The 72,089-nt window shown below is 39.4% G+C and overlaps 2 protein-coding genes across 2 annotated transcripts; one reads left to right on the forward strand and one right to left on the reverse strand.

The window, feature by feature from the left end:
- Nucleotides 1-6,731: 6,731 nt before the first annotated feature.
- LOC124172548 (tropomyosin alpha-1 chain-like) lies at nucleotides 6,732-7,655 on the reverse strand. The gene has a single exon (XM_046551992.1). It carries the CDS (start codon nucleotides 7,653-7,655, stop codon nucleotides 6,732-6,734), a length of 924 nt encoding a protein of 307 aa, XP_046407948.1.
- A 55,615-nt stretch (nucleotides 7,656-63,270) lies between these two features.
- On the forward strand, nucleotides 63,271-64,437 carry LOC124172401. The gene is made up of 2 exons (XM_046551856.1): nucleotides 63,271-64,052; nucleotides 64,197-64,437. Exon 1 carries the CDS (start codon nucleotides 63,399-63,401, stop codon nucleotides 64,044-64,046), a length of 648 nt encoding a protein of 215 aa, XP_046407812.1. The 5' UTR covers nucleotides 63,271-63,398; the 3' UTR covers nucleotides 64,047-64,052; nucleotides 64,197-64,437.
- Nucleotides 64,438-72,089: the final 7,652 nt, after the last annotated feature.

Genomic DNA, 72,089 nt, shown 5'->3' on the forward strand with positions numbered 1-72,089 from the left:
CGAACCCCGTGTTCTTAGACTGCGGCAAATGAAATTGGATCAAAACCTTATAACTGCAAGGGAACAAGATGCATTTGTTTTGATGTATGTGGAGACGCATGCCTTGGAAGGTCTGAACTTGGGCATCCTTCCTGAATGGAACTGTGACTCACAAAGAGATACTCGATGCTACAGCTGTAGCCTTTTTGAAACCCTAAATGAGGAAAATACCCTCATAGCAGAAATATTAAAGAAGCTGGTGCATGAAGCAGTGAATTTTAATAAGGGGTGGAGATACATCCACTTTTTTAGATTGGAGGGGGGAAAGTCAGTCAACATTTGCTCTTTCAAGTGCCATTTGTCGCTTGGATTCTCTGGAGAGAAGCTGCCTTTGACGTTCACTGGTGATAGCCTATTGGAAAGCATGGAATCGAATGAGGCACTTGTAATAGCTGACGCCCCTGGCAGCGGGAAGACCGTATTCGTAAATGATCTTGCTCGGCGATGGAAGAAGATGTTCTCCGACTCTTGGGTTGAGGTGGTCGAACTCTCTCAATTCGAGGGATTATTCCCAAAATTGCAAACTGCGATAGAATTAGAGGATGCTTTACATATCCTATACTGCATGGTAAAAGGGGACAGCGAGTCAATTGAAGAAAACGTCTTTAAACTGTTTTGTCGCAATAGAAAGAAGGTATTTATATTCTTTGATGGATTTGATGAGATATCTCAAGAATACCATAATGTGGTTACGTCGTTTCTGAAAACACTAGTAAACACCACGCTTGTGCAACTAGTCGTCACTACGAGGAGTCATGAGTGTCAGCACTTGGAGGAGTCTCTATCAACGTTGGCTTTTAGTCTGGTCCCGTTCGATAGAACACAGCAAGTGCAATTCATGCGAAATCAATGGATTGCTTCCTTACGTACGATGCTCAAGGATGAAAGGCGAGAAAAGATAGACACCATTGCAAACTGTCTAGAGAGTCTTGGGAATTTGAATACTGAAGACAAGCCTACATTTGTTAAATCTCTGGGGAGATTGCATCTATCTAGGAAAAACGACAGCACGGCAGTCCACAGTCATTTAGATGCTCTGGCTGAAAAGCTGATTGCATCCGTGGAATTAAATAATTCTGAAGAAAAACTAACGGAGACTCCATTTAATGCTTGGATGCTTTCATCGGCTGCTTTTGAAGACAATTTCAACTCATTAATGTCCGTTTGTGTGACAGATCTTTTTCATAAATTTGTTGACATTAAGGTTCGCGTTTTTTTGCGGGAGAAGGAGAAACATCCTGAATATGAACCATTAAATGCTACATCGCTACTGGTGAAGGAATCTGTTTACGAATTTCTCAAGACATTATCCGCCTACTTCTTCACAGGGGACAAAGAATATGAAATGAATTCGAAAGAAAAGATGGTATTCCATCGCGTTGGTTTGGTCAGCGAGAGGCAAGGCAAGACTGTTTTCGTCCACCAGACATTTGCAGAATACTTCTTCTCAATCTGGCTCCTTGAGAGGGTAGCAACTGAGAAAGGAACGATGTTACTTTTGTCAAGTGTACTACTTCTACCGAAATATGAGAATGTTCGCCGGTTCATTGATAGCCTCCTCCGCTCGGAAAACACAAGTAATAACATCACTTTTAAAGACAATACCTTAAATTTGTCTCTAAAAGTAGCTCAGATGAATAGATCGCCGTTTGCTTCACCAACAAATGAACTGATCACGAACATTGGAATATGCATCCGTAATTGTACATGGGAAAAAAACATGGGCATCGTCCAACTTTTATTCAATAATTCCGAAAGTTATCTAGCAGAAGTCATACGTTATTACCTACGTCATTATATGTGGTCATTTTATGGTGTATCAGTGTATGGTAATAGAGCAACTTAGAAGAGCCATACTCCTCCGTAGATAATCCCCGACAATATTTGGTTTGGAAGTTAGAATTTGGAGTGTGATTGCAGAACCGTAGCGAAATAACATTATGAATAAATTGGTCAAATACGGTTTGAGCAAACTCCGTTGAAGTGTTTGCATTTGAATTATTTGCGTATTTCCTGGAATCAACTTCTCCCGATGAAGATATTAAAATTAGTTTTTACTAGGTGATGATTTCTATGAACTTCTCTTACACAAAGTCGATAGCTCTCTTTAAGCTGAATTGTTAAAAAAATATGTATTTTTGCTTGGAAAACTAACCACGGAACAAGAAATTGATTTTTGGCGGCGGAAAAATAGAAAGTTTTGCTCGCTGGTTTCCTCAACTAGGTTGATATAAGAGTCCTGGACTTTGTCTGCAGATCTTTGAAAAGGGAGCTGCAGTAGGAAAAACTTAGGGGCCTGATTATTGATTAAATATGCAATAAAACGAAGGAATTTCCCTATAAGCTCACCAATGACCACGGGTTTGGGTTTTACAAGTGGCAACAGATAGTGTTAAGAGATGGTTCCATCATGCGAGTAGAGGGAATTCTAATACTTACGAAAGCAGTTAAATTTAGGGGAGCTTCAGCTTCAGCCACCATTTTTTGGTCTTTGCTTTCCAAGAAAATTTGTTGCCGCACTCACGTGGCAGCCAAAAACTCTGTGACGATGTGAAGAGGTTTTACGATCGATTGGCAAACTATTGTCTCATCACAGAAAACTGGTGTGTGCCTGACTTTGTTGAGCTTGTGGAGACTGAGTGGAAATGTTGGCACCCTAGTCAACTTAAATGGCTCGGTTACTTTCTCCTGGAAGACAACTAAGTCAGCGGCTACTCCGTCCATGTGGGTCAAGAGGGCAAAAGACACCAAATACCTCTGCTAACTTTAAAGGCTTATGTTGTGCTGCTAGAGAAGCAATTCACCCAAGAAAGGACAGTATTAGGCAATGAAAAGTTCGTGAGACGCGTGGTGACGAATTGGATGTTTGAAGAGGGAGATATCCCGATCCTTCTATCCCTTGTATGCGATGATTGGAAAAAAACGGCTGGCACCTTTTTTGGTCTCTTCTTTTGTGTTTTGGCAAGCCTAACATCAATGAGCGTTGTTGCGTATAGGCTTAAAGTTCCGACAACTGCCCATGTACAGCTGGTGTCCGCTGTGCAATATATGATGAGATTTGAGAATTACGAGGTGGACTTGCAAAATCTTGCTGTCGGACTGGATAGGGAACAAAAGGATATATCTGTCACGTACATAACTGTTGATGGATCGCTGGCTCTGGGTGTATCTGGCTCTGAATAATTCCATTTTAATATGAAAATTTGTCTTCAGCAATGGCCATAAAGTCTATTTTTACCAAACCATGATTCAAAGCTTTGGTAGGGTATAAGGGCTTCAATTAATCGGTTCGCAAGGTTTCGGTATTTCAATGGTCATAATTAAACCCTGTTTAACGATTTTAAATCATATTTTGTATGTTATGGTATAATTAAATAGTTTCATTGTTGAGTACTCTTAAAGTGACCAACAAAAGTGTTTTCAAATAAGCAACTACTAAATTAATATTTGTGAGTTTAAAGCATTAAAAATGTTGGTATAGAAAAATACAGATCATGATATTTGTAGAAAAACTTGGAATACGCCATGGATTGAAGCCGTTAGTCAAGGAACCTGAAATAAAATATGCATTGGACAATACTTGATTTCTCTATTAAAAATCCAATATTTATTGCCTTCACTTCACATATACTGCACGAAAAATTCTACGGTTTCTTCTTATTATTTCATCAAATAAAAATATCATTACAAAGCTTGCGGCTGAACACCAGAGCTTCTTCATTCCATCGCAAAAGAGATTGAATGCGTCGGAATGTAACTTTTAACGGTATGTACATATACTGCCAATGCATACTTTCGATATATATTTTCCTTTAAGCGGAATAGATAGAAATACACAGTCCTCAGCGAATTTTTTCAGAACAACCTGATTTTACACAATCTCATGAACTGAGTTTTTCCTCGTTGGACTTCAGAAACTTGAAAATTCTCTGACTTGAGAATTCCCTGAGCATCCAGGGGGTTTTACCTACACGCGCCATTTTTACTGAATATTTGATTAAGGTTTTCCAGTTAACTGTAGGTCTATATTGCAACCCCACCGCGTGGGACACATTCGGGGAAGGGGAGATTGGAGGGCAAAAGGGGAGGGAAGAGGTGTAGCGAGGTTATTCCGTGTACCTGGTGCGAGGGAATGGGATTTTGGGAAAGGGTAGGAGGGGGAAGTTTAGGGGTGATGAGACCTGAGACAGTAGCGTTCGGATAAAGAGAGCCGTTCGACTGCGTAGTTCGCTCAACATAAATTTAATGAGTTTAAATATGATCATCTACAAATACAAGCAAATCAATAGCAAAAGTAACAATTAACTTCTTCTCCTTGAATTCAATGACATACAACGCATAATTCACTATGCTGCACAACAGAAAAATTTCAGTCCTTAACCTAAACCGAAAAAAAATTACGCTACACGTTTTCACATTCATAACCCAAACAAAACCACAAGAAAAGGGGACAAACAAATAAAAAAAAACAAAAAGAAACGGGGGGAATGGAAATATGAAACAACGAAATAGATATTGCACTGAAATTCACACGGTAATAGGGGGAAGTACTGTCCTCTACTCTATTTGTGCGGGGGGGAATTTTACAAACGTTTTTAATGAAATTTCTACTTGACTTGGTGAAGTATGAATTTTCTTCTGTTCCTTGAGGGGGGGGGGAATGGGATTTCGTGGCTTTTTCTTACAGTTTGTTGAATTTTCGGGGCTCTCAATCTGGTGATCGTGGCGATTCCGTTCCGCGGCGTAGGCTGCTCTGCGTCATCTCCGGCAGGTTCACGAGTGGGAGATGGCCTCTTATGCGACAGTTTGGAGATCCTTTCATCGGCACCACGAGTCAACCTTACAACTCCTACTCGCATTGGGCACCCTCTCTCTCTCTCTCTCGGGATCTCTCCACCAACTTTGTCTTCTCTGCCTCGCCACACTCCGCCTACTCTTAGGAGCGTTTTTGTTGCTTGGAACCGCCAAAAAAAATAGAAGCCTTTTTCCTCCGGTGCACCACGTTATATAGCCATTGAGGGGAGGAAACACCGGGGAGGGAGAGGTCAGGGGAAAGAAAGGGATGATGCACTTGGGGCTGGACCGTCACTTCACCAAGGACACAGGGGGGGGGAAACCACGTTCTTCTTCGTCTTAATAGTTCGACCTGCACACTTTAGGAGGGGGGAGGGGAGAGCAATATACATCAATGTGGGGAGGAAAATAGGGAAACATCAAATGGGGACACAATGATTCATGACACACACTCAAAAACCCTCTTACACTCACTCACACATTCATACGAACACATATCTAAAGAAAAAAAAACGGCCTTCCTATGCCCCGCGCTCCCGTCTCATGCGTCACTATGTAAGCGGGCAGAATGCACCGGTTACATATGCCATCCTCTCAAAAGGGATGAAATACGGGGAACGTATTTACGAAAAAAAATATACAGGCAATCCGCCCAAAAAAAATCGCGATTCGCGAGGGGAACGCCCTCCTACTCAGGCGGAGCAACGCACAGTTAACAATGGTGGAATACAAAAAATCGCCTAGGGAACGCGTCTGGCAAAGAAAGAAAAAGATTAAACCTCGGACATGTACGGACTTAGATTCCCGAAATTGTACGGACCTATCAATCCGCCGTCTTCTCCTTCTAACTCGACAGCATTTGGGGCAACGATACGGCGAATGACACATTGTCCGCTGTACAATGGAAAAAAATAACATTGGGCTGATTGCATTAGAATAATTTTTACAACAGCGCGCGTAATAGTTGCTCATTCCAAGGAATGCACGAAGGCTCCGACCGTTTTTCGGCCGTTCGCAATCCACTATCGCCTTCACCTTGTCTGGGTTGGCCTTCGTTCCCTTGGTATCGATAACGTATCCCCAAAAATGGATTTCTTTCCTGAGGAAATTAGATTTTGTTATATTTAACCTTAAATTTGCTTTCTCGAAACGGTTGAAGACCTCCCTGATACCTTTTTGAAGCATACTTTCAATTTCTGGACATAAATGGAGCCTCTCCTTCTCCTCATGATTCAACCCTTGGGCTGGGATCCTTCCTACCCGTAGTGTTGATAAAATGGGGACTTCCACTCTTATGCTCGCCGGGTTTGGGTGGGGGAAGTCACTCGACCCAAACTCCGTAAGTTTTCCGCCCGCGGAGGTGGAAAGGAAAAATCCATAAGAGATTGGGGCATATTATCCTCATTTCGATTCCCTTCGCCCCTTTCTCTCTCATTTCCCTCCTGTCTCTCTGCTTGAGTCTGCCCTCCTCCTCGGTTTCCACCGTGGTGCCATGAGCCAAACCCCCTGCGTGACGGATTTCTTATCGCGTTTACGTTAGGGTGGGTCTCTTCTGCCCTTCCTAAATGATTTTGGGACTGGTCGAATCGCCCGAGCATAATTAAGAGCTTGTCGTAAGTGGCAACTTCCAAACTACGGAGCAAATCCTGAACATATGGTGGGAAATGTCTTACCAATAATGCCACCATTTCCTCCTCATTCTCCGGCGGCTCACACAGTTTGATCGCTGCGATTTTCCGAGTCGCGTACTCTTGCATGCTACTTCCCGGCGTCCTCCTGTACATTCCCGACATAACTTTAATTTTGTAATTTATCCGATGATCTTTACTCCAATACCGCGCGACAAATAGTTGTTTGAATACTTCCATCTCCTCCGGAAAAGGAAAAATTGTATCTGCCTATCCCTTTGCCCCTTCATCCAACATCTGATAGAAAAACCGCGATCGTATCTCGGGCGGGATAGCGTGAACGGAATAATAGTTTTCAACTCCCCTCATAAATGCTATGGGGTGTTCATGTGGTTTGCCATGGAATTGCAAATTAGCCGGGGGACTCGGAAAATTAGTCGGAGAACCCGTACCGCCTGCCTTCATTCGACGGATCCCCGCTACTTCTTCGGCAAGATCTTTAATTCTTTTTCCGTGGTGGATCTTCTCCTCCTGTACATCTCGGGAAATTATTGCAACTTGCTCCCTCACAACCTCTACCTTCTCGCTTACTTCCCTTTTTACTTCCTGAACGCGTTCGTCCACTATCTCCCCGATTCCTTCAATCTTCCCATTAATTGCCTCCAACTTCTCTTCTAGTTTCCCCCTTTCATCTTTCTCAGTATCGAAACGCTCTTTCATATCCTTCATTATTCGTTCGAATTTCTCGTCAAGATTCCCCTCTAGTCTTTCAAATTTCTTCATATCCTCTTTTCTAGTTCGCTCAGCTTTTTCAAATCTCTCATCAAGTCTTTCCTCAGCTCTTCCGAATCTCTCGTCAAATTTCTCCTCTAGTCTTTCAAATTTATTAATATCCTCCCTCCTAGCTTCCTCAGCTTTTCTCTTATCTTCTCTCCTAGCTTCCTCAGATTTTTCAAACCTCTCATCAAGTTTTTCCTCAGCTCTTCCGAATTTTTCATCAAGTTTTTTAAATAACTCATTAAGGCTGGTAATTTCGGTGCCTCCACCCCTTTGCTCTATTCTATCCTCCGCTTGCGGCTCCTCATCCCAGTTAGAAACGTCAATGATTTTCACCTCACTACTGGCGTCTAACCCGTCCTCATCGTACCTAGGGGGTTCGCGATATTCTCTAAAACCCTTACCTTCCGGTTCCATCGCGTACGAGAATAATTATTACAACAAAATACACAAGGAAAAATATAACTATGAAATTCGCACTTCGCTGAAAGAGTAACAATCATGGAAATCACGTAAGGCTGTAAGGCTTGCTTTACCTCTTCTGTAACAGAATCTGTGTGTTTAGTTGCAGTCAAAATTGCATCGTGTATAGCAGTGAAATGCTAGAACACATGCGAGAATTGGTGGGTGTGAGACGGCAAAATAGCCCCTGTTTTAATTTTGTTCGTGCATTTGTGCAATTCCTAGCCATTTTAGAAATAAATGCCATTCTAATCTGAGAAATTCTGTGCCCCGTGTAAATCGGCCTTAACAAAGATTTTGGATGTTTGCAATGTTGAATCACTTTGATTTTTCATTGCGTCATGTCAACTATATAAATGCCCATAGATGTAAAACTGCCCACAAAAAAATCAGTCAATGATCCAGAATGTGGAAATTTAACTACTGGAATGGATTGTGCTTCTATGCTGTCACTAAATTTTCTCAACATGACGTTTTTTGTAACATATCTGTAGTTTTTGGTGAGGAATACCTGTATTAGATTCAAATATTTGATGAAAAGTATGCTTTCTTCCATGGAACGTCTTGATTCTCTCATAAAAAGTAAAAAATATTTGAGTTATTGTTTAGAAATTGTTTAATAACTGACTTAAGGAAACAATGTCATCATAGACTTAATGTCAACATAGACATAATTCTGTCTCGAAATGGATTCACAGATAATGAGGATTTTAAAGGATGGAAAAAATGTCTCAGTTGCAAGGTGAAGAATTTCCCCACTTCTACTGTGGCTAACACATTGAGAAGTATTTCACACCATTGGTGTGAAATACTTCTCAATGTCTTAACTGGTCATGTCAGCCATTTCATTTTAGGTTGTCACTAAAATCTTCTGCAAACATGATTTCAGCCAGCTTGAGTGGTCTCAGGTGAAAGAGGAGGTTTTATTGTTATTATTTATCATTACTCACATTTTTACTTTGCCCCCATTGATTGGCACCCAGCATTATCTTCTAGGTATCTGTGAAAGGTGAGAATGAAGACCCTCTCAGTGAAGGTAATTATCCTGAGATGTACACACCGGATCCAGATGGAATTTCAATTAATGCTTTAGACTCTTTGGCAACTGACGACTTGGTAAGTTCACATTTGCTTTGTTAAGTAGATATTTTCTACTACAGAAATTCAGTCCTCCATGTTATATTCCAAGACGAAGAATGATGAAGATAAAATGGATTGACCGTGTGAGTAACCAGGAAGTGCTAAGGAGAGTGGGAGAAAAGAGAAGCCTCCTAAAAACATCAAGCAGAAGAAGGGACAACTTAGTTGGCCACATTTTGAGGCACGATGGTCTGATGAAGACAATCGTTGAAGGACAAGTGGAAGGGAAAAAGGGCAAGGGACGGCCCCGAATGAGTTATATAGGACAGGTCATAAAGGATGTAAAAGAGAATAAATATGTAGCTATGAAGAGATTAGCGGTTAGGAGAGAGAAATGGAGAGCTGCGTCAAACCAATCTTAGGATTGTTGACTAATGATGATGATGAAGTAGATTTTTTCCACTACAGAAATTCAGTCCTTCATGTTATGTTCCAATATAATTTACCATAATAACAATATCACTTCCTATCTTATATCAAATATAGAATAGGAATAGGATTACAGGAATATTTTCTCCATGGAATATTCCTGTATCAATTGCTATAAAAGCAAAGCCTTTACCCTAACTTTGTCAAATGTAAATAAGTAAACTTGAGATTTGTAATAACTCTTCATTATAACTTTCACAGTTAGTCATATCAGTTAAAGATATGCTTCAGGGCTATGTTGCCTTGCAAATTCTTGGGTGGCCCCGTTTCCTGACCAATTCTGGTTTCCTTTTCAAGGAAGATCATCAAAGAAAGAGAATCAAAGTCCCAAAAGTTTTGGCCCATTTCCCCGAAAGTTTTTTCCAACTAACAGATATTTGTCGTTGGTGATGAAATCATTCAAAATAAATGGTTTATTGTTCTAAAGAGAATGGGAGCATACAGCTGCTCTGATCACTCACCTTTGCTCACTGAGCAATTGAGGGCTCTGCCGTCATGGCGTTTCACATTTTTGTGAGAAATAAAACCCCATCCTCTTCTCCAATTTCCACAAAAATGACGGATCATTATCATAAACCCTAAGATATGTTTAAGGCAGCTCTGCTGTCCGCTTACCTTTTCATTAGGACGTATTTTTTCTCTTTGACATCTTTTATAACCTTTACTATTCTTCCACCAGTCCTTCTAGTACTGTTTTTATCATACCATTATGGCTCATTATGTGGACAACTAAGTAGTTCTGTCTTGTGCTAAGGGTTTTCAGAAGAATTCTCTTTTCTGCCATTTTTCTTAGCACTTCTTTGTTACTCACATGGTCGATCCATTTTATCTTCATCATTCTTTGGCTGCACCATATTTTGAATGCTTCTACTCTAGAGTTCTCTGCTGCTGCTCAACATCCAAGCCTCGCATCTTTGAAGAGATATGTTGAAATTCTTTTCCTTCCATATTGTTCAAACAATATAGGAGGAAAATAAGTGAAATTCATGCTACCTATTGTAGCACTTGGTACTCTCATGCTGAGTTATTGTGATGTCATGATCAACAGATCATGATCATGATTCCCTGGTAAAATTATTCCAAATGAGAAAAACCTTTCACGTAGAATGATGAATCCTAATGTGTTCGTTGTGGTTGGCTGTATTGCCTCTTAATCAGATGATGAAATTTCTAGCCAAATCTACCAAGCATGATTTGCTCCCAAAAAAGAATTTAAATAAGGTATATTCTAATTATAGCAGATGTGGATGTGGTGAGAACTTTATGGAGTAAATTATAAGGGGGACTCAGGATTTGCCCTTCAACGCCTTTGGAAAGGGTATTAGATGTTGGCAAACCAGGGTGGTTGTTGAGAGGCATCAATTTCTTTCCGTGAGCTGATTTTAATGGAGCTTGTTATATATTCAACTTTGATTGAAATAAAATATAATAATTACCTTTAATTGATGAAACCAACATTTGTGTACTCCATTTGCCTATGTCGAAATAGATTATTGGTTGCCGATAAATGATGTAACGAGGCCATGATGTCTCAAACTATTGCTGGTAAATTTGTTGTTCCTTATTAGGAGGGTTTTCCTATGGCTAATTGAAAAGGCAGAGTAACCTTATGACCCATATTATGTTAGTCGATGAGTTTCTCCCGTCTTCTTCTCTGAGGTCAGAATAGCTTTTCAGGGAATTTTCCAGTTGTACATGCATATTTGATGTTTTGGTTGCGATCTTTTTGCTTCTGGTACCAATTGGTGAAAACCTGTACCAATGAATTGCTAACCCTGGAGTAGTCGTGCCTAACATGTAGCCTAATGTGGTCGCTGCGGGTGACTCTGACTCGCACTAAAAGAAATGGTTTTAAAGCTTAATTTACATTTTTGTTTTTTTGTAACTTCACACATTTCAGTTTCAAGGTATATAAACTCATACCATGTGTTTAAAAAACTATTTTATTACTTTAATATTATTTTCAATAATTAAGAAAAAGTATCACAAAAATGAGGTTTTTGTTAGAGTTCAAGATTTTTCGTAATTTTATGGTTAACTAGCTTACTTACAATAATTTTTAACTCTTTAACTTTGAATATAGGTTGTAAAAAATTCAAAAATTAGCCTATGGCATAATGTTATAAGGAAAATTTTTTAAGTTATTGAAGCATGAAAATAATGCACCCAATTTTTAAAAAAATGTAAAAAAATGAGCCAAGGTTTATCACAAAGATTAAAAGAAAACTTAAACTAATGCTTCATAATATTTTTTCCAATAGGAACAAATATTTATTTCCACAACTTTATGTCACTATGAATGTCCAGTTATTGGTTTAGTTGCATCCCAAAGTCAGTAAAGTTGAGGTATGTTGGCCATGAGTGAGCCTACAAAACCCACAACTTGATAAAATGTGCAAATTTATTTTTTATAAAAGCACATCAAAGCTTTCAGGTGTAAAAAGATTGCGTAGTCCCTATGTGTATAATATAAAAAACTCACTATTTATTTCATGTCAATACAGTTGAGACAAGTGGGTTTGGAGTGTTTGCCACAGACAGGGATGTTGCATGATGCACACGGCTTTCTCTTCTTTGGGACAGTGTCTTTTTTTAGAATGTGCTAAATATTTATACGGGTTGCCTTTGACAGAGATCCTTGAAGACAAGTTCTAAGATGAGGTGTAAATAGTTCTGTAGCCAACTCCTTGAGCCATTTCCTTAGTTCAAGTTTTCTTTCTTTGTCATTCCAGGAGCAAATGATGAGGGTTTAGTCCTATAAAGTCTAAAATATGGTAAAATGCTGTGAAGGGCCAATGCTTTGTCTTTCTGGCGACAGAGTAATTGCCACTCATTTCATCAACCACATCAACTCCTCCTTTTGTGACATTATAAAATGTTATTATCTCTGGTTTCTTTTGTTCTTCTATGGCATTGTCAATACTTTTACTGTGATGCATGGTGGAGGTCAATAGAACGACCTTGTTCTTATTTGGGACAAAAGATATTAGTGTTGTCAAGTTTTTGGCAAAACCAAACATTGACGAGTGTACTTCTCAATTCTTAGTTCTCAAAAACTCTGGAGGTCAGTATCTCTTTCTTGTTTTTCCTGATTGTTCCAACTGTGGTGAGTTTTTGATTTTGCAAGAGATCATTAGATAGGGCAATACTAGAAAACCAGTTATCATAAGTGACGTTTCTGTTGCTTCCACTTATCGGTTCGACAAGTCTGACTACTACTGGAGATGTTGTTTGACTTATGTGTTCATAAGGTACAGGGCGTTGTTTTCCAAGATATACTTCCATTTTTAGTACATAAAGTGTTCGTGAGTCAACCAGTGAAAAAACCTTCACACCATATTTTGCAGGCTTATCATGCATATGCTGCCTGAAACCGCACCTTCCACGGAAGGCCCACAACATCTAGTCAATTGTTTTGTACTCACCAACAGAAAACTTTGATTTACATTTCTTTACAACAAACTCAAAGCATCCCTGAAAGTTGCTAAATGGTCCACTTCCATCCTCTGCACTCGAGTTCTTTTATCAAATGTTAGCATTCGAAGCAAAAATCTAAATCAATTCAAAGACATTACACACTTGAATAGATGCACTTTTTCCCACAACTCTTCTGCGTTCAGATGTGAAGCCTTCAACACACCTGTGTAATACAATAAACCCAACAGGGCTTTAGTTTCTTCAACTGTAGTGTTTTTACAGTCATGATCCCAGCCAAATTTATTTTTATTCAAGTCTATGAATAAATTAGTGTTGTTTACAATATTTTGTATTACTTCGTCAGGCAAGAAGAACTGCCATGCTTGCAACGGTTTTTTTAGCATTTTTTGCCTCGCCTTTTGTTCCCGAAAATGAATGATAAGATTCCGCTGTCTGGTTTGTACGGATTGGGTAGGTTCTGCAATTTTCCAGGATGATTCGCCATCTTTCCCTAAATATCGACTCCTATACAAAAGAGGGATGTCGTCGTCTGATGTTTCATCGTCACTAGAAACTTCACTTCTGCTTTGCTCAGTGTCCGTATTCCTGTCATTGTCATCTGCGCATTCCTCAATGGGATCAACATCACTCCAGTAGTTGGATTCGTCATCCGATGTGTCAAAAGAAAAGCCTTCTTCTAAGGTAAACAAGAGTCCTTCTTCATCCAATGGAACGTGGCGATTGGAAAAAAGTAACGTGTCTACTGGAGCCAGATTTAGGTTTGCTTGCCATGTTTATAATTCAGTTTTATAAAAAAAAACACTTAAATTAAGCCCTGACCAAGAAAACACACAGCATTACTCTACTGTACACTAACTTACGCTCACAGTTATAAAAAAAACTTGCACATTTTTTGACAACGCTAATGGCCGCTGTGGGTCAGGCTGACACGCACATGTACGCCTAGGTCAATGAACAAGCTGAAACTGAAGAAACTCAATAGGGTATGGTAGGAGGGTTTTATAGAAGCAGCGACATGGAAAGTGGAGACCGTTCATTATTTTGTATATTCAGCCCAGATATAAATAGTTGTGTGGGGGTCGGAGCGACCCGCAGCAACCACTCCCAGGTTAATTCTCTTTTTTTTTCTCAGTGGCATGGGAACATGTGGTTCCCCTTCTGTAAAAGCAGATCAGTTCAGTGATGATGGAGGAGGATATGCACACAATGAAAGCACTAATGGGGACTAAATAAATAAATTGACAATGATGCATCAATAGCTAAAATTTAAACTTGATTGTTTCTGGCTTTACTTTGTGAAAATCCATTCTTAATAATAAAACGTTATTGTACTTTTCCACACGATTTAATTAATACGACCGGTTTCGTCGCAGAGGCGACATCATCAGGTACAGAATCCGTTATAATAACAGTTATTTTGTTCTTGTTTTTTTTTTTTTTTTTTTTTTTTCCAGGATGATTCGCCATCTTTCCCTAAATATCGACTCCTATACAAAAGAGGGATGTCGTCGTCTGATGTTTCATCGTCACTAGAAACTTCACTTCTGCTTTGCTCAGTGTCCGTATTCCTGTCATTGTCATCTGCGCATTCCTCAATGGGATCAACATCACTCCAGTAGTTGGATTCGTCATCCGATGTGTCAAAAGAAAAGCCTTCTTCTAAGGTAAACAAGAGTCCTTCTTCATCCAATGGAACGTGAAAAAAAAAACAAAAAAAAACAAGAACAAAATAACTGTTATTATAACGGATTCTGTACCTGATGATGTCGCCTCTGCGACGAAACCGGTCGTATTAATTAAATCGTGTGGAAAAGTACAATAACGTTTTATTATTAAGCTAAAATTTATCTGATAGAATAAAAAAAACAAGTAGATGTCATTTTTCTGCAAAACTTCTGAATATGTTGCTCCAAGGAGACTTCATTGTCTAGTTTTACACCCAGATAAGGAGAACTGAAATTTTGTCAAATATACAAAGTTTTATAAAGATCAGTTAGTGGGAAGCTGGTTGCATACACTGGTGAGTCACATGCACCGGTAAACCTTAAAATTTCTTAAAATTACATATTTAGATTATTACCTTAAAAATGTATATTCCTGTGCTTAAAGTAATACACATTTAATACAGTTACTACCTGTGAAGCACCCTTAATAATTTATCCATATTAGTCTATTCAAGCTCCAGCTTGGGGCTCATTCTCAGTAATAATTAATTTTTTATTTTTGTCTGATAAAACAATATTCAGCATCCCTCAGGGTGAACCCCGAGGCGGAGCCTGAAACGTTGGCCAACATGTATAAATTAACCTGGTGGGAATCTGGAAAGTAGTTGACTCAACTCAATTTCTGTCTGCTTTGCCCCTCAGTTGATGTTATTCTGAGCCGTGGAAGTACAAATAATAAAGTAATAAAGATATATGAATCAATCGATGAATTCAAAGGTGAGTGAGTATTTAAAAAGGAATGCTTCCTACTGCATTGCAGAATTCATATAGTCATTATTATGTTTGTAACATGCATACAGCCTGCTACAGCATCCACAGCAGTGACACAACACCTATGACAGCTGCAATAGCTGAAAGTACCCCAGAGAATTTTCTTTTGCCAGAGGCCACTCAAGCGACTGCACGCATGCACCAATGTAATTGGCCACTTACGTTATCCTCTTCACTACAATTATTTACCTTCAAATAAAAAAAGTGGAATTTGATATGACTGCATTGGAACTTAGGTAAACAAAGATATCGGAACAATTCTTGGTTAACAGTTGTAACAGAACTATTAATACTTTCCTCTTGTCCAACATGTGGCATTATGAGAAAACTCTTTGGGTGCGATTCATAGACCACATTGAAATCTCTCACTTTACAGTCTCTCTTTACGGTAAAGTGATACTTTAGCAAATGTGCGTTGCTGATTCGTTTCAAGGATCTCACTTTAGGTGTCGATCCGGCATTGAAATTTTGAGTGTTGGCAATGAATGCTGCGAAAAAGTGAAGAAAAAGTTGACAAACGATATTAATTGCATACCTAATTGTTACATATTCTGTCGACTGGGTTTCCCTGTTGTATTTTGCTAAGATTTTATTAAGCTGCATTTTCTCGTTCTCTCATATTGTGTGCAAATTTAAATGAATACTGCGTTATTGAAAGCTTTTCCCCACTAACTTTTTTGTGCCTTAATGACTGAGTTGGCTGAATAAAAGCTCGCTTTTAATTAGCTTCGTGCATTGATAATGCCCGTTGATGTTTCCAGCAATGTAAATGTTCAAATGCTGATACCTTTGCGTCACTTTATGATCATCTTGTATGATTAACTGCATACGGTTGTTTGGACTACATGTAAGTCGATGTTTGATGGTATACGTTCATTGAAGGTGGGTGAAATTCTCTCACGTTAACTTTAAACTCTACCAATTAATTTGAAGATTAACAATCAGTGGTTGTCTCTGGTGGATCCATATTTTGAAGGAGGTATGGGTGTGTATTGAATTCTTTTATGCCTACCAATATTTTAATTCTGTTAATGTTGACCAAAGGGGTTATATATTATAGAGAAATGGACATTCAAGAATACCTACATCATCAAAACCAATGAATAAATGGCCACACAATGAAAAATTTTGAATGTGAGAATGGATTTATATCAATAAATATCTCTTTGTCTACTTCAAATGATGCCTCGACTTATGTGAATACCTAACCCGTGTATCCATTCACGAATTTTGTAGTAAAAAAATTCAATGAAATCTGTGATGCTGTGTAAAGAAAATTTCATAACAATCCTATATCCTCGAGAAAATATTGCTTTGCTGCAGATAATATGGCTATGAAGGAAAGTATGTTTTACTTTTTATTGCTGCCTTTCATGACAAGGTCCTATATCATCATTGTAAATATTCAAATGCGTTGTCGATAAACGAAACAAAAACTCTGTAGTTTCAAAATGACAGGAACATGTTAAATGTGATATGGAGGCATGCGGAAAGGGTTCATTAAGCAATTATGGAATAAAAATGCTTCAAATGCAATGCAACGTACATAAACTAGCATTGGTTGGCCAAACGACATGAAAATCAAGTCTTTGTTTACGAAGACCATTGACGCCAACATTAGCAGAATTCTGCTATCATATTAGAGTATTTTTAAGGGAAATTATAGAATATGAACACATAAATGACCTAAGAACTTAACAATTATCCTTTTCAACCACTTACTGTGTTGTAATTATCACAAGAACAAAAAGTCCTTGGTAGTATAACGACCGATGGAGTTCAACCTTAAAATACAAGTAATGGGTCATCTCCATCCATACTATACTCGAATCTCGATAATTTTCAGGAAAAAGAGATATATTACGTGACTGGTTATTTCTTGAAAAACGCCAGTCTGCTGCTGCGTTCTCACAAAAAAATTAGTTCCTATTAATTTCCGTAACCCAAATATCTTCATATTTCAACTTCAAAAACAGCCGGTGCGGCCATATTTATTCAGCCGTAAAGGACACTTTACCTTTTTGCGCCGATATCCTTCACGGGAAGTTGCTTTTGGCTCTACGAAGAGTTTGAGAAATTCTTTTTCGCCCCGCACGGAGTTTTTTTTTCGGCTTGGGACTATCCAGGTAGTCACTTCCTCCCCTTAATGACCTTTCCTAGCGTGGTCCCAGACCCTTTCCTCGGCAACTGGGCAAATACAATCCTCGACCCTTTTCCCCGATGGCAGCCCATCACCGCGTACTTTTGTGGTCAGTTTATTGTTACCAGTGCAATTTTAATTTTTTTAATTGTTACTGTTGCATTAAATGTCAGTTCACCAGTGTATTCCTTTCATTTTGCAATGCCTGTAGAACTTTTAAACGAAGTTCTACGGTTATTTTTAGGGTTTTCAGTAAAACGGCACTATATCATAGACCATCAAATACTTTAAAGGGAATGAAATATTTCAATGTTCCTAGCCTACTTCTAGGTACTTACGATTTATGATATGAACATATTTTAGATCCACGCTACGCTCCACTCGTTCAAGTAACTCTGAGCACGTCGGGAACGTAAGCAAAACTAACGAAAGCGAAACGAAAGGCACTTCAAGAAAAAAATCCTGGCTGTATAATTCCAAGAAAAAATGTAATTCCACCGAAACATCATTTGAAAGAAAATCCGTACAGGAGGAGGAAGGGGAATGCGTACAGAACATTTACGGTTAAATTTGAATGCACGCCAAGAAAATTTTGAAAAGAAAATGAGATATTCTATCGAATTTCACCGCAAATGTACACTTAGAATGTAGCTAACAGAGTAATGTATATTTTTAGATGTAAATCATTACAATATCGCTCCTATAAACTTGCTAGTAAGTTATAAAAATAACAATTAAACATCTAACCTTAGCGTCTCCAAAAATTGTTCTAGTTGATGATCAACTCCGTTAATATGAACGCTAGAATTCCGTTTAAAATTTGTAACCAATCAGCAGAACATACAGAATGTAATTCCTAGCATTGATTTTCAATAAATGCAACATGAACGTTTTTAGTTATTTTAACTTTTAAACAAATAAGTGACCATGAGCACCATCCTTGAGTGGGACACTGAGAGCCAGGATGGGCCGAGGTAATCCCCACACAGACAATAGGAAAGGGGCCTCTCGGGCTGAGGGACCCTAATGGCGGTTGGGACCCACTTGGCATGCTTGACCGCGAAACCGTGAAAACACAGCCTATAGCCTTTTGCTTCGAAAAATTCAAGCCGTGAAAATCCGGCCTTCCTTCTTTAGCATCAGAAAATTCAGGCCGTGAAATCATGCCCAGTGTAGGGAAGAGGTTAAGCCCTAAAGTGAGCTTCGGTTGGGCACTTTAAGGTAAAGTGACGATTTGCCCATTTTTCTTCTAAAGTGGCGTTTAAGAAACGGAAAAAGCAGACTTTAGCCCGGCTAAAGAATATTTTAGCCTAAAGTGCCGTCTATGAATCGCACCCTTAGGCCTGCTTTCCAAGGTCACACGAACGACCGGTCATTTGACCATACACATGTCTTTTCATAACAAGACCTCAGTCCTACCTACTTGCTTGGTGGGGTTGATTCCACCGCCAAGTTCTTTGAAATGACTTAAATTATAATGCAGCCCCAGTAATCCTCTCTGGTTGCATCTGAAGCATCACCCCACCCCCCGCCACTGCCAATCTAGTTTATATATCTGTGGATTACCTGAACAGAGGCTTGGGCCACAAGGTCATCTGTGGCCCCATCAGTGCTATCATTGTGCACACATCCTCCTCCATCATCACTGGTCTGATCTGCTCTTACACAAGGGGACCCACATGTTCCCAAGCCACTCTGATAGGAAGAGACAATTTAGGTGAAGCTATAACCATGAAATCTTAGCTAACGAGAATAAGTAAGCGTGGTCTGGTCACCAACGTTCATTACTCTGCAGAACAATAAATGCTGCACACAAGGTATTGAAATAGAGTATCGTCTTATTTCTAGCCAAATCAGATTTTTTCCACATTTCCATTCTGGCATGATTTTAATGTCATGTTAGCTGGTGACTGCTGAAGAGAGAAGAGAGAGCAGTTAGGTGTTTTATGACAGCTTCTGTTACATCCAGTAAGGTGTCTGTGTCGATTGGCCCATAGAAATGTATTATACAAAGCGATTCAATATTAAAAGAAAACGCCACTTCTTGGGCATGCCCCGGAAAAATAAGTGTCTGATGTAATAAAATTGACCAATGATGCCTTCACGGCAATGGCCGTCCCCCTGCTGGGGGTTCGTGGAGGATTTATGAGTACTTAATAACCCGGTAGTCGGAGGCAAGGTAACGAATCCAAATTAGTTTCCTGCATCAAGGCTATATTCGGCTTTTGCTCATTTATGAAGGCAATCATTTGGGCCCATTTTTCTTGGCTTCTCACCAACTTTACCTTCAATGTTAGAACAGATATTCTGGACATGTTAAAAACTCTTCCTTGTGGTATATTAATGGATTCAAATAACCATAAAGAAATTACATATTAACACTTGAGAGGTGATTAATAAGGTGTGTGAGTGTGTGTGTGTATCTGTCATTAATGATGCTGATTTTCGACTCATATGCAGGCACAGGCGTCAACATCTTCCCAGGGTGAAGTGGTGGATGCTGAAGGTACTGGAGCCATCGTGACAGACCTTGACTCTATGCAAGTTTTGACCAAGAAAGAACTATCTCTCAAGGAGACTGATGCCACTGAGGTATGCATGAAATTCACATTCAATTAACCCATTATACCCCATATGGCATGTAGGGCTTTTACCTTTGGTTATTTTGTTTTTTTTCTGGCTTCTATTGACCTAATTAAGATTAATTTTTCAAAAAGTAATTATATTCATCATAATGTATGATTTGCATAATGTTGTGTTTATGCAATGCTGGGAAAACTCCGGAAAATAAAAACAAAAAAGAACTTTTCAAAACTTAGGTTGCATATTCTATTTTTCGTCGCCTTTTCTGACATAATGTTCGATAATATTCTGCATGGAATTAAACAGCTCTTTTCACAACAAAACTTATCTCTGATTTGCACACTCGACATCTTGGCTGGGAATTATGAGTATGCCTGAGGATGAAATGCCCTATTCTCCCTTGACGAGCATGCTGGGGTATAACATGTTTTCTAAGGTGTTCTGCCATTGGGCACCCATTTTTATGCATTAATTATGCTCAGTAGAATTTTACGATCTTGGATCGAAATTCTAACTAAGGAATTGCTTTGCCCATGACTTTGGCATACAATCACCATGGATTCACTACTGCACTATCAACACTTTTCAGAATAGAGATTTTTTGCCCTTAATCTGGATAGGATATCATGCAACTTAATAATCAGGTAAATCTACCCCTCCCATTCCCTGATTGTAATCGTTGATGACATTTCGATTTTCTTCAGGAATCGTCGTGAATACCTTTTCATCTTTACTTTGGGTTCCCTATTACGGTAATTTGAAGCAACAGTGATGACAGAGTTATCATGCATTTGCAGTAAGAGAATATGTTTTGACCTGTCAAACGAATAGTAGGAATCCCTGTCAGTTTTTTTGTCAGATCTCTCAAAGACATGAGTGGGCAGTTTTCCATTTGGATTTTCTCTCACTGTTCCCTTGGCAAAATATCAATTATCACTCAAAAGCCTCTAATAGATTGTAACCGATTTCAAAATTATAAAAATTCTTGGCATGTTATTTTGCAGACTTGCAAAATATTCAGCAAATTTAGAACAACCCTTTCTCCTGGTGCACTTAGAAATCCTGGAAATATCACTTTCAAGTTCCACCTCTCCATATGGCAAAAATTGAATGCCTGTAGATGAGGTACACTACAATGTATAACCCACTCAAAATTGTTCCCCACGAATGAACATTTTAGCTATGTGCCACCTGAAATATGGAACCATTTGTTGGGAAAATTCCCAACTGAATCAAATTTTGGTTTAGTCTTTTGAGGAAAGGTCTGACTGTCAAGAATGTGTCATTTTTGTGTAGTTAAGAATAATCGGAATGCTGTCAATATTTATTTAATTCATCGAACCGAATCTGCGTCATATATTGCCTCACAATTGCAACAGACATCTCTTGCCTTGTCCAGTACTACATAGTTCCCCAATAATATATGATACCCCAACAACATTATGATTACAATTATTTTTTTAAAATCTAGCTTACTTTGAGTAAATTTACGGTTATATATCTCGTAAGTGCAGTTATTTGAGTAGCCCAAAATTAATTCAAGTAATTTTCCACTGAGAAATAAGTGAAAAATTGGTGAGTGGCCTCCATGCTGAGTAATAAGTGTTTCTAATCATTTTTTTCACGCAGAAATTCGGGACTACTTCGAGAGTAGATTCTATTTTTTCAAGTTTAGATGAACCTGTTTGTCCTCTGCATCTTTTACTTGGGGGTGCAGATTTTATGGACGATCTTTCTTGAGGTACTGCATGAGTAAACTGGATTTGCCTTGCAGCGCCTCCTGCAATCATCCATGTTTGAAATACTGAGAAGAGGAAATCCCTAATGTAGTTCCAAAGTTAAGAAAATATCATACATCGCCTCTCTTGTTAATTTATATACTTCAGTAACCTTCTTGACGCTTCTTCTAAAGTAATCTTCTGAGGCGTAGAAATTTTGTGTATAATTTTCTCCTTTTTTTAATCTGAATGAAACCCCTGGATGGATTATTTTGCAAAACGCTGGGCAAAAACTACTGCGCTATTATTGATATAATACTGGATGAGAGATAAAGATGCATTTCAGAGGACTATTTAACTGAAATGTTCCCAACTGAAGCTAGATTATTAGCCTTACAACAGCTAAGGTATAGAAGAAAAGAGAGGTAACTAAGGATTGCATGGAGAAAATTCCAAAGAGCAACTAGAGGAACACTCCACCTTCCATCACAATCCTGCTTCAAGGAATACGGTTCTCACCCTCTCATTATGAAACTGAATGCATCTAAAGCTGAATTAAACGTCTACTAAGAAAGACTTCCACTCGATGACATGGGAATGACATTGCCCGGTATTGGTTCAATGTGTGCACGTAAAAGTTTGCCTCTACAAAGCACCAGAGTGTTTGATGTTAAATTCGTACAGATGGCCATCTTGGAATTTAAAATACTATCCACGCTTTACTTTATATACTCACAACCTGTGAGTGCCAAAAATGCGGCTGAACTGCCTCCGAAAGACTACATTGTCAATTAAAAACCATACTGATAAGTTTCGTTATGCTTTGAGAACAGCCCTCTGGTCTACCGGAGAATTCCCATTGTTGTGTAATCGCAACACTTTTTACAACAACCATATTTATACCAGGAATGGCGAATGTTCGTGACAAAAATAAATATGATGAATTAAGAAACTTAGAATTCATAGAAAAAATTACCTCTAGTGGGATTACTCAATAAGTATTTGTAAAATATCATTTACAATTTGTAGTACTTCAATAGGAGGGAACACTCAAAATTAAAAATTGGTTTTCATTATTTAAAACCAAAAAGATATGAATGAAAAACACACACGCCAAATTTTAGAGCTCAAATTCGATTTTTAACCGAGATAAGTAGCTTTGAAAGTCCGCTAGGAGCTTCGGCCACGCCCACGGCGCGAAACGTATTTCTATTGGCTGACGCCGCGTGACGTGTGAACCTCATGAATGTCGCGAGAGTAATGCTTGAAGAAGCCGTAAACACACTGCGTCCGTGGAAATAGTGGCCAAAAGTTTATCGTCGTGGCGAAACACAATGTTAATTTTGTTTTGGCAGATACCAGAAGTGTACTGACATTATTAACAGGGACTCTGGACATATTCTTTGTCTCAAAAAGAACCATTTCATTGAAATGAATCTTCTTAAGATGAAATGTTTACACTTTTGAAAGAGACAGTAATCACGGCAATCATCGTGGATGTTTTAATTTGTGGACTTACTATCACGAAATCCTTTACTTATTACTTGTTTTTAGTTTCCGGATGCAAATTGTGAAATAAATGAACAAATGTGCTATAGCTATAGCTGTTTTCTTGCCCTCTGAAGGGAGGAAATTCGGGGTTCTCTCCGTTTCTTTAAGGATTAGCATTCCAATTTCGTTGGAACAATATTTTTTTAAGCAGAGGTCTCGCTTTGGACCACCTATGTTCCTGATAAATGTTCGAGTCAGTTTCATACTATGAAAAATGGTAAACAATTGTCATCAAAATGAAAGAGTAACTCAGAGATAGGGATTTTTACATGAAAATATCCGTAAGTTAACTTATATTTACATCAGAGTTACACGTACAATCACTTTCAAAAGTTTTAGGACAAAGTTTGTGGCACAACTTCTGCTTCTCAAGGAAATTTAGTATTCTATACTCCTTTCGTAGTTATCTGCTGCACTCCGCTTGTGATTATAGGCATGCACACAAAGGGACAAATTATTTTGTACTGTAAATTTATCCGCTTCTATTTATATAAGGTGTAATGATTATTTCTTGAGCATTTACTGCATACTTGCACCGGTTTTTACCCTTACTGGTTAAAGCAATTATTCTATGATTTTTGTCATGTGACGGCCGTGACCTGGGTCGCCGCGGCGGCGGCCTAGTGAGCAACGCTTTGAGCTCGGATAGTGAAGATTGAGGGGTCGGGACTGTCTCTCATAATTTTTTCAGCTCCTTTTCCTGATTATTAAAAGGTTATTTATAATCGTAATTTCGCTGTAATTGATATTATGCTTTTATTATTGCCGATGCGAATTTTCAAAACTAAGAGAATAATGGTGGATAAAATCCTGGCGTTAGCATTAGCGTACAGTTTGAAGTCTGGCAAAAGGAGTCACACATTATAATTTATAATTTGTCAATTATTCTTTTTCGATTAATGATTGTTCAAACTATTTGCTAGTGTTCATTCAGTGAGTATTTACCTCCGGTTTCTCTGTTTTGTTGTAAGATTTGCAAAGTTATCCGTGTCTATTTGTTCTTCTATTTATAGACCTGGTGTCACCGGGATTCAAATGTGCATATTTCTGTTTGTTGTGAGTAAATCCGATATCAATAGAAGTGATTTACATTAAAATGGCCCTCTCACATTCTATAACATCCTATTTCTGAAGGAATATGCAGTCTCCGTGCAGCGTCACACCACCGCCTTCCCCGGTCTGGGTCGTTTGGCACCACAAAAAATACTTTTCTGGCGTTTAACGAGAGGTAAATTCACCTCTCGGCACACAAAAATATACATAAGGTTTCCTCCCACTCATTTAAAATTCTCCGTTTTATCTAGTATTCACTTATACTCGAAATAACGTATACGACAATGCACTCCTTATGCAAGCAATGCTGATATCATGAGGTTCACACGTCATCAACATGGCGTCGCCCGAGAAATACGTTTTTGGCGCGGAATTCAAGTTGAAACTTCAAACTGCTCCAGGGGCGAAATTATTGTGCGCTCAATGGTAAAATTTTGTGAGAGCCTTTCTTACACCCTTTGCTTTATAAATCAGACAAAATATTTGAGTGTAATCCCTTCTATTATTCGAAATGCGCAAATTTTGAAGTAAAATAAAAATAATTGTTTTAGTGAAAATGTTTACAAAATTAACTGGGTAAGAACCCAGCCGGCACAGCCCATACTGCATCTATATGTGAAGTGGATGCAATTAGGATGCAATGTGGATGCAATTAGGATGCGCTAGGTACCAAATATCCTTTTGCCATCCTTTGCTAGTTGCGCCTATGTGTGCCATACTTTTCGTGATGTGGTTTAATACTTAATAATATCTACAAATCCTCGCATTAATTATTATAAAATATTAAGAATTATTATAATTATAATTATTCACTGTATTCAAGATTTTCACGAACGTACAGAACTGCCAATGACTACAGCAGTAGGTATGGACTTGTCGTCTGGTAGCCATCTTTCCCTTTCTCGACCTGTTGGAGCCTCGTAGATTGACCATTGCAGCAATTTTGACTGATCTCCCGGTATCGGCTCTCCTTCACTCATTGGCCTCTACTCTCCTGGATTTGAACTCTGCGTTTGTTTCGGACTCCGATGGATAGCAATGTTGTACTGAAGTTCTCATGTTCTATTGTGTGCGCCTGTATTGCTCATGTAGTCCAATGTTCGTCTGTCTCTTGTTTTATGCTGAGTCATTTAAGTTCTACTTTTGAAGTAAACGTGCTCTGATTTATCCTGAGTTGTTTAAAACTATACTGAGATAAAGAGAACCAAGTAAGCAATGCAGAATCGCGATTTCGACCGAGTTCAATTTTCGGCCGTTAGATGGCAGCACATTCGTGCACTTGTTCGTGCATCCTCTCGGCATCTCTGTAAGTGCGGCGGTATCTCTTTTCCGCATCCCCTCGGCAGCGGTCCGGCATATGGATGGCATCTATATGAAAGGATGCACTCATACTCTTTGCATCTGGATGCCATCCAGCTGCCAATAGGAAATTTGATGGTTTGTGCTAGCTGGGAACAAATGGTATTTCAGATATTCAGAAAACCCGAGAAAAAATTATCCTGCACAAACGTGTTTTCTAATAATGACGATTAAATAATGCTGCAATTACGCAATGCTTGGGATTAAACGGGTTAAAATATTGGATGAAAGTGATGTTTGGGGGAAATCCTGAATTACAAGTACTGTAAATATGGGCATTAGAGCCCAAATTTCGAGACCTTTATTATTACTTTCAAAAATGGGCAGGACATATTGTAACTTGCCGCTTGTTTTTGATGCCACTTGGCTGTTTTCTATGGAACTTTAAATCAGCGTTCACAAGGTAAGGAGAACTGCTTCAATTTCGTGTGTGAATGTGTGTGTATACAGTGAAGATTGAATGGAGTGTTGAGTGTTTCCTCCTCCCCCCACGATTCCCTGCTTTCCCAACTTAGTGGTTTTTCAGTGATGTGTACGCGACCAGTGAAAGGTCCACATTTCTCCCAATCCCCTCCCTCCAAACAACACCCATGAGCAGCAAATGGGGGGTGACGGAATCTGCACCCGTTTCCTCTACAGGATGAGAACATACTTCAGAATCCCCCAGCCCCATGGTGAGGATTCTATGAAAACCCGCTTCTTCCTGAGTTTCCTCCAGTTGCCCCAACCTCAGCAAATTTACACTCTGGTTAATAAAGTACGGACGAATTTCTGTTTGAGGAGACATGTCGACCCGAGCTTCATGATGCAGCCAAAGGCTATGCCCGATAGCTGATGGTGTCTTGCCTGTCAGTTGAAAGAGAGGTGGAAAGAGAAGAAAATGGTGGAGGTTAGCCTGTGAGGTGAAGAGTGGTGAAGAGGAGGAAATAGGAGAATAGAATTGTAGTTTTCCCGTGCAATGAGGAATAAGGTCAACCCACGACGCCTTGAATTGCATTTCTTGATGTCCTCGTCCATAGGAAAGATAATGGCAAACTGGGTCATAGTGTCTTTCGAAAACCCACGCATACGGATCTGTGCCTCAATGGCCATAGTCACCATCCACTTCCCAACGTGAAGCACTTCTTTCCACCCTAATACATCGTGCGAGAACAATTTCCGACGCGGAGAGTCTTCCTTCGGAATTGGATTATCTTAAGAATACCTTCCGCCAGAATGGGTACGGAGAGCGGTAGATCACTTTGGCCTTCAGGAAATCCTCCGCAACTGCAAAGAGCTCGGTTATGAAGGAAGACCAACCTAAACCGACAGCCAGGGCCTTTTTACCCTATATTTCCACTATTTCGGGCAAAATTTCTAGGGTTCTGAGGAGGTATAATATCGAAACCGTCCATCGCCCTATGACGAGTTTAAGAGATCGCCTCGTCTGTGTAAAAGATCCAATTGGCCTTATGACTCCTGGAGTTTATAAAATCCCCTGTGAGTGTGGTATTGTCTACGTGGGTGAGACTGGGCGAACAATATCTACTCGTCTCAAAGAACATCAAAGGCATTTCCGACTTGGTCAACCGGAAAAATCAGCCATAGTCGAGCATAGCTTGGATGAGGACCACAAAATACGGTGGGATGACACCAGAGTTTTATGGTGATCGGATCATTTCTGGGATCGTTTAACCAAAGGGGCGATTGAAATAAAACTTGAGAACAAGAAAGTAAACAGAGATACCGGATTTGCGATCAGCAGCTCTTGGAATAGAGCCCTTAACCTTTTCCCTACCGTACACGTATATATACGTGTGGACGTTTCCTGACCCGGGAGACCGCGGGCGTATATGTACGTGTGAGATTTTCCCGGTCAAGAAAACGAAACCCGTATATATACGTTTTCTAGCTCTCCCCCTTTCAGGACGGTCGTGGGTTTAGGCGCCTTTGTCTCGGGACCCAACGCTTCGGGGTTTAGGATTAACCCTCCGAATCCGGGAGCAGGTACCCGGACCCTTCGTCTTTTATAACCCCTCTCAGCGGTAAGGGACAGCGGTCATACAATTGTTTATAGAGTCAATTTACGAAATAAATATTTGTTCATTTCTCAAGAAATATAAACTAAGAATTGAATTGTTTGTCTTTTGAGCAGCGTTTAGAATTTATAAACGAAATTCTACGACAAATATTAACTTATATCTCGAGTTATGTATAAACATCAACATGGAAATTGTTGCTGCGTTAAATGCTTTGATAATGCCCTTAGAACTTCGTTTAAAATTTGACAATGCTCAGATAAAAATGAGGAATTATATTCTATGTTTGTAATTTACGTGCAAGCAAGAATTATCCATTTGCTAAATACATATAAGCAATACATAAGTTGACCGCGAACCAATTCCGCAGGTATGGTCGTAAACCCGGAAAGGAGGGAGCACAACTACTCTCGGAGTCCGAGATAATGCGGAGTCCCACCGTGGAGGGGTCGAAAAGGTTCAGCGAGACCCTTCTTAACGAATGCCCTCCAAAAATGCTCCGTACCACGAGAAAGAAGAGTCTCTTGGGGCTCGGTACAGCAGTCAAGCTAAGACGAAAACTCCGCGGTCTCGAAAGGGTTAAAAGAGTTATGCTTGCCAGAGCTAAGTCTACGCTGGTCCACAGTCTTCTGCGACAACAATCGGATCTCGACCAATCCGGCTCCTCCTAACGCTGGGCTTCAACGGTCTTTTCGAATTTTCTATCAGTAGCCGTGAGAATGGGTAGCGAGTCGGTACCCGAAACGTCGGCGCTCTTAAATAATCTAACCCGCGCGGTATCCCGAGATGATTTTTCTAATGTGATAAATATTTAACCATTATAGAGAAATATCATAAACCGACAAAATCAATAGGATTTTAAACTGAAATGTGAACATCCAACTGCAGAAATGGTTTTGATTGGCATGCTCTTCATCTCGAAGCTGCAGCATTACATTTTCTAGGGCTTCAAGTTTAGAATACTTAAATTTTGTTATATCGCACACCTGGAATTGTCCAGTACACGCTGCGCGGACATTTGTGCTCAGCCGCAAAAGCATCTTAATGGAAAGGCCAAGACGTAGCCACAACTGCATGTCTCTGCTTTGATGAGAATTTTGGGTGTTCAAAAATCTCATCAAAGCAGAGACATACCCTACCAATTTGCAAGTTTGAATGTGAAGTCAGGTCCTGATAAATTTGCAGCCAGTAATGTTTGCAGGACGAGGGACAGGCATGGGGAATTGCGGTCTTTACAGTCAAACTGGGATTTTTTCTTAACTACTTATTTAACATATTTTTAGGACTTTCATGGGAAAGCTCGCAACCTTTAACTTAAGCGTTACCAATGGAGGTCTAATTCTTAAATGAAAAGCGGCATAAATGAGTTTTTCTATTTGCTTGTTAATCTTTAAAACCAATGGGATTTCTGCGTAGTTATAAAGAAAGTCCTATGTGGCGTTACACCTCCTTAGGACCTTCTTTGAAGAGAGATGTAGTGGAAGAATGTGGACAGAGTCGGGAAAAAGGATTTCTGGGGAAATAAATAATCAACAACGGCGTGAAACTAAGAGGGCAAGAGAGGCTTGTTGGAAAAGGCAGTGGATATGTGTACTACACCACTCACTTGGTCACCCTTCAAAACCTTTATTTGGGGAAATTAGTTTTCCTTTTATTTCAAAACATACATCTATGACCTTTGACCCCCATTGTGACCCTCGGAGGTCAAAAAACCAACAATACGGATCTATGAACTGCCTAACCGACTTTGGCACCCTTTAAAACCTATGGTTTGGCACGTAGGTTGTCATGATGGCCCGACGTTCAACTCTATGACCTTTGACCCCCATTGTGACCCTCGGAGGTCAAAAAACCAACAATACGGATCTATGAACTGCCCAACCGACTTTGGCACCCTTCAAAACCTATGGTTTGACACGTTGGTTGCCATGATGGCCCGACGTTTAACTCTATGACCTCTGACCCCCATAGTGACCCTCGGATGTCAAAAAACCAACAATACGGATCTATGAACTGCCTAACCGACTTTGGCACCCTTCAAAACCTATGGTTTGACACGTTGGTTGCCATTATGGCCCGACGTTTAACTCTATGACCTTTGACCCCCATTGTGACCCTCGGAGGTCAATTGGTGTATAATACGGGTATTTGGACAATGTCAATGACTTAGGCACCCTATAAAACCCATAGATCGACACCTTTGACGGCATGCTATTCTTTTTGCCACCCTTATGACCTTGACGGTGACCTTACTGGGTCAACGCTTAAATTTTCGTAAATAAAAGTGTTATTTTTGGTTTTCTCGGGTCCGAAACACTAAGGATTGACATCTTGGTTTATGAAATTCTGACATTTTTCTATCTCGATTTTTTTAACATTGAAACCCCATAAGGCCAATTCAAATTTTTTGTTTGGACCCAAATTGTGAGGTCAAAAGGTCAAATATGTAAAATTTTGCTTACACTCAACAAAACTTAGGATCTTTCCCCGTAAGTGTGCCAATTTTCATGAATATTGCTCAATGGAAAGTTACTAAAATTACAGGTCAAAAATGAAACACGACCCTTGGGACAGTTTGTATAATCAAGAATGGAAGAACTTACTCTGAAGGAGACCTGTTGCCTCGCAACATTTGAACCTTGCATTTTGCTCATTTTTTTGGTCCACTTTTTTCCCCCAGAAAGGAGTTTATATTTTAGTATGTAGGACATTGTATTATTGGAGTGTGTTTAGGATTAGTGTTGGTGTTGTCACTTAATTTTTTTTGTATTCATGCCAGAAATTAAAAGGAATTTAAGATTTTTGTTTCATTTTTTAATTTATTTATAGATGTCATTTGTAAATCTGAAATCTGCTTACTTTCAGCCTACTTTTACGGAGAATGGGGAGCTGGTTCAAAATCAGACAATGGCAATGGAGTCCATGACAGAGGCTATGGGTGAGTGCTATTTTGTGCTGTGAAAATGACTCGTCAGAGAAAAGATTTTTAACTAATTCTGACTAGGTGATGTCCAAAACCTGCATCTCAGAATTAAATACAATTTTGATTTTCATTTTTTTCGTACTTCATTAATGTTTTCTTATATTAAAAAAGCTTGTTTTTTTGTCAATATTGCCATTCAGTTCACTGAAAATTTTATTTTTACATGTGGCTCAACCCCGGGTCCTCCGCATGACAACTGGGCACTTTAACCAGTGGACTAATGCTCAACTTTTGTAGAATGGCTCTTACACATGAATATATTTGACCTGTAATTGTTTAACTGCATTTCAGTTTTAACTATTAGGTTATATAACCCCATATGGGGGCTGATTCAAGGACAGCTCCCAACGGACTATGTTTAACATAAAATTTGATTGAATTGTGAGACCCGGTTTTTGGACACTTCCCTTGTGAAGGATGTAGCATCTATATTTGTCATCCATCTTTACATTCTTTAGTTTATGATTACAGTTCTGCTTGAGAATATAATCAGGTTGGCAAATGTCTAGTAAAATTTTCGTCATCCTTCAGTGACATTAAACAATATATGCAGTCATGTGATTTCGTATGGGAATTCCAGTGTACTTTACCTAAACATTTTGTCTTTAACACTGGGTAATAGAAAAAAATTCCCTATAAATCACTTGTGAAGAATACTAAGCATAATATTCCAGCTATGTACTATGTCAATTGTGGCGTCCATACACAAAATGAACATGGAACTGTTGAAATGACTAGTGGTTTTTTCAGTTTTAAAAGTGATGTTAATTTTTTCTTTGATAGACACCCCAACCAATTCATTGTTTTGTGCTCTTTGCAACTGTCCTTTAATAGGCCTAAGAGTTATTATTGGAAAAAGTGAGATACGGAAAAAAACTGATTTGGCTAAAAATAGGCTGAACTAAATTTCAATACCTTGTGTGCAGAAGTTATAGTTCTGCAGAGTAATGACAGTGGGTGACCAGGCCATGCTTATTTATTCTCGTTTGCTAATATTTCATGGTTATAGCTTCATCCAAATTTTAGAAGGTAGAACAGTGAAATTCAAGGCATCGCCGTCTTTAAGGGTGGATATGAGAAGTTGGAATAATTTCGATGTTAATTTAACTTATAACTGTTAAGTTTATCTTTTATTAGGATGTTCTTGTGATATTTTGTACATTGCTTCACATTTTAAGTACTTTGAGTTTAACGAAAATTCACTCTGGACGTATTGCAAATTTAATTATTAATGCGATGATTGCTTCTGAAAATAGGTAAATTATAAGGGAAGAGAAAGGAAATTGGAAAATGGATGCATGTGGATAACCTGGACATCAGGTATCTTTCCCAACTTTCAGTAGGGTCAGCCACTGAAATGAAACCATTGTATATGGCCCTAAGACAGAGTAGGGAAGTAGTGTGGGTGTAGGCTACTGATGTTATAAAATGTACTGTCTGACGGTTCAGGGCGTCTTTGCATGCAAAGCCTTTTATCAAAATTTTGGATGCGTTGTGCAGACAAGACAATCTGTTTGCCATTTTAACATTCTGCATACTTGGTATGTTCTGATGGTTTTTGAAACCAATCCATCCTGAACCATCCAGGCTCTCAAACTAAGGCTGGGAGAAAGAGATAATAGTGGCACTGTGAGGGCATATTCAAAGAGAGAGTCAGAACCCTTTCCACTCTTCTCACATGGGGCGTCCATTAACTGAACCCATAATATAAAATTTCGGATCCAGTTCCGATGCCCTCTGGAACTTGGGATCCGATATATCTGATGAAGGGCATTAACCGCAGATATTTGGATATGAGGTATCCCATCTGGACATACCTTATGTTAATCTAGGTATGAGAACTTGAAATCCCTTCCTTAAACTTGAAATAATTTTAAAAATAATGCAAGGTATAGTGGTTAGGAAAGTTTTGTTAGAAATAGAGAGGTGTGCCCCGAAGAGAATGTGATCTTATTTTACTGCTGTTGTTGTTTTTACAGGTGTTTCTTTTTTTAATGTATGTTCTCCTGAAGATAAGTTTTCATAATATGCTATATTATACCCCCTCCATCTTCCTCTAAGTGATTTATTAAGCTGACAATGATTTTCTGTAAGCTTTATTTACCTTTGGCCATCTACTTCCTTTACATTTCTTTATTGCATATTGAAGCTTTTTAATGTAAGAAAGTATTCGTTTTAATAATAATGATTATTGTTTCAATTCATCATAATGTGTGTGCATGTTATTTTTAAATTGAGTTTATGATTACTTCTGTGCATGAAAAAGTGCATTTAGGTGTTTTCTGGATTAGATACTTGAGGTTAGTATGCAATATTTTGCTCAATTACTCTGAGGGGCAGTGCTACTCAATTTGTTAAGAAATGTATGGAAACCACCATATAAAATTAACTGACACCTTGTCATGTGATTATCATTTAACCAAAGGATCGGTTAAAGCAGCTACCTTGGTATCTGTCTAAAGGTTCTTATGAAATAGTTCAACGAATCATAGAATTCATCCCTGACTATTTATTTTTAATGTGAAATTCTTTTCTAGAGTCCCCAGGTCCTGAAAGAGCCTCAGCCTTGTTTGCAGTCCTTGAACCTAAGACTAGAGCATCCAATTCAAGGAAAGGAAAGAAGGTGATGGATAAAGACGTTAAACAATGTGATACCTTGCCTGCCGATAAAATAACGTCGTGTTCAATTCCTAATGATGGACGGTTACATTCGAAATCGAGATGTGTGTCTCAAATCAGAGGGAATAGAGCAACAATGACCATTGCTGGAAAGAGAGGTGGTTGTGATAATACAGAAACAATAAAGATTATTAGGAGCACTGAGAATGAGAAGAATGGCCCAGAGGCGGCCATACGGGAAAACAAAGGGAAAAGTACTTGCATGATCAAAAATTCTGGGAAGCGTGACAGTTCAACGAAAAAATCTTATCATTGCTTCCACTGCAGAGACGAATTCAATTCGAAATATGATCTCAGTAAGCACCTCAAGAATCATTTCGGTTCTAAAAATTTGGATATTGATTCAAATTTGTCAATCGGAAAAGATTTGTCCATCAAAACCTTTGTGTCTAGAGGAGAAACTAATTGTTCTTGTACGCCCATTTCCTCCAGAAGTTTAAATTTAAGGCTCATGTGTAAAAGCCAAGGTGTGATAAGAAAAGGAAATGGGCTTCTTAAGGATAACTTCGGAGGAGCAAGGCAGAATAAAAATGTGAGGGAAGTAACGAGAAGCTTTATTGTAGAAAAGAAATCATGTATAGTTAGTCCACACACACCAAAGAAGTCTTATTCCTGTAGTGAATGTGAAAAGTCTTTCTCTTGGAAGAGTGACCTTGTCCGTCACATTCATACTCATACGAAGGAGAAACCTTATTCCTGCGGTGAATGTGATAAGTCTTTCTCTCAAAAGATTCACCTTGTCCGTCACATGTGGACTCATACGAAGGAGAAACCTTACTCTTGCAATGAATGTGATAAGTCTTTCACTCAAAGGAGCAACCTTGTCAGTCACATTAGGACTCATACAAAGGAAAAACCTTATTCGTGCAATGAATGTGATAAGTCTTTCTCTCGAAAGAATGTCCTTGGCAGTCACATTTGGACGCATTCGAAGGAGAAACCTTATCCATGCAATGTATGTGATAGGTCTTTCACTCTAAAGAGTCACCTTATCAGTCACATTCGGATTCATACGAAGGAGAAACCTTTTTCGTGCAATGAATGTGATAAGGCTTTCTCTCAAAAGAGTCACCTTATCGGTCACATTCGGATTCATACGAAGGAGAAACCTTTTTCGTGCAATGAATGTGATAAGGCTTTCCCTCAAAAGAGCCACCTTATCAGTCACATTCGGAGTCATACGAAGGAGAAACCTTTTTCGTGCAATGAATGTGATAAGGCTTTCTCTCAAAAGAGTCACCTTATCAGTCACATTCGGAGTCATACGAAGGATTATTTCTGCGGTGAATGTGAAAAGTCTTTCTCTTCGAAGAGTGTCCTTGTCCGTCACATTCGGAGTCATACGGAGGAGAAACCTTATTCCTGCGGTGAATGTGATAAGTCATTCTCTCTTAAGGCTAGCCTTGTCGGTCACATTCGGACTCATACGAAGGAGAAACCGTATTCTTGCAATGAATGTGATAAGTCTTTCTCTGACAGGAGCCACCTTGTCAGACACATTCGGACTCATACAATGGAGAAACCTCATTCATGCAGTGAATGTGAAAAGACTTTCAGTCAAAATAGTCACCTTGTCCGTTACATTCGGATTCATACAAAGGAGAAACCTTATTTCTGCGGGGAGTGTGAAAAGTCCTTCAATGAAAAAAGCGACCTTGTCCGTCACATTCGGACTCATACAAAGGAGAAACCTTATTCCTGCTGTGAATGTGAGAAGGCTTTCTCTCAAAAGAACGCCCTTGTGTGTCACATGAGGATTCACACGAAGGAGAAACCTTATTCGTGCAATGAATGTGATAAGGCTTTCTCTCGAAAGAGCATCCTTGTCAAGCACCTTCGGACACATACGAAGGAGAAAATTTCTTCTTGCGGTGAATGTGATTAATCTATCTCTGATAACAGCCACTCCGTCCGTCACATTCGGACTCATACGAAAGAGAAACCGTATTCACGGAATGAATGTGAAAAGCCTTATACTACCTAACAAAACCTTGTGTTACTCATGCAGGTATACCGGAAAAACACTTCATTCGTGCAATGAATGTGAAAAGACTTTCTTAATAGATCCTTTTTTCATTTGCAAACTGTGTTAGATTTTGGTAGTCTCAGGGAAAATTTTCTGCTGTGTAAGTCACTTTGAACTGTCTTCCATCTGCTTTGTACCACTGATTTCCATGCGCTTGCGAACTGCTGTGGAATTGAAACACGGTACACAGCAGTTCATGAAGTCATAGCGTCCTACTATGTCATCAACTCATTTGTTACACATTTTGAACTGCTTTGGATTTCCATTGGAAACTGCCTTGGAACTAATTTTCAACCTTTGGAACTCATTTGGATTTAAATTTGGAACTCGTTTTGTACCACTCGTTCATCCGTTTTGAAACTGATTTGTACCAGTTGGACGACCATTTGGAACTCATTTGTACACCGTGCCACCTGCTTTGTAGCAGTACAAGATGGCGCATTGAATTTTCTTTAAGTTTATTTTAGTCTTTTTCGAAAATTTAGGTAATATGAATATTGCGAATTGAAATGCGGCAGTGCCATCATTTTGCAATAGCTCCATTGCTTTCCAAACCATTAGTCACAAGCGAAGGACCTTCAAAGTTGACATGTTTAAAAAAAATTCATATTTTCATATTGCGGAGTGAGGGGTAACTTTGGTGGTCAAGAAAGTCCTTATCGAGAGCTTAATTCCGATTTTACGTGGTTGATGTGGATCATTCAGTGTCCATTTTTACTGAAATGCCTTCGTTTTTGGATATTTTTTTTCTTGAAAACGGTCCTGTTAAATATCTGAAAATTCAATGGAAAATGCGAAAAAAGGCCTTTCCGAGTAATCAAACTTTTCTACCTCGACAATGAAATATATTTTCGAAGGAGGGATTCATGGCGAAAAAATTCAGTCCTAAGATACGGATCCAAATATGGACATAAACCATTTCCTAGGGATCGCGAAGACAATACATCGGTATGTTTTACGATGCAAAATACTACTTTTCCGGTAATGTCAAAGAACGAAAGCAATGAAAAAGAAGGTTACAAAAATGCCGTAATATTCAATATTTATATGTGCGAAGTAATCTTTGAAAGCATAGACATTGATGTTTTTACGACAATAATATACTTGGAAACGCAAAAAAACGCGAGCGCTATGAAGTTGTTATTGAATACCTTTATATACGCAACCAAGATTCTCGGTACGTAGTGTACATAATCTTGTCGCATTTTAAATCGGACCCAAAAATATGATTCAGCAACAAGGAAAATAGAATAATTTTTAAACTCATTCGAGTGAATATTTAGGAGTTCCGTTTCTGTTAACTGACTTGCGATTATTTCTTAAAGCACATGCATTTTTATTGCATATATTAAAGAATTTTCGTTTTCTCGACCAAATGTATCAGACTGAACCTGGCCATGGTGTGTTGGCGCGCAGAAGACAGTTCCAAAACAAATGATGACGTATATAAATCGCATGGATTTGCTCTCAAAGAATTGCAAACGTATGGAAAGCAGTAACACATGAATCGTCTCCGTATACAGCAGTTACAATACGAATTATGACGTCTGGAAATCCTATTGAATCATTCAACAAGAATTGCAAACGTATGGAAAGCCATTGCACATGAATCTTCTCAGTACAAAACAGTTACAATACGAATGATAACGTCCGGAAATCCTGTCGTGTCGTTCAAAAGGAGTTCCAAATGAATTTTCTCCGTACACAGCAGTTACAATACGAATGATGACGTCTGGAAATCCTGCCGAATCGTTCAAAAGGAGTTCCATATGTGCAGAAAGCAGTTCCACACGAACACACTCTGTACAAGAGAGTTCCAAAGGGATTACAAACGTCTTCATATTTCTAATTTTTGGTACAAATGAGTGGAAAAGAGTTTCACAGCAGTTCCTATTAGAAATTCACTCCAAATTTAGGATATCGGTTGCGAGGAAAAAGAAATAAACCACGCCATTATCCAATCGTTTCCGGTTGCATATCCAAGAAACAAAAACGAACCTTTATTCGTCACAAAAGAAACAAAACATAATCATACCCGTATACAAAAATGACACTGCATTAGCATGAATCCAAAAGCAATTGAGATCGCATATCCAACACCTTCCCTCGATCACAATTAATTTACAAAAAAAGGTGACACTTCACAAAAGGAACACTTCACTGACATAAAACAAACAAATTAATCAGAATGCAATTCTCTTAATCCTAATTTGGGAATTACTTCCTTTATCCTTGGCCCAGTTAAAACTTTGGTTAGGATATCAGCTAAATTATCCTTAGATGAGCAATATACAAATTCCACATCTCCCTGTTCCACAGCATCTTTCAAAAACATACAATCCTTATGCACATGCTTGGTTCTTTCAGATACCATTTCACGTTTTGTCTGACTAATAGCACCAGTATTGTCAGCAAAAATTCTACATGGCTTAGGTAAAAACCTATCTTGTCCTATCTCTACAAGCAAACTAGTAAGCCAAATGACCTCCTTGGTTGCCTCTATCATGGCCATTGACTCTGCTTCAACTGTGGACAAAGCTACTCTAGCTTGTTTAGAAGTTTTCCAACTTACAGCACCACCCGCCAGGATTACAACATAACCACTGAAAGATCTTCTATCGATTCTATTGTTGGCCCAATCAGCATCAACATATACTTCAATAGGTTTATTTTTCTGGGAATAGTGCAATGCCAAGCGCTCGGTATACTTCAAGTACCTAAACAAATGCTTAACATCACACCAGTTCTCATTTGCTGGGTTACTGTTATGCTGACTCAGTTTACAAACCGAAAACATGATGTCTGGTCTAGTGGAGTTTCCCAAATACAAAAGGCTACCAATTCCCTTTCTGTAAGTTGTTGGGTTAACCTGAATTTTCTTTTCATTTGGAAGGTCCAACTTATCACGGTCATTCACCACAAGGGGAGTTTTAAGCCCCTTTGCATCTGCCATTCCAAAATGTTCAAGAACACTCTTGGCATAAATTTCTTGATCTAGGTAAACATTCTTTCTGTCACAATAAGTTACTCTGAGAGACAAGAAATTACAAACCTTTCCCAAATCTCTAACTTCCAACATCTTTGACAATTTCTTGGCTAGCCATTCCACTTTGATTTTGGTGCCCCATATCCCAAGATCATCAACATAAACCACCAAATACAAATCCTTTTCACAATGACAATATAAACATGGATCATTTACTGATCTTAACATACCACAGGATTTTAATTTGTCATCCATAAATTTGTACCAATTTCTAGCAGACTGGTGAAGCCCATACATGCTTTTGTTGAGCTTGTACACACAATCAGCTCTTTCAATATTCACAAAACCCTTTGGCTGCTCCACATAAACCATTTCCTTAATGTCACTGTTGAGAAATGCACACCTCACATCTATATGTTTAGAGTACCATTCATTTTCTACTCCTAAAGCAATTAACAATCTCACTAACTTACGTCTAACGACTGGACAGTGGGATTCAAAATAATCAGTACCATATTCTTGATGGTATCCTTGCACAACCAATCTGGCTTTGTATCTTTCAATCTTCCCATTAGCATCTCTTTTAACCTTTAGTACCCATTTGGTTCCTATTACCTTTTGATCTACTGGGCGATCAACAAGTTCCCATACATTATTGCACGTTAAGTTTTTCATCTCCTCTGACATAGCTTCATGCCATTTAGATTTGTTCTCACAACTCATTGCCTCTTCATAATCTAATGGATCATTAATTTCTGGAATATCAAAGGTATGACTATTAACTGCACCGCAATATGAACATGGCCTATTGGCCTTTGGTATTCTATCCGACCTTCGTGGCACAACCAAATGATCATCTCCCAGGTTTAGCATAGGCTGAGGGGGCTCAACCTCTGCGATTGACTCTACTTCCGACATTTCTTCAGAAGCTTGACTGTTTATTTCTCCTAGACTATTATCAATTTCAAGTGGAAATCTGTTTTCAACAATTTCTGCCTCCTCCCCTGAATTCATATACCTCCCGACTAATTGATCATTACTAGACTCTTTCCTAGCTTTGCCCTCTGACCATTCACATGTCTTTGACAGCATAGGAAAAACATTTTCTTCAAACTCAACATCTCGCGATTCAATAACACATTGATCGTACATTACCCATACTCTATAAGTTTTTGTATTACTTGAGTAACCTAAAAACACACCTAACTTAGCTCTGGGATAGAGTTTATTTTTACTTCTGCAATGTACAAATGATTTGCAGCCAAAAATTCTCATTCTTTGCAACTCATCAATGGGCAACTTCCTTCCAGTCCACAATTCATAAGGCACTTTCCCACCAATAGCTTTGGAAGTACACCGGTTTTTAATAAAACAGGCTGTACTGATTGCTTCAGCCCAAAATTTCATAGGTAAACCTGACCCTATTAACATACAGCGTGCTAAACAAAGCAATTGTTGATTTAACCGCTCTGATACACCATTTTGTTGAGTTGTAAATGGTTGAGTCAGCCTTCTCTTAATACCTTCCCTTTCAAGAAACAATTCAAACTCTTTGCTAATATATTCACCACCATAATCGGATTGGAAAGCCTTCAACTTACAATTCAACTGTTTTTCAGCAAAATCCTTGAATCTTTGAAAACAACCCAATACTTCAAATTTATTCTTAATTATATTAACCACAGAATACCTACTGAAATCATCTGTAAAGGTTATAAAATACCTGCCTCCACCAATACTTTCTGGATTAACATAGCAAACATCAGAAAAAACCAAATCGAGCGGATGCTCTGACATACCATCCCTTTTACAAATTGGCCTTCTTTTCATCTTTCCAATGACACATACATCACATTTTCCATCTTTACCTTTTGGGATAATCGCAGCATCTGACAGTGACTTAGAATGCCCAAACCTCTTATGCCACGTTTCACGACACACAGCTACTCTAGATTTGGCTGCAACCAACTCTTCCTCTGCATCACTTTCACTATTATCATTTTACCATACCATGAACATTGGACTTCATACATACCACCATTTGCAATACCTTTCAGGAAAACATCTCCATTATGGATAACATTCAAACAACCCTTTTCCATCACAGCCTTACAACCTTTCTTGTCAAACTGCCTCAACGACATCAAATTGTCCTGCAAATCAGGTACATACAACAATCTCTCCAATTTCACACACCACCCTCCATTTTCATCACTCTACTTTAACTCAGCACTTCCCTTTCCACAAATTTTTAACCCATACCCATTGGCCACATCAACTACTCCCTTTGTATTACTATCAAAATTGGTGAGAATTTCCCTATGAGGGGTCATGTGCTCACTTGCACCGGAATCCAAAAACCACTTCATCACTTTCTTTTCATTCCCTCTATCTGTCACCATCAAGGCTTTCACTTTGACCAAACTAGTTTTTGCCAGTTCTATTTCACCATTTTCCTTCTCTTCTACTGACGCTTTAGCTTCCCTAATTTTCGGATTGGTCTTCGAACAGTTTGTGCCTTTCTTCTGAACGTGTGGGCAATAACTAGCAATATGCCCAATCTCTCGACACACAAAACACACCACAGTACCTTTGCCTTTAGCTTCAAGCGCACGAGGGCAAAATTTCGATATGTGACCTGGTTGCTTACAAATAAAGCAGATTTGAGATTCCGTCCGCGAAATGTCATGTTTCTTTGACCAAAACGTACCCTTCAGTGGCTCTCTTCTTAGCCCTTTCAATGCCTTCGGGTGAATATCATCGCACCGATCTTCTCTTTTCAGTCGTTTTTCCTCTGTTTCCATCTTGGATATCACTTCTTCCATGGTTAACACGGCATTGTTCGTGGTGATTGATCGCACGAACATTTCATATCTGTCCCTTGGGAGACCCCTTAACAAAAATATGGCCAAGGTATGATCATTAAACGTCACACCAGCCTTCCCTACCTTCCGACTCAAGTCTATCACTTTCGCCACATATTCCCTCATTGTCATATCATCTCCCTTTCTAATTGTTGCTAGTTCCTCCAAAAACTCGATCTGATTATACACGTCGAATTTTTCGTGCATATTCTGCAAAACTTTCCACGCCTTCTTAGCTGTCACGCACTCCCCAATATAATCAACGTATCTATCACTCACCGATAAAAGAATGTGAGCAAGGGCAGAATGGTTCTTCTTCCTCTGAGCACTATCGAGTCCGGCCTCGGAATCTTCCGTGGAGAAGCCAGGATCGACGGCATCCCAGCAACCTTTGTGCATTAGAAATGCCTTGCTTTTTACCGACCATGCGAAATAATTTTCGTCCGTCAGCATAACTCCTTTCTCTAAATACCTATTTTCCTCCATTTTTACTCAACAAGGTATTCACTCCAAAAAATTTGCATCACTGGGCACCATAACCTATGAGAAATTCACTCCAAATTTAGGATATCGGTTGCGAGGAAAAAGAAATAAACCACTCCATTCTACAAACGTTTCCGGTTGCATAATCCAAGAAACAAAAACGAAACTTTATTCGTCACAAAGGAAATAAAACATAATCATAAACCGTATACAAAAATGACACTGCATTAGCATGAATCCAAAAGCAATTGAGATCGCATATCCAACAAATTCCACAAGAAATATACCGTCATGCATTTGCTCGGATTAAGTTCGAGTGCCATCTCTTGGCTCCACAAATTAACGTTGTTTCAGTCCAATGATAGAATTTCATAGTCAGAGTGATCACTTATTTCACGATAGATGACGGGGTCGTCAGCAAATAAACCTATTTTACTGCTAATGCGGGAGCAGAGTTCATCAATGTATGTAATGAACAGCAGGGAAGAAAAATCTATTTTTCCATGAGCCTAAATAATTGCTGAAAGAGAAAGGCCTACATACGTTGGTGCAAAAAAAGAAATAAGAGGTGAATTCGGAGAGAAATTTTACCACCCAAAAGCAGAGCAGGGAATTCACCTTCTTAAGTTTCCACAAGAATTGTACGATATATTGTCATACTGACCCAAAATAATAAATTCGTCCTTATTCTATCTAAAATGTATCATGATTCTGCCATTGATGGTGAAAGCGATAGCCAAAATAAATCTGATATGCTTACATCCTACAACAACTAAAATTGACGTCTATCTAGTGGACCACTTCTGTGCAAAAACTATACTGCAGGACGTAATACAAGATGGCAGCCTGTGGTGATTTTTTTACTGATTATTGAAAATTTGTACTTTCATAGCCCTTGGCATGTTAAATGTTCATTGAATATCTTCTCAAGTTATAAGAAGTGGTTTTCTGCAGAAGATAGCTTGGGGAATGATTAAACTGCATATATTGAAAAAGAGTGGAAATTCTACTATCCCAACACAAATAAGAGCTCAGTCTTGCGTGCCATACTTGGAATATCTGCCCCCGGTGCCCCTCCAAACCATTGCTTATCTCATGGCAGTTGGGTATATTTCACACAAGGGAGTTTCTTTTGGCTGTTTGTTCATTGCTTTTATCTATAAATTTTTAATTAGCTCTATGAAAAAAAATCCAGAAAATTTTCAAATTATTTTTCTAGGTACTCATATGTAGTACCAACACAATTTATTGTGATTGCCATTGTTTGTAACCTTTTTAATTTAGAAAAGTTTCACCAATCATTAAATATTCGATTGAAAAGGAAATTTTTTCCCCTTTTTAAAGGACCAATTGTGAAATGGGTCTAATTTTAATCTTTTTCTGCAATTGGAAGTCATGTGTGATGCGTATGTGTGTGCTTGATTATTAGTATAATTTGACGGTGTGGCCCGCAAATGCAATATTTTTGTATTCGGTCTATTTCTTTCTTTGTTTCACTTCGCTCGTTCCCTGTCCCGAGCTTTTGCTCATTCAAATTCGCGGGCACAGCAGCAGACAGGCGGCCGTGCTCTAAACAGATTTCAGGTTTCGTGTGTCAATTGTTTTTGTGTCACGTGATTTACGATATAAACCCAGGCCCGGCGCAAGACGTCGAGAGGTGTTGGTTGTTGAACTGTGAGTGGGCGGTGCTAGGTGTCAGAGGTACTCCGTAAGCCTGGCAATAGGCCAGCAGCGCACCGAGGAGGGAAAAGGTGGAGGATTGAGGAATAGGAGCTGTGTCAAGGAGATTTCATCAAATCGAGTAACGCAAATACGTCGGTCATCCCGCAAAACCTCAGGACACCAAAAGCGTGTGGGTTGATGACGCGCCAAGCGGTGATCTCGACGAGGAGCCACATCTCGACGCATAAGTACTCTCCCAGGATAGTGAACTATCCACTCTCCCTACTCCAATCAGCATTTCTTCCGCTAAGAAGACACCTTGTGTGGAGGTGATAGTTTGTAACAGTGAATCAGGGACGATTTCATTTAACGTCAAAGAAAAAGCTTGTCCCGAAGCTAAAACCTGTATTCTCCCGTCCTTGCAGTTTGTGCTTGAAATTCCAATAGTGCTGGACACTTTAGTACGTGTGGACGTGGGGCATGTAAAATTCAAGTTGGAAAATCCAACAGTCATTCATAATTGTCGTAGAAATTCCTAGAGAGGCCATTATAAATTTTCTTATGCACTAGTGTTAGTTTTTGTTTTGGTGGGGCATTGCATTCTTTATTCTTTTTCCATCAGTGTGTCATCTAAACAGATAATCATTCCGTCCCTCGTTAGATTTAAGAAGGAAGTTATTTATGTTCATTTTATTTTCTTTTGTCACCAATAAATGTGTAAAACCATTCATAATCCAAGCAAAGTCGTTTTGTTTCTGCTGTGCTTCGCATTTGGGTTCAAAAATTGCCGTATTTTCCTTTTGTTTCGTAATCGCGTGCCGTAGAACCCACGTGGTTTTTCTATCAGTTAAGATCCGTCCACCGTCAGTGGATGACGTTAAGGTATGCACTATCGCCGCTGGTTTCCAACCAGTGGAGCCGGGGATCGAAATCGTACGACATTAGAGTTGGCGAATTCATCTGATGGTACGTATCGTCGCAATGCGTATCATTTTAACCCATGTTTACGTCTTTTTCGTTCTTCCACACCCTTGTTGTCCTCGTCATTTTATGCTATGCGTTCTTTTCCCCATTATTCATTTATATCGAGTCTCTAAGTTCAAGTCCAACTTTTCTGCTTTCATTGCCTTTGGCATTTTAATGGTTCATTAAATATCTTCTCAAGTTTTTAGGAGTGGTTTTCTGCAGAAGAAGGCTTGGGAAATGATTAAACTGCATATAATGAAAAAGACTGGAAATGCTACTATCCCAACACAAATAAGAGCTCAGGTTTGCGTGCAATACTTGGAATATCTGCCCCCGGTGCCGCTCCAAACCATTGCTTATCTCATGACAGTTGGGTATATTTCACTCAAGGGAGGTTCTTTTGGCTGTTTGATCATAGCTTTTATCTTTAAATTTTTAATTACCTCTATGAAAACTAATCCAGGAAAAATTCAAAATAATTTTTCTAGATACTCATATGCAGCACCACAAAATTTATTGTGATTGCCATTGTTAGGAACCTTTTTAATTTAGAAAATACTCACCAATCATTAAATATTCGATTGAAAAGAAAATATTTTTTCCTTTTTAAAGGACCAATTCTTAAAGGGGCCTAATTTTATTCTTTTCCTGCAATTGGAAGTCATATGTGTGTGCTTGATTATTTGTATAATGATTTCGTCTTTTTTGTTCTACTACACCCCTGTTGCCCTCGTCATTTTTATGCTATGTGTTCTTTTCCCCTCCATTCATTTACATCGAGTCTCTAAGTTCAAGTCGAAGTTGGGAAGCAATTGTACCACCTGATTTGTGAATTTTTCCATCCATTCGATGGATTTTAAATAGAAGATGTTGTAGTCTTAAATTTCATGGCTGACTGTGTTAATTGCTATTTGAATTTTTCTCTAGGGGTCCCGGCTGCCGAAGCAATGCCCGAGCAAACAACATCAAGTTCATATCTGCTTGCAGAAGGAAATCTTAGGAATCATTCAATTGATGAATGCATTGGTCCCACACCTTTGGTGACACAAATTGATTCCAAGGCTGGAACATCCCATGAAGAGATGGAGAAAAATCTGATAGATGAAGACTTGGGGAAATGTGGTGCTTCTGAATCTGATGAGATATCAAGTTGCTCAATTCCTGGTGTCAGACAATGTAATACCAAAGACATTGAATCACTTAGAAGCAGCAGAGGTGGAGCCGCAATGGCTGTTGTTGGGGAGAAAAGTGGTTGTGATGCACCAAATACCTCACATAACCTTAGGTTTATCAGAATAAACAGAAATTACAGAAGTGGCTGTGAGACCATCATGGGAGGCAATGAGGAGATACTTAATTGCTTGATCGAAAATCCAGGGAGGAGTTACAGTTCAAACGAAGATTCATATAATTGTTTCAACTGCAGAGATGTGTTCAACAACAAGAAGGAGCTAATGAAACACATGACAATTCATTTTGTTGCTCGTAAATTTGATGCTGCAGCAGAATCATCAATCGTAGATGTGTCTCTGGAAGCACTTCTATCAAGCGGACATAGAAGATCTTGCGAGCCTACCATCTCAAATGCTTTAAGTGGGCTGGATAGGAAAAGACTAAAGCCTATGCGAAAAGAAAATATTCTTATCAAGGAAACCAGTGGAGGAAAAGGGGACGAGAAAAATAGAAGACGATTGACGAGAAGTATCACTCTAGAAGAGAAAACAACTTCACAAAGTTCATCTTCAAAGTCATCTAGCACTAGAAATCTACGCAATCACGTGGGTTCGAGAAAGGAAAAAAGACTATATTCATGCAGTGAAGGGACTAAATCCTTCACTCAGAAAAGGGACCTCACCGTAAACAAACTTACACACACAGGAGGGAAAACGTATTCTTGTAGCACTTGCTGCAAGTCTTTCACTCGTAGAGGTCATCTCGATATTCACTCGCGAACACACACGGGAGAGAAGCCTTTTATATGTAAGGTCTGCAGCAAGTCCTTCTCTAGGAAAGACATTCTCTACGTGCACGTACGTACTCACACAGGAGAAGAGAAAACAACTTCACAAAGTTCATCTTCAAAGTCATCTAGCACTAGAAATCTACGCAATCACGTAGGTTCGAGAAAGGAAAAAAGACTATATTCATGCAGTGAAGGGACTAAATCCTTCACTCAGAAAAGGGACCTCACCGTAAACAAAGTTACACACACAGGAGGGAAAACGTATTCTTGTAGCACTTGCTGCAAGTCTTTCACTCGTAGAGGTCATCTCGATATTCACTCGCGAACACACACGGGAGAGAAGCCTTTTATATGTAAGGTCTGCAGCAAGTCCTTCTCTAGGAAAGACATTCTCTACGTGCACGTACGTACTCACACAGGAGAAAGGCCTTTTTCATGCAACGAGTGTGAAAAGTCTTTCTCGGATAAGAGCCACTTAGTTAGACATGTGCGCACGCACACGGGAGAGAAACTGTTTTCTTGCAACGAGTGTGAAAAGGCTTTCTCGGATAAGAGTAACTTAGTTACACATGTACGTACCCACACGGGGGATAAACCGTATTCTTGTAGCATTTGCCGCAAGTGTTTCACTCAGAAGAGTACTCTCGACAATCACTTGCGAACACATACCGGAGAGAAACCTTTTATCTGCCACCTGTGCAGCAAATCCTTCGCTAATAAAAGTCAGCTCACCTTACACACTCAAAGACACGCGGTAGAGAAACTTTATTCTTGTAGCATTTGCTGCAAGCATTTCACAAAGAGATGTTCTCTCAACAGTCACATGCGTTTGCATATAGGGGGAGAAGGGCCTTAAATCATGACACGAGTGTGAAAAGTCTCTCTCGAAAAAGAACCACTCAGTGACACATTTTCGTATACACTCGGGAGAGAAGCCTTAGTCGTGCAAAATGTGCGAAAATTCCTTTTGTAGAAGGTATCTGGTGGGACACATGCAAACGCACGCAGAAGAGACCTTTTTCACGCAGAATCTACAAAAATAATCTTTCACCCACAGTCGTTCACTTAAGAGTCACATGCGAAACAACACGTAGGAGATACCCTACTCGTGCGGCGAATTTGAATGTCCTTCTCGACAAAGAGTCTCTTAGTACATTTTAGCCAAAAAAACGAGAGTTGCTTTATTTCTGCAACATCCGCAGCAAGTCTGTTACGCCATGATGCGATCTAGTAACCCATTTGTACACACACTGAAGATAAACGTTATCTATGTAACAGTTGTTGGAAGTGTTTTGCAGTGAGTGGTTACCTTGACAGATATTCATACATGCTCACACATGTGAGCAGCCTTGTTTATGCATATTCCGCATCAAGTCCATCACTACAAGGAGCGGCCTTGACTACCACTTGTGTAAACGTACAATTGTGTTGTATTATTATTATTGCGTATTTTGCACCGAGTCTTTCACTGCTATTTCTAATCCCAACTTCCACATGCACTGAAAAGTGAGATATTCATGTTGTGTGCTTTCACTCAGAAAAGTCACCTTTGCGCATGCAACATTTTCTCGCGTACAGGATAATTCATATAAATCTTACAAATGTTCCAATTACACCTCATACAAAGCTGCACTGAGGAGTCTGATAGTTAACTCTGGCCTGCACAACGAGAAATGAATGATGGTATTGTGTCAATGGGGATGATGGGCCATCTACGTGTTTCTATGAAATGCGTACCAAGTAATGTATTTTCGGATTTTCGTTATGAATATTGAAAGAGAGTAGTTGCAGAAAAGGGCACGCCAATGCTATCAAATTAGGATAAAGTACCCTACACTATACATTTTTGATTAAACACGTCCACAGTATTCACGCCAATGTTTCTGACTTTAAGTCCAGTATTAATAGTCATCTTCTAATTGGTTCCGAATTTTCTTAGAATTAATCATGTGTTCTTTGAATATTCTTTGTTAAAATAATTATTCTTGTCCACATTTTGTAAATAATGTGATATTAGTGCACAATAAAAGGCTTATGGCCGAGTTTCTTAATTTAATGAATTCATAGTGTCATTTATTTTCATTGTTAAAATGTATGCAATTTTATTCCTATTTCTCTGTTTTCACTCGCGGCTGAGCGATTCGTCACGATTTGTCGGAATGCACCGTCAAAAGGACAGCAAGGCTAATCGTGGGCCATTAACCTTAGAATGGTGAAGTTGCGAGAAAAGGCAGCAATGTAGGAGGAAGATGTCCAAACATTGGCAGAATGCATGGGGATGTTATCGGAGGGTGGGAGAGTAAGCAGGGGATGGGGAGTGGATGCTAGGTGGCGCTGAGCGTACTTGCAGGGGTTGGTAATGAGAAAATGAATCAGAGGACACGTCGGACGCAGCCTAAAGTAGTACTACGGAGTTAGCGAGCAAGGGATTCATCTATTTACAAAATTTGGCAACAATCCGTTCAGCCGTCTGGAAACACATGGCGGACAGATAAACATGTATTAAAGATTACATATGAAAAAGATTAAGCGAACCCTATGTGGTGAAACGCCTTATTTGTATTTTTGTTTTGCTAAGTGGTTAAATTGTATTTATATTTTTTTATGTGAGATAAATTTGGGATCAAGGGTATTGTCTTACAATTCAAAATTTGTGCCTCGTTGAACAAGTGAGAGATGAAAAAAAAGAATTTAGTTCGCTCAGTCCCCGCTAACGTCGTCAGTTCGCATGTGCGTTGCAGACGACGTTAGTGCGGTGAACGCTGGGTAGGGGAAGAATGGATAAAAGGCCGTGCACGGGAGGAGCACAGAGCTCAGACAACAAAGAACAAGTCAGCAAAGAACAGCACGGAGAGAACAAGGTGACGCACGCTACGGCTAAAACGCACCCGAGAAGGCTGAGGGCTGTGATTAAGCGGAAGGAAGGTTCCGGATCGCCGAGGGGTCGAATTTTGGAAGAAGCACTGGCGACGTGTAGCAGACACAATCAGCCGGCTGCTGGCCCGAGTGGCTTCTGGTCTAGATCCCCGCCACCGAGTGAACGAGTAAGCTTATACGCCCCTTTTTCCCTTCTCGTGCAACTGATCATTGCCAAATTAGTGTGTCTCTTAAAAGAAACCAGTGAGTGTTTCGTGCTCTCTCTCCCCATCTCTCGTCTAAAGAACAGGAACGATAAGTGATTGGTGTCAATTTCTCATTGTTTAATGATTCGTCAAAATTACATTGACGATAAATAGTCCTTCTCAAAGGAGCTGACATGGTTCACGAGTGTTAATTTCATCATTGTAAAATATTTAAATCGCCTCTAAGACTAAAACACGGCTTTTGTGCTCAAAGGCATTACTGAATTAGGCGCAAATTCATTGTATGATTTATTTTATGTTAGATGGTTTATTAAGTGTTTCAATTTATTTGTGTTGAAGGGTATAATTTTGTGTGTTTCTTTTGGAGGGATAATTCATATGTCGATGGGGTTATTTCATTTCATTGTATTGTAGTCGGTTCATTAGAAGTCATTGATGTTAAAAGAAAAAGAACCGGAACAAAATTTATTTAAGGTAGCGATTCTTCTGCCCCCCACCAATTTTACTGTCTTAATAGCAAAGCCAACGGCGCTGGTCGCCCAAAATCGACGAACCCTAACAATTTCTTACGTGTCGTCTCGTGTGCGCTTCCCACTCGTCCTAACGGGTAGCGGAGGAAAGGAGGTGGGGAGGGGTTTTGGGCTAAACAAGACCCGGGAGGCGGGACCGGCACACCTGACATTATCATATCGCCGAGGAATGCCACAAGTTCCTCCTACAAAGCTAGGTTCACATTTTTATATTTAGAATTTATGATACTTTGTATGCAAATGTGATCTAAAAATTTATCTGTAAAAAATAAAGAAAAAGTCCAGTCGACTTTCACATTTCAACACCTTTTCAGAATGAAGAAATGCATCTTAGATTAACTTGAGGATTTCCCTTTCTCCACTCATGAAGATTATATGATGTTACATTTCAGGGTAATCTTGCATCATTGTCGCCTCCAGAGGTGCCATTGGGTGTTTATTTATTTATTGCCAAGGAAAAAATATTTTTTATGGATAGTTGCTAACAAGAACTCTCAGGGTTCAAGGTGAACCCTGCTAGGGTACAACGCACCGGGGCCCGGAACCAAGCCCGCGGCTTATACGCCAGGACACACAGGGAGGGGCTGGAGTGGAAGGAAGAAGGTAAAGAGGTACCATCGCGATCGGAGCCCGTCGACGCCTCCAGAAAAAGGAAAGGGATGGAAGGACGGGGAATAGGGATTAAACACTCCAGCCCTATAGAAGCAAAGGAGGCCCTACCTGGCGAAACCATGCGTACGCAATTTCTTTACCACCATCCCGGGGAGATTTTTCTATGAGGAAGAAAAATCCCAATGAGAGGGACAGTGGGAAGATAGTTGCTAACAATATGCTTGCGTTCAATCGTTAAATAAATTTTAAAATTAAATTTACTATGCCAAAATAAATTTTTTTGGTTAAATATAAGAGCAGCCATTGTTAGATTAGCAACGATAATTGACCCCCGTGCATGGCGCCCGGTATATCGAACGGCTGTCAATTTTGGTAATATAGATAAAAAATAGTAAAGAACAACTTGAGGAAATATGCAAGAATAAGATCAACTTTAACCCTTAGGCTGCGGGAACGTTTTTAAACGTTCAGCATGGTGAGTGCGGGAAAAACGTTTTTCTACGTTTGACCAGATTTTCTTACCATTGGCAGACTTCCCTTAGGATTTTATTGCCATCCTTTCCGCGGTTGCTTGAACTCGACCCAACCTAGTGGCAGAGAGCACAAAGGCGTTTTTCGAGGACTGGGCACCCTCACCACGGGGAGCGCTACCCAGATTATCCCTTCTTCGAGAGAGAGGTCTCTCTGCTCTCCGCGGCACATTCACGAAGAAAACAATTCCAATGAATCCTTACATTTCCTAGGAATTTTTAATCTTGTCATTGTCCATTAGCCGGGGAAACTTATTTGAAAGCATTGGTTATTCTTTCTTATACTTTCGGTGGTGTGTCTGTCGCACCTGCGTAATTACCAAGGACATTTCTTTCCTATGAGTATTACAATCTCGTTCTGGGTTTCCCACCGAATGGGTTTCCCTTCGAATAACCCGTCTTTTCCACATGCTCTATTGATCTTTGCTCAGTTTTTCCAGAGTTTCGGTGGTGTACGTTTGCTCCTAATGAAGTACCTACTCAAGTGACTACATTTTGTGAATATCTTCATTTATTTTCACTATGGATAGTGAAAATTTGCCATCTCGGCCAAAAAGGAGAAAGGTTTCTCTCGTGGATGAAGTTCTCAATATTTTATTCGACTCTGATTGTAAGAGTGAGGACGGAAATTTTTCCGATGTGTCTGTGTCTAACAGGGATACTGAGATGGATGAGGATGATGCAAATGATTCCGGCGATGGTGGTCCATCCAATTTGGCTGAAGACATTGATTCCGCATCATCTTCTTGGTCCAGAACTGATGATTTTACTCGTCAGATTTTCCAGCTCGACAGCTCCTCATCTGGTGTAATATCGGACCACCTTCATGAGAATGCCTATTATATCCTTTATTATCCATTATCTTTACCTATCGCATACAAACATACGTTCCAAATGCTCCCTAAAGTTCAAATCGGCTGAAGTATGGTTGAAATGTTGAGGAATATGGTTAAAATTCAATGGATTTTTTTACTGTTTGATATCAAATCGCTCATAAAAATATCATGCTGGCAAAATTTGAGGAAAAAAATTCATTTACATTCAATTTAGAAAAAGTAACGTTCAAATATTTTAATTCCAATTATGATTCTTAGAGGGGGCTCAATTGTATTCATGGTCTGTCGTCACGGGGTAGGGTGGGTAGTCCCGGATTATGAGGGTCCACTACCTGCTAGACACACGCCCGGGGTCGACGGAAAAATATCTTCCCCGTTCATGTCCCGCACAGAGTGACAGAAAATTTTTGACGCTCCCGCAGCTAAAGGGTTAAGGACAAAAACGAGATGTAAGTAATCAATGTATTAAGAAAAAAACTTAAATAAAAATAATTGAATTACCCTGTGCGGGTGACTGAAATTCTTCGAATGTCATATATCTTACACAAATGCTTCTCAAGTGGAAACATTCATGTAGTCAACTAAAATATTAGAAGAGCGGTATAGACAGATCTCCATGCCAACTTAATTTAGTATTACTATGTAGCGCATGTCCATTGGAGCCCAGAAAAAATATATATACGCACGTCCAATGAGTCGGACGCTATGCACTAATGGGTTATCCCTTAGGGAGCGGGAACGTTTTTAAACGGTCTGCATGGTGAGTGCGGGGAGAACGTTTTTCTACAGATGGCCAGAATTTCTTACCATTGGTAGCCTTTCCTTGAGATTTCATTGCCGTCCTTTCGGCGGTGGCTTGAAATCGGCCAAACCTAGTAGCAGAGAGCACAAAGGCGTCTTTCGGGGACTGTGTACCCTCACCACGGGGAGCGCTTCCCGGATTATCCCTTCTTAAAGAGAGAAGAAGCTCCCTGCTCTCCGCGGCGCATTCACGATGAAAACCATTACAACGAATCCTTGCATTTCCTAGGAATTTATTTATCTTGCTGTTGTACATTAGCCGGGGAAACTTATGTCAACGCATTGGTATCTATTTTTTATGCTTTTGGTGGTGGGTCTTCAGTCTCTGCGTAATTACCAAGGACATATTACATTCGTGATCTGTCGTGAGGGGGTAGGGTGAGCAGTCCCAGATTATCAGGGTCCACCACCTGCTAGACACACGCCCGGGGTCGTTGGAAAAATATCTTCCCCGCTCATGTCCCGCACACAGTGGCAGAAAAATAATGACGCTTCCCCAGTTAAAGGCCACCGACTGCGTCCGCCGGGGATGCAGATATTGAGTTGACATTTAGTCATAAAATTTAGCAGCGACATAAGCAAGTTTATATGTCGAATAAGCAGTCGTGGAGAAAAGGCGGCAGTGATTCGAGCAGATATGAGCCTATCCCTGGGCAAGATAGGCCAACTAAATAATACACAAAGCCTTTGGAAATGCCGTGATTTGGCGATAGGAGGTTTCTAAGTATGCCTCGCATCATCTGGAGGAGAAGGCTGCAGCTCATCTCCATATGAGTAAAGGCAGGGGCCACGGTGGTCAGTACAGCGACACTCATTTCACTGCAGGCGTGAGAACGTTTACGTGAACGGCTGTAGTACTGCGATGAGGCAAGGCAAGGGGAAACAAACATTATTATCCCGAGGAGTCGTTGTCTCTCCAACATTAAATTATCACTCACGATGGAATTCCCTTGGGTAAAACATTCCGGAGGTAAAAGTAGTCCCCCATTCTGATCTCCGGGAGGAGAATGCCCGAGACGTTTTAATGGTCACCTGCGATGAAGTTTTGAAGATAGGTATAGTGGCGGAAAAAATAGACGCACAGCTCATCAGCGTCTCTATGCGGCCAGTTCAGGAACCACTTGTCTCCCAAAAATTCTTAGCATTTAGCGTTTTCGAAGTCTACCTTGTTCGTACTTCGCGGATGGTGGATAAACGAAAATGTCTATTTTGGTGGGCCTTTAGTTCGTTTCCATTCTGCATTTCAAGGATGTATGCGTCCGAGACATCGGAAAAAGGTGCGAGGGTTCTTGCAAAACACGGCATAGTGACACTATTGTAACTTTGTCGTGCTCTGCAAGAATCCTGTGGCAAGGAGACAGACGACCCCATATGAAAAGCCAAGTGCCATTCAGATATAAAGACGAATACATCGAGTCGAGTGCTCTTGTGGAGACTCGTGCATGTGCCAAACATCACGAGCCCTGAAATGCAGCATGAAATATCACCAAAAAGCTACCAACGGTGGATAATTTCGTTTATCCGCCATCGCCGAGCATGTATGGGGAAGGTCAATGCACATCGTGTACTTCGGAAACTCACCACCAAACAGAAGCATTAATTTCCCCGGCTGATTAAAGAGGCTATCGAAATAGCCAAAACACCAATCTTCAACAGGGAGGACAGCTACTCGCTCTCCAACGCCTCGAAGAAACTCTTCCCCAAACCAGCCAATTGCCATAGCTTGCCGCACCTTACCATAATCAAGCCTTATATAAGACTGCGAAACATCTGCATCCGACATTTCAAACATGAAGACGCCTGCAGCAATGCTGGCGAAACTATCGTTGAACGAGGAATCGGCACTGAGGGTAACTAGGAAGCCAAGCTGCACCAAGAGGCTAATATTACATGGACCGTTCTCTCCATGTTACGGAAGCGGCTTTTTCTGCTCCTTACTTGTTGGACCACAGCCAGTAGACAGGTGGGGCACTGCGCTGTCGGTTCGCTGCCTGTTAATTACTTTTGTTTTACCGCTGACATTTAACGTGTATGCTATACGTATATGTATTACTAACATTCTACGAAAGAAAACTGTACATGTCAATTTTCAATGTTTGGAAGTTAGCAGAGGTTTGCGTTGTATACAACACATCCGTTAATTTTAGTGGTAAAAACACCTTGTTTTCGGCTAACTATACTAGTGATAGATGTGGCTTCTTCATATCAAGATTGTAGTTATAGGAACGAAAACTACGGTAATGTCAAGCGCTCAAATTAGGGAAACTTGATTTTACGCGCATAAAACGGGTACTTTTGGGGAAAAAAATATTAAGAACTGGAAATACTATGACGCCGAAGATTTTTTGTCACACGCCGACACAGAAATGAATTCTCTTTCCTATGATCTTTGTTGCATTGAAGTTGATTGATTCGTTTAGACGCTAGAGCTCCTCAAACTCGGGTATCTTGCTTTTTTACAGACAGTACATGAGCTGGAAAATGGTGCAAGACCCTTTGAGAATAATGGCAATAGAATACACGGATCAGGACATTACATTCTCTCCAGATCGCCCCGTGATTAGGAAGAGGAAAATTCTGGAGCTCCTGAAGGAGAATGAAGAATGTAGCCCAAGGACGTGCAAATGGAGCATGCTATCCCCGGAAACGGTAACGAGGAGGCTGATGAAGATGCATAATTCGAATCGATTGATGCAAGAGGACCGCATTCTTTCCAACACAAATGAGACTCCCACTTCTACAGAAAAGGAGGAAAATTTGAATGAAGTGCAAGAGCAAACATGAGCAAAAAATGGCTGTTCTTGAACAATTGCAACTTCTCTAATCAAAGTTGAAAATAAGTCTGTTGCTTTGCCCACCCCTGCCTGATTGTGATAGTGACTCTATTGAAAACTTGGATTTATCTTTTTGAGACTCTGTATGGAGAAATTCCTGAGAACATTCAGAGTATTGGTATATTTTTAGTGAAAAACATAGTACCTGGGTGTAATGTACAATCCATCCAGATATTGTCCAAGTGTCATGGTCCTGAGACTGTACTGTACGTTTTCCCTCAGCTCCCAATCGTAGCCGGAGCTGCATCCGGGCACAAAACACCGAGATTTACCGATGATATTTCGTAAATATCTTACTGGTGGAGAAATACTAAAAAAACACCAAAATCGGTAAAATTCTCGGCTCACAGAGGATGATAACAGCCGATCACTCATAAGCCGCCACTGACAACAAGCCAAATGAAGGGGATAGTAGTGTCGGTCGCGTCACAAGTGGCAAAAGTTGGAGTTTGAATTAATGCGCGGGACCCGTGTTCAAATTATGACTGCTACTGCCACCTAGTGGGGCCTCCTTAGTAATGTAAACTCTATGGTACATACATAGTTGAGACTGATACGCCGGTACAGATTTGATACACAGCCGGTTGTACGGCATAATTTATAGGCCATAGGTGTTGAGTTCCTATTGTCGATCGTAAAAAAATCTGCTACAATACTTCGAGCTTTGAAAAATCACACTGTAGACATTGAAAATAAAATATAGGAATACACGAGGCCAATTTAGACCAGAATGTAAGTTCAACGATGAAATCCTTGGTTTTCGAAGACTGGCGAACTTTATTCGCCAACAAGCTGGGTCATTCCATGTCAACTCAACCAGGGTCCCACGCTCACCATCTCAGATTTTGATAATTTTTTCCCTGTTGTTAGTTTCAACCTTAGTTAAGAAAAATCCAAAATATTAAAGACCCATTGCAAGTATTTTCCAAGATATGAGTGTTTGAAGTCAATGAGGCACACACAAAAATTCTGCGCACCGGTCAAATTATTCAAAACTACCATATTTGTGCCCCTGTAAAACCTAAAACAAACAAGTGAAGGTAGTAAAAATTTTAGAGTCTATAAACATGCTGCTATAGTTTTCAAAAATGCTATCAAAACGATTTTCACTTGACAACTTTTTTTTCTATAAATGTTCAAAAATTGCACTTTTGACAAATTTCAACAAAAAAGTGACATTTTCAAATCATTGTAAAAATCACATGTATCAAATGAAAGCCATAAAAATCTCTGTAAGCATGGTAAAGACCACCAACTTTAATATAGAGTGAGGTTTTGGGCAATTTTGGATTTATTTGTTAGTAAATCTTATGAAAATCATCATTCCGTTAGTGTTTTTTGTTGAAAAATGTCACTTTTTCAACTTCTAATAACAAAAAAGGGACACCAATTAGGTGACTGAGTTTTTTAATATAACTTACTCCATACTCCCTCTTTCAGGAAAATGAAACCTGAAGTTGCTCCCATGATGGATAGTGCTTCTATGATTTATTTTAATGATGGTTGTAAAATGGCGGGCTACAGCACTTATGTTTCAGGGCTTCCCCCAAAAGGGGAGTTGTATTTGAGTATCAAAGTTCCCGTAAATCCCTTTCATTCTTTAAATTTAGCAGGCAGTCTATTTTTAATTTCCAAATAGCATAAAATGGAAACATTTTAGCAAATATCTGTGGATTTACTTGATATTTGCAATTAGGCAAAAACTGGTTGAATATGTACCTATTCGAAGGATAAGTACATACCTCTGACCTCTAAGCCTGATTGTAAGCATCCCAGGCCTTCTCAATTGCAGTGACTGTGGAATCTGGTAAAGCACACTGCCTTCCTGTGATGGTCTTACGCTCTGGTACATGCATTAACACATCAGTCAACATTATCCAGCACTAATCCAAATGTTTTGGCAAAATGTTTTACCTAGCCTTACCATCTGGTGTCATGAAATTCACAAGAATTTCACCATCCTCAACTGTTTGAACAACACAGCCAATGTACCATCTGTTTTCATAGAAAGCAGCGACATAATATCCAGGTGTATGATGAAAATGTATGGGAAGTGGAGACGTTTAGACACTTGTAGTTCAAGTCTGCTTTTGAGTTTGAGCACTTTCAACATGTTAGTTACTCTCATTGGAATACCAAGTTTCATGTTGCTATGCTTTAGCTCTCAACATAGAGTAGACATCATTCAGACCATCAGTCTTTGACAAAAATGTGTGGAGTCGATATGCTTTTATATGAAAATAATGGAAAATTTCAAGTGAAATTAAAAGTTAAATAGTGCAATTTAACACTTTGCGTGCCATGGACGTAATATTACGTCCTGCTAATCCTTCTGTGGGTTTCCATGGACGTAATATTACTTCTTTCCATTTAATTGGCTTTTTATGAGTGAAGCCGTTATATTTCGCCCGTGGTACTTTTCCAGTTTACTGCTTAGTGGTTCTGTTTTTTTTAAATTCAACTGCTCGATAGAAAAAGAGTTCATTTTATGTCTTGAGGACGAAAGGCCCTCTATAGCCACCGGCATCCTCATCTTTGGCCACTTAGTGTGAAAATTCTGTGGCCCAATGGACCGTTCGTTGAGGGTGCATTGACTATTTTTGTCATCCAGGATTTATAAAGCTTTGCTTTTTTAAGATTTCCATTTTTTAAATAGTTCAAATTGAGCGTATTAAAAAATTATTATGCATGATATGGCGGTTGCAACTTTTTTGCAAAAACAACCCCTTATCTAGACTTATCGCTTTTCAAGGGACTTTTACTAATGTTATATGCTTCTGATTGAAAAAAAACTGACGTTTAAGGGCTATCAGGGTCAAGATAGAGACAAACTTCACTGGGGTTGAAAATATTTAGGGGGTGAAATTTGAAAAAAAAAAAACTTTCAAAAACATTAAAATAACCACTTTTCTTCGTTTTTCTATGACATATGATATGGTAGCTAATGGAAAAGTTTTTAAGGGATGAATACACTGTTCACCCCCTCTATTTTTTAAAGGATTAATATGACATAAAATGTAAGAGGGGGAGGGGGTGTACGAGTAGTATAGGAGGGGGTTTAGGGAGGTGGTATAAAGAGCTGCCACAAAAATCTGGAATATGGGTTTCCTTTAAAACTGTGGCGTATCCAATAGGAACCAAAGGTAAATCGTGGCCGCTGTTCAGTAAAACACAACCATTAAACTTGTCTTCGACAAGTCGACGAATAGCCTCCATTGGTCTGGATCATTCTTAACGGCTAATTCCCTCGTCAGTCCTTCAATATCAGTACAGAATATCAGATCATCATTTTCATCATCCGTTGAAAAAATTGAGTGAGGGCTGACTGTCTGTCTCTGTAGTAAGAAACATTCACACTATCATACAAAATATTCCACTGCTGCAAATGCGAGCCAAGAAGTTGTGCTTTGCCCTTCGGTAAGTCTAAATCTTGTATTACATCACTTAGGTCCTCGTGTTATGGGATGAGGTGCCCTTTTTGACTAGTCTAGGGTTCTTCTACATCAGGGCTGTGATACTCACCTCGATGGGTAAGACCTGCCTCCACTTCCGGTGTAGCTTCGTTCAGTAGGACATCAGAACATAGATCTTTTATATAGGTAGATGGCGCATGACGTCACGCAACCGTGGTCAACATAAGCTAGTCGTGTGTCACGTGATTCGGGTCAGCATAATGGTGAATACGTGTAGTGCCTTTGGTTGCAACGAGAGATTCCGTAAAGGAAGTTGTGTTTCTTTTCACTGGTAAGTTTTTTTCCTGTTAAAAATAATGCCGTATTATCGATGAATATATTTATTACTGAGAAAATATGCGTGTAATGTAGTGTATGCGCTATGTAATATCGTATCGAGTGAGGACCGGCGGACTAGGAACTTGGATTCCCATTGTGAAGTGGATGTGTATTTAATTCTTATCCTGTGAATATTTTCTTGATTAGCTTTCCTATCAATAAGGAAATACGAGCGAAATGGGTGGTCGCCCTAAGAAGAGAGAACTTTACCCCCACTGTTCACACAAGGGTATGCTCAAACCACTTCACTGAGCAGGATTTTGATCGGGAGAAGTTTGGCGGAAGATGGTTGAAACCGGACGCAGTTCCATAGATCTTCGCCTTTCCACAGCATTTAATGAAGAAGGCAAATCTTAGGAAACCTCCCACATCCAGAGCGTGCGAGAAATCTGTGGAAGAACTTGGTGAGTGGAAACATATTATTCCATAATGGCTGCTCAATCCTTTATTTTTGTATTTACGTTTGCTGCGTTACCTTTCTCTAAATCCTTTCTTATGCAAAAGTAATTGCTTAATGGTATAAAGGACAAGGTTTATCGCGAATCTCACTTTATTGACCTCCCTTATTGCCTCGTGTTAGCGGAGCAATAAAGGAAGTCAATTTTATGGCAGTTTCTTTAGCCTTAACAATTTATGTGAACGCTATTTGAGACCACTGGAGTAGTGCCTTAATTAGTTATAATTTTTTTCATTTTAGATGAGCCTGGATCTTCATCACAAATCCTCCAAAAAGATAATTTGAATCCCTTAGTGGACCAGACCACGAATTCTGAACCAGGTACTGCATGACGTCAAGATAAATAGCTTCCTGTTTGCTCTATTTATTCTTTCCATTGGGTGATTCTAACTAACCGATGTTGAGCTATCGTTGATATTGTTATTATCTGTGTAGAAATAACTGTGATAGATTTATTTCCTCATAGCTGAGAGATCAAAATTTTTGCCAACAGGCCAAAACTTTCAGCCGGTTACTTCTTGGGGAGTTTTTTTGCCATCTCTGAAATGCTTGTTTATATCTTTGTAGAACGCATTTTATTCTCCTCATTTTAGGTGATGCTGGTGCTGAAACCCATGAGAGACCAAACGAAGAACCCTCAATGGAACAGAACTTGAACTCTCAAGCAGGTACTTTTTACAATATTTATTTCTTGGCAAAGTGCATGATATCCGTTTTGTAATGTTTTTCATCAAATCCTCCGTATTATTTAATGTTATATTTAATCAGTGCTCTTAGGCAATCTGGTGTTGGTGATTAGAGCCTTAATTTCATTCTGTTACTGTGTGTGGAAAGAGTAACTGTAACATTAAGCTGTATTCTGAACCCTTCAGAGGCAAATAACAATTGATAGGGTGAGAAGCCTAGGGGTACAAGTGATTTTTTTCTCAACAGAGTTTGGTAAAGTTAATTGTTAGAAGGAATACACAAAAACTTGGTTGCCAAGGGATACAAGGGAGTTTCTGTTCGGTAAAGACATAAAATGGAAGTTCAAATGCACTGCTAACTATCTAATTGATGTCTTTGTTTTCTATAGGTAATGTTTGTACTTAACTCTTTATAGAAAAAAGAAATCACTTGAACCCCTTGGCTTCTCACCCACTCCTTCAAATGATTGCCGTTTCACATGTTGTGGTAACATATGACTTTAATTTAAATTTCTTTACTTGAAGTAATAGCTTTATTATAACCTTTTCATGCTAATATTCCATGACTCCATGGTTAGTGCTCAAAGAGTCATAAGGATTTATATGATAAATAGGATTTTGTACTTGTGTTTATTAACTAATCACTAGGTATCGGAAAATTCTCCCTACTTGGTATGATAATTGCTATAAACCAAAAGAGCTAACTTCATATTCAATACATTTATCCACCAATTACTCTTTTGGAGCCTCATTGCCTCCATGTTCTAGTAACAATCTTATACTTAATTTGAAAGCCTGCAGGTTTCTGAGTGAAATGTAAGCTTCATGAATCGGAAGGGGTTTAATTATGCATTAGCTTTCTTCAAGTCTTCCTTCTCTATCGACCCTTCCAGGGTTGCTTGTTTTTTTATAAACATGTCAAAATATATCATCAGAGGAAGTTTGAATTGAAAACTGTTTAATTGGACTTTCATTGAGTAACATTACACTGATATAGGTGCTTTGCTTCTATTTTTATCACTACTAATAATTTCACATATCATGTAAAATCGCTTGATCATGGGATAAGGCCTTGTATATTTCATGAACCTCTCCTAATAGAACTGGTCATGATATCAAATTCCATGTTTACATAGCATTCTCTGAGGATGTCTTTTATTTCAGCACCTAGGAGGAGGAGGAAGCGACCTTTGAGGCACTTAGGAGATATCTCTCCAGCGGAGATCACCTCGCCCACTAAGGCTAAGAAATTGCTGGAATTGGCTCAAAATCAGTGCTTGAGCTATAAAAAGGAAATAAAAAGGCTAAGGGCTAGGAAGTCCAGGCTGAAGAAGCGGGTGCAATCCCTCAAGGCCTTAATTGGCGAAATTAAATCAAAATATAATATGAGTGACCATGCATGTGCAGCTCTGCAGGTATGTTATTTTAATATTTTTGGCATGGCTTATCAAGTGTTTACAAAATATGTACCTAATTGATTAACATACCTTCTAATAGAGTATACATTCTGTGCTAGATCGTTTATTTATTGCCACTTTTTGCCAATTTTTTGTGCTACATGAACTTTGTTGATTTTTTTCCAGGTTTCAATGCCAACATGTGTAGAGAAATTGTTGAAGAGGTTGGAAAAGGAAGGTAGCCGGGAAAAATATCCTCCAGAGTTGAGAAGCTTTGCCTTGACCCTTCATTTTTATAGCTCCATGGCATATGAATACGTCAGAAAGACATTCAACATGTCTTTACCCCACCCCTCCACCAATAGGAAATGGTTTTCAGGAGTGAATGGTGAGCCCGGCATTACCTCTGAGGCATTATGTGCCTTAAAAATGAAAGTTGAGGAGGCAAATGCCAAGGGCAATAAGGTTTATGCTGCCCTGATGTTTGATGAAATGGCTATAAGGAGGCACATCGAGTGGGATGGCCAGAAATTTAGTGGCTACATCGACTATGGCACTAACCTGGATGACGATGTGTTGCCAGTTGCCAAGGAGGCATTGACTTTCATGGTCAATGCTATCAATGGAAATTGGAAGATACCAGTTGGGTATCACCTTATTGATGGCCTCACTGCTTCCGAGAAAGCCAACCTTGTGTTGCAGTACTTAGAGGAGTTGCATCTGGTGGGTGTGGAGGTGATGACGTTAACATTTGATGGCACCAGTGGCAATATTGCCATGTCATCCATACTTGGAGCATCAATTAACTTCATCGAAGTATCCACCTCATTCCCACACCCTGTGACGGGAAGGGATGTCCGGATCATGCTAGACCCTTGTCACATGCTTAAATTAATCAGAAATACCCTGGCAAGCAAAAAAGTTATAATTGACGAGTCTGGTGGGGTTATTCAGTGGGACTACATTGTAAAGCTCCAGGAGTTGCAGGGTGAAGAAGGCCTTCATGCAGCTACAAAGCTTCGCTCTGAACACATTAACTGGTGCAGGCAGAAAATGAAGGTGATGATTGCAGCTCAGACTGAGTAACAGCGTTGCCACTGCAATGGAGTGCCTGGAGGAGGATCTAAAACTTGAGGGCTTTGTGGGCTGTAAGCCAACTGTCAAATTCATTTGCACTATCAACAATGTGTTTGACATTTTAAACAGCAGAAACTTATTGGCCAGGAACTTTAAATCCCCTGCAACGGAGAGGAATTTATATTCCATTGTCTTGTATTTAGACAGTGCTGCAGCATATATACGTGGGTTGAGGGTGAGTTCTGTGGGGCCATCAATTCTGGAGTCGAACAGGCGGACGGGTTTCCTGGGTTTTCTGGTTGGAATTGAAACTGTGAAAAAACTGGCACAACACTTTTTTCAGTATTCATCTCTTTCCTTCCTGTTGACTTAAAAATTAGTGAAGACCACCTGGAGACATTTTTCTCTGCCGTTCGCAGTCGGGGTGGTCACAATAATAACCCAACCTGCAGACAGTTTAAGGCTGCGTATAAGAGGCTCTTGATCCACCAAAGTGTAAGGTCCTCAGTGCATGGAAATTGCACAAATATGGATAACACAGGAATCCTATCTGTACCATCACAGTCAGCATACAGATGCAACCCTCATATAATGAGGATGAACTCCTTGGTGTGCAGGACAACAACAGTAGATGATGCTGTTGCTCAGGACCACACCTATGCTCAGCTTCTGAATGTATCTAGACTGAGCGATTATGTGCAGGACGTTGTCGCATATGTTTCAGGCTTTGTTCAGAAGAAGATACTCAAAACCCTAGAGTGTGATGAATGCAGGCAGGGATTGTTACAAAACCCGGAGGATGACTGCACATCATTGCTTAAACGGAGAAACATGGGAGGACTTACAACTCCATGCAAAGACATCGTAAATATATGCAGGGCAGTGGAGAGAGCGTTCAGGGAAGCTCAGGCAGCTGGGAAACTAAGGAGGAAAGATATTTTCCATATCTTAACATTGGAAGCATTCAAGGGTATTGCATCACAATTTCACATTCTGAGGGACCATATTCTAGATCAAGATTTTGAAGAGAATCATATCAACAACCTTGTTCGGGCCATAATATATGAATATCTATCCATCAGGCTGTATCATGTGGGAAAAAGTATAGTGTCGGAGTTGAAGTTGAATTACAGCCGCAGCATCAACACCAAAACAATTCACATCAAAGGCCACTGATCCAAAGTAAGTATAGTTTATCTCCTCTGATCCCAAAACCTGTAATGTTGATAAAATTTCTATTTCTTTGAACTTGTTGAGGAACTCGATTTTTATTAGCCTTTGTGGATTTCGAATACATATGTCATTGAAAATCTTCTTTTCTTTCAGGTTCCTTTTTATGTCATTCTGCCACATTAATTTGGGTTATGTACATATATTTTTGACAAGGGTTTTCATTTAAATGCTGTGACAAGTGTAAAAGCATCTCTCGATAGACAGCTAAATGTGATTATATGGACCAGCTAATGCATTCAGGGTGAATGTATTTTTCATAGATTTAAGTATGTCACAAGGGTCTAATATGATCCTGATATCCCGGCTCATCACTATCTCAGAGTTTGAGCTGCAAATAATCACCTTCACCTTCTGCCTGACCAGGTAATGTGTTCAGAGAGTATGTCATCAACAAGGAAAAAATACATTTTCCTGAAACAACGGCTTCCAAATGCAAGCTTATAAATAATTGCATTCTTTTTCTTTCAGATTTCATTCAAGCAAATGTTTCATCACTATCTCTGCAATCATCATCTGTTTCATCACTATACGCTGCAATCATCATTTTCTGCCTGACCAGTTTATGCATTCAAAGTGAATGTATTTTTGATTGATTTAACTATGTTACAAGGGTCTAACATCTGGGAGGGGTGAATCAATTTGCACAGTTGTTCTCTGGGTATTGGAACTTTATTCCAAAAGACAAAAAAGGATATGATACACCATACACGAATGGATCTAGCGAACTTCGCACCGTGACTGCGGCCAACCGACCGAACCGACACACACGTACCGACCAACTTGGACAGACTCGACGGACTCCTCTAGCCCGAGCAGGCCACACACCTTCTTCCACACCGCAATATCGACAGTCAATTGTCAAAGTATACATGAGAAATTGTCTCAACTAAAACACCCCTCCTCAATTTCTCATATATCTTAAATTTACCCTATGCTTGCAAAACACTTTTGCTGATAACCCTTTTGTCAGTACATCCGCCTCCTGTTCAGAGGAAGGCACATATTCAATGTAGATAACCTTAGAGTTATACAAGTCTTTTACAAACTGATATTTTATATCAATGTGTTTCATGTGTTTTCTCTTCCAAATTTCTACAGTCTGAATACATGATTGATTATCTTGGAAAATTGTTATTGGATCCTTCATATTAACATTCATTTCAGACATCAACACTTTAAACCATAACACTTCAGTCAATCGCGCATCAACTACTGCGCATGCGGCGCTTTCCATTCGTGGCTGGCTAGAAGTTGACTAGAGTTAACACAAGGTGACACGAGAGTTGCCTGAATAGAAAGCACCCATTGACCCTCAAATGAGTGAAGTGGAGTATGTTCCTGGAATACCGATCAACAATCACACTCATTTTGAGAATGAGTGGTCTTTCGAATGAGTGCGAGTGATCATTTGGAGTGAGTGTCGTTCTGGAATATGTCCCTAAAGCCCGTGTGACACTTTCCAATTTATTGGCCAATAAATCGGCACGCAATATTGCTAAAATATTGGGTGCTGCGTTTCATATGACACGTATCAATATTTACACCAAAATTGCCCAAAATAGTATTCTGATGCCCCGCTAGAGAGCACCATTGTTCTTCGATGATTTTTAGTTGCGTGGGCATTCATGTGATTTGTATGCTTCAATCAAGAGTGAAACAACTTCTTTCGTTCACATTTTATACACTTCAATTGAATTTTAGGAAAAAACAATGTTCTGCATCAAACCTGATGTTTTGCAAAGAGCTTCTTGTTTAGGCCATTAGGAGTCAACAAAACTGACTTCTGATTGGAGATTGGCCGCGATAAAATAGAACATATTCTAAAACCAAAATTAGGTGAGAAATTGTGTCTAATATTGTGGAAAGGATATTGTAATAGAAATTGGTGTGTGTCAGTAGGACCACAATCCAATATCCAATAGATTGGCCAATAAATTTGGAAATGTCATTCGGGCTCAAGGGCCGTATTATCTGGTATGGTATTTGGAGGAGGTGACAGACAGCTGAGATCACTTACACCCTGAGGCAAGGTAAAGAAAGACGGAGAGTAACCCGGCGTCGGCATTCGCCTGCTCTCAACGAAAGGCGCCAAGGGGACCACGCCTTAACGTCCCATCTGACGGACAGAGTGCTGTGCTTGAAATGTTCCGGATTTAAATGTTGGTGATTGGTCACCCCGTGCCAAACCAACACCACCTAGAGAGAAGGCCTGAGGGCTCGAGTGTGACGTCACAACCCGAAGGCCGTCCGGCCGATTGTGAACCATTCATCGTACTGAAAGCTCGTCTCTTGTATATGTACGGGAATTATCTATTTCATACAACTCCGAAAATTAGAGGATGAATATAACTAGTACAACCGCGTATTTATCATAGCCATTAAATTCGCATCTATGCAAACCATGAACCACTCAATGAAATTTTACCGTTAATGCATATTTTTTACTTTTAAACAAACCTTAGAAAGCCGCACTTTTTACTAAATATCAGAACTCATTAGTCGGATTCGTGAAATAATAGAGACTTAATCAAACTTTTTTAAAAATACTAAATAATCTTAGAAGAATTTTAACAGGAACTAGTCAAATTTCACTTACCATATATGAATCTTGCGTTGATTCGAGGTTCTCAAAGAAAAACAATGCGAACGTGCGATTAAATAAGACACCAGGATCTAATAAAAAAACTGTAATAAATAATAAAGAAAGCTAATTTATTATATCTCTATATTTATTGATGCTGAATCACTTCACAAATTTCATTATCTTTCTTGCATTATTAAAGGCCTGTTTACACAATACATTAACACATAAGAGTTAATGTACGTTTGCGGGAATGATTTTGGTGAACCGGAACGGAACATGTAAGAATCCATGGACCAAATTAGAACAGGTTCTATTTTCTGTGCATGCATTCGCACAAGTTGGGTGGTTACAAGGTGCATATTTGCGTTCATTCTCGCGATCATACATTTAGACATTAACCCGTACGTGTTAATTTATCGTGTAAACAGGCCTTAACATGAGAGCATTCGTCATTATTTCTACAACAGTATTTTTTTAAAAGATGTGAGGACAAACATACACAATTTTTTTGATAGCATTATTCATTTGGTGCCCATTGTCACAGATGTTGTCATTTAAATGGTAATTTAAACTCAACGCATTTATGCTGACACTGTGTAATGCATTCCTCTGACTGACTTCTTTTAGAAATTCTTCTTCTAAATAACTGCCGATGATTTTATTCATCACAACATACACATGAACAACAGCATTCACAGCAACTTCCTGAGAAACAAAAAGTCCACCTCGACTAAGGCACTTCACCAAATTATCGCTGTCTACCTCTTCTAACATTCTTTCCTTCACTTACCTTTTTTTACAAAATGAGCAATTCATCATTTTAAATATGATCTCACACAATACCCAGCTATGTATGTCAACACAGGTAGAGCATTGCTTACATTTTTTATATCGCCAGACTCCACAGATATATTGTGGTGTAAAAATGAATCAACTGATTGTTTTTGCTCAAGCACATCATCAACATCATCATCATTTACACTATCCACTAATATATCTTTGTATGATTGAGACTAAAGCTTCAGATGTCAGGAGCTTTGAAGCCTTAATTTGGTCTCTGACTCGTACAACTGCCTGATAAAAATGTGATAGTTAGAGCCAGCAAGCTGCCTGTAGAGACCAAATCGCTATTCAAGGCAGTCGGTCTGAACTTTGCCAGGCAACATTTACTCCATCCCTAACTCCACCATACAATAGGATGCCATTTCACAGAGGGAATGTGTGGTATGCATGAAGGCGGAATGGGTTTCTTTTGACAACCCACCCACGGTACCATCCCACCTCTTCACCCAATCGAACACTTTCTCTAATACCTTTCTCCCTTCAGAATCCAAAGTCATAGGTGTTTGCAAGGGGTCTTTTAATCTAATCCCTTTCCTCGGTGTCTTCACATTAACCACCTTCCACCAATCTGAAATTATTTGAACAAATTCAGCTGTTTCATTGTGATTCTTTAAATGTTTATCTTTCCCAAAGTCTTAAGGGTAGTGACCACTTAGTCATTAAACACTTGCAACACCAGCTTCACATTCTGTCTCTCTATGTTTGAAAGTTAGAGTGCTTTCAAGGTGAGTGGATGCCCAAACCTAACTATCTCACCACACTCAATAAAATAAAGTTCCCTGATAGTCTGAAAGGACGCAGTCAATTTTGGTGCACTGTCATCATTCAAATCAGGGAATAAGAATGACTGCCCATTACTCTGATTTAACAAATTGCTCCTACCATTTGATTAAGTGAACGGAGTCAAATAAAAAAAGAGGGGCCGTGTTGCATCGCAAGGATGTGGATACACAATGCTTAGTTTCTCTGGTTCTGTGAACATTGAAACTGCTTTCCTATTAATAGCATCTGAGACAATGCTCACCACTCTGTATCCAATACCCTTATGATGATTATTTTTTTGTTACATCATGCAATTCTCTAGTAGAAAAATTACACACTGGAAGTATGTGAACCACCTCTTTGAATGGTAACATTAAACTTGAAATCGTGAAAACATGTGCAATTTTGGCAACTGACGAAGTTATGACTAAAGCCAACTCAGTTACCCCCTTTGTAATCAACATATGTCTTCAAATGAATTTCATTCATCATGAGGATGACATTTCTTTCATGGCATTTAAGTTTGGGAAAGACAATTTTGGCATATGTAAGTGAGTTACATAAATCTGTTACTGGGGTTAAATTATGATTAGAACACACTAGACGAATGGTTGTGGGATGTGGAAGGGAGTACATGCCTGAATTCCTAGCAAATTTATAGGCATGAGGATAAATTGTAAACAATATACAAGAATAAACTAAAGTCTCACTTCTATAACGATAGGTAAACTTGTTCATCATCATAATCTTCAGTTGTTCAATGATAAAGGTAACTTTCACTCCTACTTCATCATCTGCTGCCATAACATCTTTGCAACAGCCAATTGCAAGTCCATAGGGGCCTTAAAAGGGCCTTTAGACATGACAAAGGAGACAAACAAAACGAAGAACGGCCTCCAGCATCAAAAGCCATCCCGCCTTACGTCTCCACGGTCTCGGGGAAGATAAAAAGGATTCTTGCTAAACACAAAATTCGTAGCATTCGCCTTCCTCCTGGCAAACTCCGGGATCAGTTGGTCCGAGTCAAGCACCCTATTGATCTCAAGACAGCCGGCATTTACCGCATTCCATGCGAATGTGGTAAAGTGTATATTGGAGAGACGGAGAGGGTCATTGAGACGAGGGTGAAGGAGCATCGACGCCACCTCCGACTCGGACAATTGGAAAAATCGGCCATTGCTGAACACTGTGTCCAGGAAAATCACAATATCCACTGGGAAGAGACTGCCCAACTTGGAAGAACAAAAGGCTATTGGGACCGGATAACTAAAGAAGCCGTCGAGATCCGTCTTCACCCCAACAATATCAATAGAGATCGAGGACTGCAGCTAAGTAGCGCTTGGAACCTGGCATTGAATAGGACGAGGAAGGAGGAAAAATCCCGGACCAATCAGAGACCACCTAGGTAAAGGAGGAGGATATATATATTGAAACACCGCGACATCGGCATCATCAGCCCTGAGGATGTTGGGAAAGTCTCCCAACGAAACGTCGGCCTACACCATGCAGACCCTGACCCGGTTGGAAACCCGAGAAGCTTTCATCCTCAAACAAGAATTTTGTAATGATCCTCATTTCTTGAAAATAAAAAAACTCCTGTTAAACCTTGACTTTTCCTTCCTGAGATTTCATTAATGACCCTGTTCTAGGTAATCAGCAGTGCTGTCATAAATTTATCATATCAATAATTGGAAATTGTGGTTGCTCCATACGTATACTGTTGCTAAGACCTGAAGGCCTGGGCTTGATTTTCCGAAATTAAAGCTTGGAAGAATGACATTCTTGGCCCTAAATCTTTCTGGCACATGGGTGTCACAGGGAATAGAAGAGCTGCCCCAATCCTAATTAACACGTTATGAGGGATGTATGTCAAACTCTATTCTCAATAATCAAACCAACCTCAAGGGTTCAAGTGCCGTAGCCTTCGTTTTTCATTGCTATTTGTAACGTTTCATTAAGAAATTATGAGTTTTAAATAAGTAGAACATAATTTGATTTTGGATTTAAGTTATCATTCGAAAACAGGAAAAATATCTTCCCAAAATTACGAAAATTCTACATTATGTACCATTAAAAATGAGGTGAATGCATCAGTTAGAGATAATTTTGCCTAGTAGTATTAATCTTAAGTGGCTAAAAGTTCTGCGGCCATGGCCACTGGTTCTTCCTATGGTTACAGGTTACTAATGTCCATGGCCACAGAGATAATAGTCTGGACACAGAGCCCACAGGATGGCCACAGACAGTCTCACAATGGCCACAGACGACCACAAGATGGCCACAGACGGCCACAAGATGGCTAGAGACGGCCACAAGATGGCCACAAAATGTTCCTGTGGCCGTCTGTGGCCATTTTCACCAGGATAGTCATTCAGAGTTTGATGGAAAGAAACTAGAAAAGCCACAATTCATTGTCTGTCAGTACCAAGTTCTTGATGGAGATCTTCGCTTACTAATGGATAATGAAATTTAAGAAAAAGAGACATTCTCATCATTGAATCTCCATCTATTCTGGAACTTGTATAAAATTATGAACAGCATAAAATGAAATCCAACAATAGTAAAAAAGAGATTACTAAATCAGCAGAATGACATGATGATGTGAAATTTCTATTTCATTGTACTCGAGTTTTCAGTTTTTTTAAGAAAATGGAAGATTTCCAAAGGTAAATTCTCAGAAAATACCTAATTTATGTAATGTCAGGTGGAATTTCCGAGCTCTTTTGTCATTTATTCTTTTACCAGAAGAAAAGAAGAAAAATTTGCGAAAAACGGGGTTCTAAGCAGAGGGTTTTAAACTAATTTTAACACTTTTTATAACCAAAATAATTTCATTTTTCAAAGAACTCTTTTGTAAAATCATGATTTATCAATATTTTGTTACTAACTAAGTACCTCAATTACTATCTTTTATGAAGATAAGTAGTTGTGTTTTATATTTCGGTGGTGTGCCGAAAAGGTGGAGATATGCATAAGAATACACCCTAATAAGTAGGAGTTGCAATTACATCACACTTGGCAAATAAAACAACACTAACCATTCAACAAATGCATATGCCGTTGACAAAGTGAATTTTTTTGCTTTGCTCTTAAATCCACTAGATGCAATATTTAAAACACATCGATTCCTTCAAAACCCTCACAAAAATTTTGTGATTATTTCCTCACGGGAGCTGAAAAAAGGGAAAGTGGAACTACGAGAGGCTTCAAAAACTTCATATAACCTAGTAAATATATGAATCAGAACAATTTCCCGTAAAGGAAATAAAATTAGTACTGAAGTAGTTGGTAGGTAGTACTATGGTTTACAAAGAAACACTTACCGGTCCGCTAATAATTCGAATGTGGGAGATACTCTTGAGCCGGATACAAAGGTTAGCTATGACTTCTGCAGTCGACGGAGGCGTGACCACAAGTGACGATTCTCACTGTATATGCCGAGCTCATATCAGAGGCCGAATACTACTACTAATTGTAAGTAAGTCAAGATACGAGTGGAGAGAACAATTGAGAGAGATTGCTGGTTACAAAGAAAGCACACTGTTGATGAAGAATCAGCTCTGCGAAGATAACAGTTAGATTCAAAGTTGCAGAGCAATGAGGGCTTCTACAATCATCAGAGGAGCGACCACAAGTTATCTCTCTGTATCAGCTGAGCCTATTTCAGTGGACGAATATTACGACGCCCGGAGAAAACATTGACTAGGCCTTGCTGATTACAAAGAAAACACCCTGATGGCGAAGAATTAGCTCTGCGCTGATAATATTTGGGTTGGAAGCTGCAGAGCAAGCTGAAA

The sequence above is a fragment of the Ischnura elegans genome, assembly GCF_921293095.1.
Source record: "Ischnura elegans chromosome 13 unlocalized genomic scaffold, ioIscEleg1.1 SUPER_13_unloc_1, whole genome shotgun sequence".
Taxonomy (NCBI): domain Eukaryota; kingdom Metazoa; phylum Arthropoda; class Insecta; order Odonata; family Coenagrionidae; genus Ischnura; species Ischnura elegans.

What these genes read in the sequence shown, in the direction of transcription:
- LOC124172401 (XM_046551856.1), top strand. Translation starts at nt 63,399, where the DNA reads ATGGATAACACAGGAATCCTATCTGTACCATCACAGTCAGCATACAGA.
- LOC124172548 (XM_046551992.1), bottom strand. Translation starts at nt 7,655, where the DNA reads ATGGAACCGGAAGGTAAGGGTTTTAGAGAATATCGCGAACCCCCTAGG.